The sequence below is a fragment of the Rhea pennata genome, chromosome 1 (assembly GCF_028389875.1).
Source record: "Rhea pennata isolate bPtePen1 chromosome 1, bPtePen1.pri, whole genome shotgun sequence".
Classification (NCBI taxonomy): Eukaryota; Metazoa; Chordata; class Aves; order Rheiformes; family Rheidae; genus Rhea; species Rhea pennata.
Window position 1 is genome coordinate 73,516,255 of NC_084663.1, and position 60,948 is coordinate 73,577,202.

The window sequence follows — 60,948 nt, forward strand, 5'->3', positions numbered from 1 at the left end:
ATTATGCATGGACCAGTTCCACTTGGATTGAATCAGCTAAAATCATATTTTGATGTTCTTCAACCTCTGCTGCAATAATATATTCCTTAAAAAAATAATATTGCATTTTCCATCAGGAAATTCCAAATAAATTTAAGAATACAATTAGGTGATTAATTTTTAATTTGACACTCTGACTAAGTAGGTATTTGCTATAGGAGCAAACAGTACAGGTTTGTAAAAGACTTTTTAAAAGATGCTCTTTGCCTCCAATCAGAAGCAGTCTAGCACTGAGCCTGTTAAAAAAACACCGTAAGTGAAGGAGAGGGACTAGACATTTGATGTCTGCGTTGTGAACAATCTTATTACCAGTATCCCGAGACCAGACAAAAAGCCACTGAGATGGCCCCAGCAAAGTAGAGGCAGCAGGGACTTGTCATTAGAGTGAGGCAACAGCGATTAGTTAGCACATAGCACCAGCCAGTACAGAAAGGTATCAGAACATTTTATTTCTGGTTGTATTTATGTATGACTGCAAAGAGGAGTAATTGAGATGGGACTTCGCTGTATACTTACTATACTCGCTTAGGGAGGATCTCGGCTGCCTTCCCCTTAAGGGACACTTCCCCTTAAAAGTCACAGGTGGATGACAGGTAAGAAATATGAATATCGTAGAATCATAAGGTTGGAAGGGACCTCTGGAGATCATCTAGTCCAACCCTCAGCAGAGTCCATACTGGGACTGAACCCACGACCTCGGCATTAGCAGCACCACGCTCTAACCAACTGAGCTGCCACATAAGGAAATAAATACAGTGAAGTATCAGCTCAGCATGGTCCTACCACAGACTGTTCAAGCCTTGAAGGACATACACCATTATTAGCTTTTGTAAAGTAAAATAAAAGCTTAATTTGAAAAGCATATTCAGACGCAAAGCCTAAATTAAGTGCAAAAGAAGAGGATTCTTGTCTAAGTGTTGCAGAAGCTGGGGGTGGCAACTGGTCCTCCTCAGGTTTTAGACTCAAGCCCTATCTTCTCTTAGAGCACTTTGAACTGAGCACGCTGAACAAGCAGCAAGCAGCAATGAAAAATTCCAGAAAAGTCAGTATGGAGAGGAGGAAAAATGCAGCGTTCTCCAGAGAACAGTTACCTGTTGTAAAAGTAATCTTGCCTTTAATCTTAAAAAATAACAGATTTTTTTCTCCTTTCTTTGAGTGTAACAACGTTAAACAATTTATAATTACCTTTGGACTCAAAGCTGGCATGGAAAATTTCAGTCCAAGTGATGGAAGCTTGAGAAAGATAAAGACATTTGAGACAAAGTGAGTTATAGCTGCAAGCTGGTTTTCAACCATAACTCAGGCAGATGCAGCCATTCAAGGGTATCAAGCCCACTTTCTGTGATGGACATGAGCCAATATCTAATCTTGCCAATATGAGCAAGCCATGCTCAGTGAGGGTGTCAGAAGAGATGGACATACTGGCATGAAGACTTGCACTGAGCTTTCTTTTGCTGAGATTGCAGCTCTTTGACCTCTTATACCTGTCTAGTATTGCTGGGACCAGGTGAGGTCTGCACAGCGTTAGTAATTCAGCACACGAAACACTGTACCCAAGCTGAAGAGCCCCAATACTTGGGTGCAGGGTGCTGTGTACGTGAGCGTACTTTCAGGAACAAGTTGCTACACCCATCCAGCTCTCTGACACGCACATGGATGTGCAGTGGATTTACAGCCCTGGGATTTATGTGCCACAGCCCACAGGGCGGTATACCTGTACTCATACTTGACTAACCATGAGCAGTTTGTAGAAAAGATTTGGCAGAAGGGGTATGTATCTGAGCTTCAGCTCTGATGTAACTCACAAAGCTGCAAGGAGCCAGAGGCTTTGTTTTAAACATGCAATTATACACACTCGTTCCATTTACCAAAGAAGAGAAAAGCTCTTCTCCAATTTGACACTGTCTGATGCATCTCATACAATGGCAGCATCCTGTATATGAGCTAGTCAACATCTCCGGTCAGTTAAACTAAAAATATCCTCTAGTTTGTAACTTCTGTCTTCCATGTCCATTTGAAACTACTGGTTTTACTCTTAAACTGCCCAGAAACCTTTGGGAGCATTTGGCAGAGTTTCTATTTACCATTAATTTTATATTACTGTTCCACATTTTTCCTGTTGAACCTTACTTTTATATTACTGTTGCACATTTTTTTGCTTTCTTAAGACATGTTCAATATGCTTAAAGGCAGCAAGAAGTACAATTTCTAAAAGTGCAGCTGATAGATAACAATGATCTCTACAGGCTGACTCTTGGGTGTCCTGATAGAGTAATAAAATGAGTGATGTTACAGGCACCCATGGAGCCCTAGCTATACAGTTTTGTCCTCCTTTAGATGATTTTCCTGAGTAAAAGAAGAAAATTATATCTATATGTTCACATTATAGCAAGGACAAAGCACAAACTGGGTAATGCACATGCATTCCAGACATAATATTTCCAGAGTTGTCCTGCTGCTTGTACTTCCTTTCTTATATATTTCTTCAGTATACATTGTTACCTGAATGGTTTGTCTAGTTTAGGTTGGATTTTTCTTTTTTCTCTTTTTTTCCCTCTTTTTTTTTTTTCCTTACTCTTTCATTTGTGTGCTAGGTATTGCTTAGGGGAGACAACTCAAGCGGGAAGTATTCTGAGATGTCTTTTTGTCTGTCTCTGTAAAATTAGCTTGAGAAGAGCGGTGTTCTTTTTTTGCCAAAAAGAGCTGTAAAGCAAAGCATCTTCCTTATACATTACTGGCATTAAAGGTTCTTCAGGCAAAATTAGGTCCTCTATTAAAAACTTTCTTTATTGAGTTTGCATGGGAGAAATAGAGTAAAGTTCAGTAAAAATTCTCTTCTCAATGCAAAAGAACATCTAGATCAGTCACAGCTACTATTTCTTTGCAGCATTAATGAGAGAAAAGGCAATAAAAATAAATTTTGTCACTCAGAATGAGAGAGAAAAGATCCACTGATTAGAAGAGATTTTTTTGTGTTTAATTAAGTAGTTACTTAATGAAGGAAAATGACACTTTAAATCTAAGTATCTAAGCCTGCAAAGAGTGTAGGAACACTGTAAGAGTCTGGTGTTTGAAAGTCTCCTGGCTTAGGACAATTACTCCCAAAGAGGTGGCCTCTCAGTTGTGCAGATGGAGACAGGGACTAGCAAGACTAGTCTTTGCCAGTAACTGTATAGTGAGGAAAGTATATTGGTGAGTATAACATAACTTTCTGTTACATGGGGACTACTGTTACATATACGTAATAAAAGCCTTCTCTTTTTTTCTATGAAACATTTTGGCAGAAAAGATAACTTTGTTTCAATGTATTTCAATTTTCTTAAATTTGCATGTCCAAAATCTCAACTATAAGAGTTTGGACATGAAAAAAATTAAAACTTTTCAGCTGAAAATAGCACTTGAAATTTTTAGCCAAGTATTCCACCAGCTTAGATAATTGATGGCTATTATTAAAAAGTTTTCAAGTTTAGCTGTATTTTGGAAGGAAATTGCTTAATGAAAAGCACCTTCCTCAGCAAACATATTTTTCTGAAGAAAACCAAATCAGTATCAGACGCAAGTCTCTATACCCAACACAGAATTGAAACCAGACATTTCCCATAGGAACAGCCATTTCATCACATTTTCTGTTTTGACCAAGTGGATGTTTTTCTACACACAAGTGAGGGGGATGTTTTATGAGTATTTTTCTGCTAGTTCTATCATTACTACTTACTCTTTATGTTACGACCATCTGTGGCCGGGATTACAACGCACCCCTGTGCAGTTTAGGCACCTGCTGGCTGGTCCCAGGGAGCAGAGGGACCTGCTGGCATTGAAACGAGCTCCCTTCCACCACAGCCCCGTAAACGTGGTCCTTGCAGCCTTCTTTCGCTTCAGCTGCAGGGCTCATCGGGGAAATGGGCTGAACCTGATTTTTCAACCTATTCCCCAACTCCATGCTGGCCTCGCATGGGAGGCTGCAGGTAGCCACCTATCAGCACCCGCCAGCAAAGGGATTATGCATGGGCAGGTATTGAACCAGGCTGTGGCAGGGACAGCAGGAGGGGAGCCAAAGAGGAAAAGCAGAGGGAAGGAGAAGCTGAAATAAAGGAAGTACATTTGAGCCAAAGTCTGCAAGAAAAGATGGAGTATTGCCTGAGGGTCTATTTTTGCCCTGGCTGACAAGATCCACTGTGTTGTTTGGGTAAGGATACCAGTCTTGGGGTTAGGAGGAGAGTGCAAAAGCACATTTTCAAAGAATCATAGAATCAGTGAGGTTGGAAGGGACCTCTGGAGATCATCTAGTCCAACCTCCCTGCTCAGCAGGGTCACCTAGAGCATGTAAAACAGGGTTGCATCCAGGCGGGCCTTGAAGATCTCCAGAGAAGGAGACTCCACCATCTCTCTGGGCAATCTGTGCCAGTGCTCTGTCACTCCCTCAGTGAAGAAATTCCTCCTTACGGTCAGGCAGAACTTCCTGTGATTTAGTTTTTGCCTATTGCCTCTTGTCCTTTAGCATGGGACAACTGAAAAGAGTTCAGCCCCATCCCCTTGACACCCTCCCTTCAGATACTTATAGACATCGATAAGATCCCCCCCTCAGTCTTCTCTTCCCCAGGCTGAAGAGGCCCAGCTCTCGCAGCCGTTCCTCATAGGGCAGGTGCTCCAGCCCTCTGATCATCTTCGTAGCCCTATGCCGGACTCTCTCCAGTAGCTTCATGTCTCTCTCATACTGGGGAGCCCAGAACTGGACACAGTATCAAGATGAGGCCTCAGCAGTGCCGAGTAGAGGGGCAGGATCACCTCCCTCCACCTGCTGCCAACACTCTTCCTAATGCACTCCACGATACCATCGGCTTTCTTGGCCACAAGGGCACATTGCTGGCTCATGGTCAACCTGTCATCCACCAGCACTCCTAGGTCTTTCTCTGCAGAGCTGCTCTCCAGAAGGTCAGCCCCCAGCTTGTACTGGTGCCTAGGGTTATTCCTCCCTAGGTGCAAGACTCTGCACTTGCCCTTGCTGAACCTCAGGAGGTTCCTCTCTGCCCAGCTCTCCAGTCTGTCCAGGTCTCTCTGAATGGCAGCACAGCCCTCAGCTGTATCAGCCACTCCTCCCAGCTTGGTAGCATCAGCAAACTTGCTGAGGAGGCACTCTGTTCCTTCAACCAAGTCATTGATGAATTAGTTGAACAGGATGGGACCAAGTACTGAGCCCTGGGGGACTCCACTAGCCTCAGGCCTCCAACTAGACTCCACGCCACTGATGACAACCCTCTGAGCTCCGCCTTTCAGACAGTTCTCAATCCACCTCACTGTCCACTCATCTAACCCACACTTCCTGAGCTTGTCTAGGAGGATGTTATGGGAGACAGTGTCAAAAGCCTTGCTGAAGTCAAGGTACACAACATCCACTGCTCTTCCCTCAACTACCCAGCCAGTCACCTATTCCACCCCAATTATCCCCCAGAAACCCAGGTATCCAGCTGCCTTCGCAGAGCCTGCAGCGCTGGGCCTCAAAGCACAGGTACAGGGCAGGCAGTATAAACCCTGCAGTTTCCTGTGATTTCACTGAGGCTCAGTGGCTGAAGACCTGGCTCTTCATGATAACAATTTGTGTGCTCCATTAGCTCTGTGAGAAGGGAGGACACCAAGGGACGAAGGCCCTGAAGAGACATCCCGTGAGCTGGGGCTGCCTCACATCCCCTGGACTTTTGCCACCAGCTCCCACTAGAATTTGTCTTTTAATTTGTGGCACAAGCCACAAATGGCTTGTGGCACAAGCTTTGGCAAACCACCTACCTTTTGTGCCAAAGTCTACCCATGTATGAACTGCAAAATGGTAAATGTTATCTGCTCCATAGGTCAAGGGAAGCCCATGGCATTTGGAAAGCTCTACAGATTTGCAAGTCTTCCAGTTGTTCCTTTGGCACATACAGATATATCTAGATATGTAAAGTACGCTGAGGTGCTGATGGCATTTCAGCAGTTCTGTATCCTACATATGATGTGGAGAATTTTTTGCCAGACATGCTTTGGCCCACAATTTCACTACCTGTGTCCTCCTTGGAAGTTACTATGTTATTTTGAACCCTACAAAAAAGAAAAATCTTCAACTTTTTTTGAACGTTTCTATCCATTTAATCCAGAACCGCTTAGTTCTGGCATGTCCACTGTGCAGCTTTACTGTGGAAGAGATGTGGAAGAGATGACAGACTCAAGAGCATAACGTGCAACTTCATTGCATCTGTGGCCACATAAAAGAAACTCCCCAAAGGCCCAAGGGCTGCATCTTGACTTACATAAATGGACCCGACTGTTGGGTCAGCACAGATCTTTTCCCCTGCTTCCATGACAAAATTAATTAGCTAAAATAAAAACATTAACTCCTTTTTGTATTCTTATTCATATATGGTATTTTTTCCTAATGGTTAATTTTCTTTTTCTTGTTGCCTTCATCTTCCATAATTTCCCCTTCCTGGTGTTTCTTCCATCCATGACCCTCTTACAATCTCCATTCCCCCAGCCATTAAGCTGATTATCTCTCTTTTTTTTTCCTTCTTCCCTGCCACTACAGCCATAGGCAATGTGGAAAAGCAGTGTTGCCATGCCAGACAGTGGCAAATCACGCTGTTAACGCCCGCCACGGCAAAGGCTGAGGAAGGACAAAACTTGCCTTGGGCTCTACAGCACACCAGGATCTGCCTTCCCGCACCTCGCAGCTGGTTATCGGTGCGGGCATCAGGGAGCTGCTGACCACAGCAACCAGCACAGCCCCTTCCCACGTGTCGGTTCCCGCAGCCCTGCCATGAGCTGGGTCGCGGAAATGCTCCGGCTGAGAACAAGTCTCTCCCAAAAGCTCTCTTTGGGGTTTCGGGGTGAGCCTGAGCTCAGAGCAGCTTCCTCCCCAGTCGGTGACGAGACGGGTTCACCTCAGTAGGTGAGGGAATGGTACTAAAATTGTAATTAAAACACTCTTACTGCTCAACACTTACGGAGCAGGCTTTAAAAGGATCAAGAATATCAACTCATCTTGCAGGAAACTTGGGGATATGGAGAGGCGGGTTGAAACGGTTTCCAAATCAGAGCAAATGTTGTAACTTCAAAATCATTCATGGATTAAACAACTGTCCCCAAGCTGGTTTGGAACCCATTTCACTTGGATAAAGTCTCCTCATTTCCGCTGAGCTTTTCTTTTATGCTAAATATGATGTGTTAGCTGGTATATTAAATACAAAGCATGTTAAAGATACTTTAATATCGAAAGAACATGAAATGAGAACATGATAAAGTCAAAACAATTTTTATCTTACCTCAAAACAAAATGTTTTAATATTATTAAAATAAATCAAGAAAGTAAAAATGAAATGTTTTGACTTTTTCTTGTTAAAAATATTTGTCAGAACTGACACATTCTCGCAAAACATTTGGATTTTGACAAACAGAATTCTTTTTACAGAAGAATTGTTTCAGTGAGCTCTAATTAAAAACTGGCTAACTCACAGCTCTCAAAAAAATACTTGTCAGCGGTGAATGATGACTGTGTGTCACATATACGGCGGAAGGGATCGGTTCATGGCCCAGCGCTATTTGATATCACCATCTGTGATCCTGCAATGAACATAAAAGCACTTCTGACAAATTTCGAGGTAATAAGGAGTTTGGCAGAGTGGCCGCTGCCGTCATCGTGGGATCAGGATCACCTCGGGCAAACCGGTGGCTCAAAGGCAACGCAGGCTCCAGTACCGAAACGGGGAGCCCGCCTGGGCACGAAGGGGCTCCGATGGGGGTTTATAATCGATAAATAGCTAACCACTAAGTGGACACTGGGGAGAAGTTAGCAAACGGGGGAGCAATAGATGCGTATGGTGGCCAGGCACAGAAAAGTGCTGTGGGAAAAGTATTTGTAAGCTACTACGTAACAGTTAGGTCAGTTTAGCCTGTCAAAAGGAAGATTGAAAGTGCTCAGGTGGGGGGGGGGGGGGCGGGAAGAAAAGAAAAGAAAAGAAAAGAAAAGAAAAGAAAAGAAAAGAAAAGAGAAGAGAAGAGAAGAGAAGAAAAGAGAAGAAAAGAGAAGAGAAGAGAAGAAAAGAGAAGAAAAGAGAAGAGAAGAGAAGAGAAGAGAAGAGAAGAAAAGAAGAAAAGAATTAAAAGGGGGCCTTTTTCTTTTTTTCTTTTTTTTTTTAAGTAAAGAAAGTTATAACAAGGAGTTGAAGGCAGACAAATTCAGAGGAGAAATGAGGCTACGGTTTTTAACAGCGAGTCTGAGCAACCGTAGAAACATGGGGCCTGTTGAAGAGGTGAGCTCTCCGTTGCTGGTGCTCTTTAAATCAAGGCTGGTTGGCGCTTCCTGAAGGCACTGGTCGCTTGGTTCAGTCTAGTAGTAGCAGGAAAATATACATACATATACATATATATATACATACATACATATTTTATATATATATATATAGCTGTAATTATGGGAAAAAATCACAATAAGCCATCTATTAATACATACCACACTTAAGATCAGTGTGAATCTACTTTTTAGGTTTTTGCACATGGTAGCTAATCTGAAGGTAACTGGGAAATTGCCAGTGATTCTCAAATTACATTGAAAATCAGGAATTTGTTATCAATATAGTCAACACTGGTAGAAGGTGGATGTTCAGAGTTAAAATACTGCCCTGGAAATCATGTCACACAAACATTTCCGACTTTCAAATTTTGGTACTAACTGTAACAAAACCGACTTTTTAACTGTTAGGGGGAAGAGGAAGAGATGCTCGGTCTGGAGTAACTGCCCTGATGTTGGGAGATCAGTGAGAGGCGGGTTAGACACCTGCTCTCCTTCTTGATTCAGAAGAAGGGACTTCATCTATGCCTCTCCCATTGCCCTAGATCTCAGGAAATTTTCAGCAAACAGAGCTCATTTGTAGAAAGACTTCAGTCTCAGTGAGCACCATTTTCTTGGGGGAAAAAAAGATGTATTTTAAAAAAACTCAATCAATTTAATATCTGGGTTTGATTCCTGTTTTTGCTGCAAAACTCATTGTGTGAAGCTTAGTCTGCAATTTATATTTCTATTACGTTGCTCTTTACTTGTAAAATAGGAATATGACCTTCTTTTACTTTTAATTCTGTTGTAAGGTCCTTGGGTGGCAGACTGTCTCTTTTGCTGTGTGTGTATGTATATACACAGAAAGTAAAAAGCAAAATAGCTTGGGTGTCTAAGCTCATTTGAAATATAGATAATGTTTGCTCTTCTGCTGCTGTATTTAAAAAATTATAGTCAACAGTTAGAACAGAAACTGCTGCTAAGGGATATTATCTGCCTGCCATCCATGACATGAATATCATATATTAAAATATTGAATTATTTGAAGAAATGGAATTATTTTATGCCATGTGTTTCTTTGTAGAACAATATGACAGTAAGATAACATTTTGCAATTTCAGATCATTTCCCATGGCAAGGAAATTACATTTGCCAGCCAGCTGGTTTTTTGCTCCATTTAATGTACACATGACAGATACTGGTTAGGACTGATGTTTTTAGTAGAATGCTGTTCAAAACTAAGTCTAATAACTGATACAATGTTAGAACACCACACATCAGCTTCTGATACTTTCAGCTCACAAAATCTAAACATGCTTTGCAGTTTTTTAAGTCTTTGATTGTTTTACTTCTATAGTGGGGGGGTAGTGCATTTCTTTAATTACATGCTATTATAATATGAAAAGATAACACATAATAATGGACATTTTATATTGTAATAGTGCAGTATATAGGATATATTCTATTCTATATAAATATGTCTAATATATTTATAGGTATGTTATGTTGATATTGTTTGCACTAATTTTATGTGTTATATTTGTTATACAAAAATATAAGGGAAGAGATTTACTTTTTTAATTGTGGTAATAGTAGCTTTTGCTTTTGTCTTTAAATCATTATTCACAGTTTGCGTCTCTGACAGAGGGGACTCCTGCTGTTGTTTGTTAGTACACAAATCTAGGACTTAGACAATCTGAAGACACAAAAGATGGCAGGAAAAGAGAAATGGAGAAAACAAGAAGATTGGGCCAAATCATGTTAGTTAACAGGATAGTAGCACAGCAAGGTCTAATATTGAATCACTTGCTCAGATAGATATATGTCTAGTGAATCCAGCTGGTGTGTATGTATATCTGTTTACAGGACAAAGGAAGATTTGAATCAGCAGTAATATCCCATTTGGTCCAGCTCTATGAGATGTAACACAGTAACAACAATATTACTCAGTGGCAAAGTTTAAAATACCACTCATTTTTGGCACTCGTAGTAATTCTCAGATTGCAATAACCTAACACAAGCGTGTACTTTTCAAATGAGGCAGCCATAATTCAAGCTACTGAATGACACGACTTACAAAAACTTGGCACAAAAAAATAATCACAGTAGCCTTGGTCTCACCAATTCATTGATGTAATCCATATATATTATTTCTTGTAATTTGAATTGCTCAGCCATCTCCCCCTGCCATTCTTCTCTGGCCTCCCTTGTCACAGACCAGGTTAAATATTTGCAGTTCCCCCACCATGTACACTTACACAGTTTAGTAGGCAGTAACCAGCACCTTATTAAAATCACAGTCTTTCTGATCCACAGTCCATTAAGTCAACTGCAGCAGCTTTGCTGTCTTAGGCATAGAAAATGGGCCAGAGCGATTCTGCAATGCCACTCTGTGCCACAAGTGAGACCAACTAAATATTGAGATAAACTTTTGTATCCCAAATATTCTTATTGTGCATCTTTTTGAGGTGGCTCATGAAGTAATTTTTTTGCATTATTATTTCTGCTCAAACTTTTCAATAACCAGCTGGGATAGGTAGAAGATGGATAGAAATCTTCAGATTCATGTCAGCACAACATAAATATCACTCTACAGAAGGTCTAAGGCATGCTATAATAGGATTTTTTTTCTCCAGGTTTTTCCTCTCATTTTTTTGATCTAGAGAATCCTAAGCAGTTGAAATGTAGCTTTCCTATGTCTAATAAATAAATAAATTTCCAAAACACAAAGCTCAGATCTTACAAGTAGACCTGTGGTTTTGGGAAACCATGGAAAAGTCATCCTGAAAACTGATGAATCTCCAAGTTGTCATCCAAACATAAAGATATCCAAAATCACTATTCTGTTTTAAAATACATACCAGAGAAACAATGAAGTAAAGCAAATTAAAGATGGCCCTTTATAAAGAGGTCTTCATTTTTTCTTAGAATCACAGAATAACTGAGGTTGCAAGGTACCTCTAGAGATCATCTGGTCCACCTCCCCCATACCCACCCCGCTGAAGCAGGGTCACCTAAATCAGGTGGCCCGGGATCGTATTCAGTCAAGTTTTGAGTATCTCCAAGGATGGAAACTCCACAACCTAAGCACCTGTTTCAGTGTTCAACCACTCATGCAGTGAAGAAGTGTTTTCTTGTGTTTGAGTGGAATTGTCTGCGTTTTGGTCTGTGCCCATTGCCACTCATCCTGTTCCCGGGCGCCACTGGCAAGCAGTGATGCTTTTTCTCTGCCGCAAACTGATTAGCTCCAGCAAATCTCTGATTTATTCTTGCCACTCTATTTGTTATCTCCCCCTGCCCAATCTCGGCTGCTCTCTGTCATTCATTCCTGCATTTTCTATATGAGCTCTCCACTTTCCCTCATGTCAGGACACTTTTTTCATTAATAGCTCTCTTTTCACAGGCTTTCCCCCTCTATATTACATTCTTCCTCCATACGATTTTCCTCATCTTTCTCCTCTTTCCTCACAGCAACACGCTCGTCTTTACGATCCCCTGCAAATGAAGATCTCACCTTTTACATTTCCCTCTATTCATCAGTTACTTAGATAACTCATCTGCTATAACCACAAACATTTGCATGCATATAGTTAAGAATAGGGGAAAGTATTTTCTTGGCTAGCACATAAGATGCAGAAAAGACTGTTTCCTTACTGTGCAGTATTTTTATTAGCTGCATTACAATTAATTTTGTTTGTTTTGACCTGCTTCTAAAATCTTGGTACAAATCAGTATCTGCAGCGAGAGATTGCACTATTTAGGTTCACGTTATGATTAGTCACGCTATCGCTAGTGTACACAACAGCAAAAAGCTTTTGTTTCTCAAAAAGCCCTAATACAGTCTGACATTTACACGACAACTTAATTCATCCGTCTGCATAAACTAGTCAGCTTCACTTGATTGCAGAGGAAATACAAAGTGGTTGCAAGATGGTTTGGTGCAGATAAAAGTCCACTCTAACTAGTTACCGGAACTGCTGAACTGGGAGAGGCACGCAGACTGCTGGGGCCCGGCGCTCCTCGTTCAGCTCGGTCCAGGTCCCCAAAGACTTGATCAAGGGGATTACGGCCGCTAAAGCTATTCACCACTTCTCCTAGCCTGAAAAAAAAAAAAAAAAAACAAAAAAAAAAAAACAAAAAAACGTTTTGCCTGAAAAACGTCAGGAAGTTTGTAGTAAGAGCTGGCGAAAGCCTGGTGATTCCACCTTAACAGGCTGGATCAAAACTGTAGTTTGGAGCAACGTTAAGTTTTGTGTGTGAGACTCGTTTTATTTCACATCAGCCTGCACAACAACATTATTATGACAGCCCAGAGAGGAAGCAAGGCAGCAGCTGCTCACAACCTGATGCTTCTGACCAACTTTTAGAGAGCATCTCAAGCATTTAAAAGGTCAGATAAATGAGGTTTTCCTCCCTCCACAGTCTTTTTTCTTGTTATTTTACTGATGAAATCTGGGAAAAAAACACTGCTGTTTTTATAGTGCAACACAATTGGCAAATACCCACGTTAGAGAAGTGTAGGTTGTAGCATGCATGACTAACGATTAATGATGCTCATTAAAAAATGAAGTTCTGATGAAATTCATTAATGCTTGGCTTGAGTCTTGCTAACAGTTACGCAACATTAAGAGCAAGGCAATTACAGATCTTGGCTGCAACTCATTGAGAGATAAAAGAATATCCTTTTTCCTGTTTAACTCAATGTATGACATGCTGTATTACAAAAATATGCTGTCTTGAAAAGCTTCTTGAACAATGAGACACAGTCTGAAGCTCCATTGCCACCTGCGGGTAAGTGCTGGAGTTTGCCATCCTTTTTGGGTTCAGAGAAATAAGGTATTGACAGAAAGGAACCGCAATAAAGTAAGAGCTGTGCTTCTGACTTACCCATTAGTCATCAAGTTATTCGAAGTAGACAACACCTTTGACTCCTTAGGTTACTGCTAGCATTTGAAGAAATCTTTGCATTGCTCTTTTCACATGCCTAAAAAAGGGGGTGGGGGGTAAACACTGACAAGCAGCTTTATTCTAATTAGCACTGCAAGAAGGTGGGATGAAGATGACCTCCAAGTTAATAGAAAGGAACATTAACGCTTAGGGGCTAGAAAGGAAACAAGTCATGTTAGCAGCTTAAGCCTAGAGTCTCAGGGAAGACTTACAAAAGAGTATGCAACAAGATTCACAGTTATTGTCTCAAAGCCAGCTTCTGGTGAAAGAATGGTTTTGCCCTTGTCCAACAATACAAGCAAACTATATTTGCTTGTAAGCAAACTGTGGGGACGTTAAAGAAAGAGAGCTCACACCTTCTGCTTGGAACCAAGTGCAGATTCTTGATGTAGACTGTAGGTAGACTACATGTGTCGATGTACTTAAAATCAGTTCACTCTTACTCTACTGGACTTTGCAGTGCTAATAGGAATAAAATCTTCTATTGAATATACCCTTCGTAATTCTATATGCATCCTACATAATAGGAATCATTTCTGTTTTCATTAAGGGTAAATGTGTTATTTTGATTTCACTCAGGGAACATAGAACTTTTTTTTTAATACTATGAGAGCACACTTTATGTAATTGATGCTTAAATGGAATACATATTGAAGTCCACTACACATTGTTTTATTTCTGTTTTATAAACCATTATCTGTGGTTTGCTCTGTACCTCAAGGAAAATGCCCTATTTAAAACCATACTTTCTGAACTGGCTTGCAAACATTTCTTTATTACTTCCCACTGACGACTTCTAGCTCAGTAAAGGCTTGTTCTGCATTTTCTGCTAAAATAAGCCAAGATGTGAAAGAAGCAATTTTACCTGGGAAAAAGATTCCATGTTATGATGGATTAGCCCCTCAGCACAGGAGCTCTGCTGTTCACAGTGAGCAGAAACCAGCCACAACTTAGCAAGTAGGGGAAGTTCTGAGGATGATGGAAGAAGAACTCACAGAAACACTGGCTCTTGGCTTTAATGATCAATTTGGTAGGGACAGGCAAACCTTTAAATCTAGTCATAGCTTGTGTATTTTTTATTAAATAGAAAAACTAGTCTTTGACTTACCATTTTGTCACAGAAATAGTACTTTGGCAGCAAAAAACCCCACGGAAATAACAAGCCCTGTGTTTAGGTCAATGAGAGGCAGCTATGCTGGCAGCACTAGAGACCCTCACATGACAGAAGTTGTGCATATAGTGCATTACCATTGATCATTGCACTTACAGAAAACAATCAACAAGTTAAAAGGTGGGGATCACACAAATCAAGAAGTAATTATTATAAATAAAAACTTACTAAAATAAAGATGAAAGCCTCAGTCTCTCACAATGCTGGGTCATGTATTTTCTTGGACCAAGATTAGTCTGTATTTGTACTTAGCCTAATTTTTAAGGTTTTGCTTTATTTGCTTGTTTTATCTGTCTCTTAATGGCTATACACATAAATTATTTTACTTTTTAAAATCAAGCCTACTTAGAAACAAGACTAACAAAGATTTGTATTTAATGCATGTAGAAAAGTCCTATTTCCAGTGATAAGCATGGCAGGTAATAATGGAGGGCAGAATTTGACACAAATTTTCTTCACTATATTTACTGTGAGCAGTTGCACAGGGATAACTCAATCCCAAGTAAAATTTAGATCTTGGTGAAGTCGTTCTCCTTAAGGTGTACAAATGAGATACAGGAAGTAGAATTTTACTGACATAAATTTCAACATCTCAGTTAAGCCCAAAAGCAAAATTCCTTATACTGTTCTACCAGCACTGAACGCAGAGCCTTTCTTCAGTATAATGGATCAGACTGTAAATGGGTCCTGTGCATTTAACACGGCTCTTAATGTGCACTAAAAATACTGTGCACTAGCCCAAGCTTTTCATGTATTTTTCCTTGATACTTAAAAGCAGTAAACCCTACCAACAGCTGTATTTCATCTAGTCCCTGTCTCTCGAGCCTTGAAATTTTAGCTGTTAATAACCAATTCCACCTTTAATATGGCTCAAAGTATTTTGTTTATAGATGTGTTGTTAAGCTTAGAAAAAGGTATTTATTTTGAAAGGAATCCAAAGCCCTTAAGAAAACTGAACCATTCCATATTAAATGTTTTTAAATCTGTGGAAAGCATAGTCATCACAACATATGCTAACAATGCAGTTAGAAACCAACTTTATTGTTGCAGCTTTAAATTATTTACACAATATAAATCTCTTTGAAAGATACATTACTTCATTTAATCAGTGGTAGAAGGCCTTATTATAATATAGCTTCAACATTTATTTCAAAAGAAATACAATTCACTCCAAATGATGAATGATGCAGCTAAACACCACATCACACAAGAACGGTCATGGGGTCTTTGGAGGGATGACAGTGCTGCAAGATGGTAAAAGCTTATTTTTAAATCAGACTTATTTTATTCACAGGACATAAATGAACTCAAATGTTTAAATAAAAAATAAAAATAAAAAAGCAAGACCACCCCCTCCAAAAAAAATGCAGTGAAAAAAGACAGAAAATGGAATATACCCCTAATATAATACGGCCCTGATTCTGCAAGTATTTAAAAGGTTTTAAATAGCTGGATTAAGAGGCTTGAGACAGAACCAATGCATCTACTTAAATCATGTTTAAGAGAGATTGAATACATTCTCAGTGCTGAGACTATTTAAAGCACTTGTGTACAAAGCAGCATTATACTACCACAGACTATATTTGCAATACAAATGTTAAAAGGAACATTTCTACAAAAAACAAAAAAGCAAGCTTTCACACACTAAAGACTTTACACACCTACCATTTTTGATACTTAAAAATTACTACCACCTAGCGCTTAGAAACATCTATTTTTCCCAGTTTATTCTGCATTTTACAGCATTGTATATAAGATTTTTCACATTTCTCCTCCTCCACAGTTTGATTCATCTTGTGTTTTGCATGGATCTTTGCTGTGTGGAAAAAAAAAAAAAAAAATCTATCCAGAAAGAAATGCTGTTGCAATACCACAAAAACAGGATGGACTGGTGCAGTATCTCAATTTCAGCATATATTTCTTACATTTCAAGTAACTTGTGTGCTTTCTAAACTTTCAGCAAACTTTTAATTTCCACAAAGTCTGGTAACCATAGCCATGTGTTCTGATTTCAGACTACTCTGTAACTGCAGGCCCATTTCAGTCAGTTTTTGGACACTTAAAAGAATGAAATAACCTACTATTGTCAAAGAATCTGGTGCAAGAACACCTACATGGTTAAATATGAAAAAAGCCAAACACACACTTGAAGTAAGGCAAATTAATCAACTGCACATAGATTTTTTTTTAAAAAAAGTAGAATTTTAGAATGCATCTTCTCTCCCCCCCCCCCAACTTCCCTTTTTCCTAGTTACAGCAGCTTAAACTTTATGGATCAGGTCCTTTGGAAAACAATTTAAAAATCAGAAAATGCTATTACCAGTGTATCATCACATCACTTAAAGAAAAGCACCATACAACTGGCAAATGCCAACAATTTATGCATCTTCCTTTCTGTTCTAAAGGTCTATAGGCCACAGAGGTTGGTTTCTTCCGACATGTGGCATATGCACCTGGGCAACTTCTCACTGCAGAGAGCCTCTTCAAGCTGTGTGGCTGGCCAGCAGAATACCTACCTTGCACAAGACCAAGGTCATGGCTTTTTGCATCTTTCACAACCAGTGAATACAACTAGCATTCAGCCTACTCTACTAAAAACAAGGGGGGGGAGAGGGGGAAGAGAATCTCCTGCAGGACTGCTCAACACCAGCCTTGTATTAAGTGGAAGTTTAATGAAATCCTTTCTGTTCTACTACTATAATTAAAACCTGCCTGGTATGGAAGAAATGACAGGAGACAGTAGCTAATTCCAACAGTTTAGTACTCTAGCACACTTCAAAAGGCATCTAAGAACATATTGAACAATACAAAAACATTAAATCCCATCAGGTGACAGCCACTTCACGTTCAGACAGATAGGAGGTAGTCAGCCTTTTCTACAAGCTGTAGAAAGCACTATCCCAAACATGAGATTATATTCCAGTTCATTATATTAAAAGTGAGTGAAAAAAAAAGGCATAATCCAAAAAGCAGTTGCCTAATTTTAAGATCTCTTTCAGCAGGAGTGATAAGGGGTATTTTGTAAGCTTTTATTATCTACAAAGATAATGCTTTAAAAGAAGCCTCAGCTTCATTTTGAAACAAGCTCTTTCTTTACAATTTGCTCATCTTTAAACTATGCACGTAAACAGAAGGCATATCCAATACCTTGTCACGTGAAATACTTAAACTTCCATGTGGCTTTTACTTATTTTTACTGAGCCCATCCCTTCTCTTGACTAATAATTCTGTAACAGCAACTTACTTTCCAGAACCCTTGTAAGTGTTTATCCTGATAAGCATGTGTACTGTTCGTCAGGCATGGGTAAAAGTGACAGAGCACATGAACTCCACCAAGATCAATCTGCCAGATGGACAATGAGACTGGTGCACCAGCATTTTTCAGCAACATTATTAAACGCAGCAGTGAACAAGAACTGAGTAACAGTCTGAAAACACAAGAGAGTTTAAAAACAAACAGGTGGTGAAAGGCAACAATAATAGTATCTAATCTGGCATTTAGGGTAAACAACTGTCTATGCTTCACTTCCAGGGTTAAAGGCTTCTTCAAAAGCAGACTTCCTACACCAAAAAAAACTTTTCAGAAGTCATTATAATATAGTAGAAGACCATTTTAATCAAATAAAGTAGATAATGATGATCAGATCTGGAAAGAACTTTTATATTTTAAGGTTAATAGTCCTAACATGTTCCCCCTAATGAACTGGGGTTAGCTTTGTCTTTTTTTTCTTTTCTTTTTTCTTTCTTTTTTTTTTTTTTTTTTTTTTTTTGGTGGTTGGGGGGAAGGTAATGGAGAAGAGGAAGCAGAATACCTCAGATAAGCTTCAAATGGTCTAAAGAGACTACCAATATTTTTGTGCTATGGAAAATGGCCAGCAGAACTATTTTAGTGATTTGAGGTTTTATTATAAGGATTTAAAAGTTAGTAGCTAATCCTACTATAAGGCTATAGCCACCAAAAATGTTCAAGTCAGGAGACTTCTATCCAATTAATTCAATTGCTTTCACCATAGGAGTACGCTTCCTTATAACAGGACTTCAATTCTACATGTTTCAGTTTAGAAGTCACCAACATTCAAAGATAGACAGGAAATTTCTAGAGGTTTAGTAAGTAGACAATTTTAACAGCCTTCCCTATACCACAGGTACTACATGTACTCCTGATACTTAGTTTGCTCTAATATTAGAACAGATTTTTCTCTTAATCTTATCACTGTAAAAATTCCTTTATTCGCAGGATCATTCCCAAGAGCATGACGCTAAAAAAAAGCTAATCAAAAAGATGACATTGGATGCCCAAGGCTATAAATGGATACCTTAACATAAAACTTATGCTCTGTTACAGGTCAAGTTAACAAAAGAAGTCAGCACACAGAGTTAGATTTCTTCTTTACATCAAAATTTCTACAAAATAGGAGAGAATACAATGCAATACACGAGTCCATAAATGCAAGATACAGTACAATTCACACTAATTTACAAATGGTTATTTACACTGTTGTATATACATACACAGTCAGACCTGGTTAATGTGAATCTGATAATTCATTTTAAAATGCAAATTAAGGACTGTAAATGAAGGAATTTTATGGTATGCGAGATCAGATCAGTTATCATTCAGGTATCTTTAATGCTTAAATGCTTTAAGAAACTAGACACAGATTAACCACATCTGACTGCAGAAATGAGAAGAAAAAAATTCACACTGTTCTGCTTTACAAAAGCAACCAGGCCACTATGGTCTATTGACTTGATGCTAGTTATGCATGAATGCCATTACTAACAATTCTCTTTATATTTACAATATAGGTTTAACTACAGAAAGAATTATTCATTTTGGCATTCATGCCCTTAGCTTAACATAAAGGCAACAGAGTATCTCCTTGGCAAGTCAGTCAGAACTACTGAGGGATGTTTCTAGAGCTCAGTCTTTTTCTTTTTTTTTTCTTTTTTTTTTCTTTTTTTTTTTTTTTTTTTTTTTTTTTGTCCTCCTTCAAGTATCTTAAAGTTGCTATACAAAGACTGAGATAAATGAACTGAAACAAGTACAGGTTCTCTAGTTTGGTGCTTTAGTACCTAACTTACATTCAGGATGTCCTGTATTCACAGTTTCAAGCTAGCTTATATCCTGCAATGCTACTGCAAGCTATCGCTTCAAGCTTAACACATCTGCAGATATTCTTGAGGAAGCGAGACTACTCAAGTGCTACCGGCTAAAACTGACATGGAGCAAGACTCAAGGTAACTGGTATTTCACTCTGGATGGTGTTTGATAGTATTTCCTCAGAACTTTTATCAGGAATTGTTTTAATCTGTACTTGTCTTGAAAGAAAGATGATGCAAAGCAGTATTTAAGTGTATAAAATGAATTTCAACATGCAACGTGAAAACCTCTATCGTACTGCAAAGTTGACCACTGTAACCTGTGATAATCCTTGTGCTTCTTCAAAGTGGCTCAGGAAAAGCTTGCAGTACTTATTGTCTGCTTCAAAGTGCTTTTATGGGATTCAGTGGAACTTAATAACTCCACAAAATGAGATGAGCTGCACTCAAAGAGCTTTGGTTCTGCAGGAGCAAGTTTTCACTCTTACAGAGTTATTGCTACTTATGCTATATAAACAAAATACTACTGAAAAAATTACACTAACTCCAAACTTAAATAGTACTGGCACTTGAAGAGGGAATATGGAAACTGTCGAGAAAGTTAGACAGAACCTCAAAGCGTTGGATTTCCCAAGACTATGTGAATTCCACAGCCTCTTTCAAGTATTTTATGAATACAAAGCAATACTGCCAGAAATAAAGTCACCACTTGGAGAACTGAGTTGCATTGAGTAACTGAGTTCTAAAACTCTTTATCAAATTTACTTCCAAAGAGATCTTGCTGAACTTAAAATGGACTACCAAGAAAGCAAGAAATTACTCTATGAGAGTTTGCTGATCACATCTACAGGGAGAAAAAACAGAAAATAAATGTCTTCAGTGCTGTTTCATGAGCTCTAGTAACATCCTTAATGACTGCTACAGAAGGAAAATATGTCCATTTTACTTATTTGTTTCTATTTAACTATCAAGAGAATTTGCCCAATATAGTAGCTTCCAACAAATAAATGCTAAAAGAAAACTAGTATCTAATTTCAAGTTAAAAAAAAAATCCAGATTCTCCCATTTTTATTATACTTTTAAGATTTTGACTGAAGAAAATAAAAAAATTGGAGACATTCAGAGATGAATATAAACCAGTTAAGGGGGGGGGGGGAAATCTTGCTTTTGTAAAATAACAGAATGCCATTCAGAATGGTCTTTCAAAGTGAAAATTTTTCATTCACAATTGCTTTTTGTCCTGAATCAACCCAAGCTTTTGTAAAGCACAGACATATGTATGTGTGTGTATATACACACACACGTACACATATCCATATATGTATACACATGTATATATATACACACACACACGACAGTGTGCTCTAAAGCGATTTTGAATAAATACCTTTGCTGGAGTCTGTACAAAAGGCTCCCCACAATATTTACTCTTCAGGTAAATTTGTGTTTACTTGTGTATATGCACACACACAGACTTTGTACATGTGGGCACTTAAGTGACCAAAGTGCAAAGTTTTTCAAAGTATAATCAGGGTTCAGTATATGCCTGCCCAACTCCACACTACATTGTTAGGTTGGTTTTTGTTTGTTTTTTGAGATTTAAAGCCTCTTTCCACTCTAAACTTATACATTACTTTGCTAAGTAAACATTTTCTTTTCAATTCACATTTTGTAATCCAGATCATTCTTGGTATAATAGCTTTAAGAAATAAGAAAATATTAAATGTGTGATGATCAAGGCTCCACTGTTCAAATTTTACGCTCTCCTGTACTGTCTTTTGAACTGGAGACTTTGAAAAATTATTTGCTACCACAGACAAAAAAAAATTAAAATAAACAAGAACATACCAGAACCTGCAACTACAAGACTAAGCATTTAAGACTAGGATCCAAGGTTAGAAGATGACAAAGCAGAAGGAAAGATGTCAACAATACACGAACTGTAAACCTAAGTGTCTTGCTCCCCAGTGCAACAGGATCTCTGTTTACTAATCTTCAGTTCAATAGTCCATTATGTTCAATACTGCTGAAGCACATCAAATACAGAGACCAGAATAGTGTTCATTTCTGAATCAAGTTTCAAAATGGAATACAGATTTTGGAATAGTGGTCTTTTGTTTAAAAAAGTTCTCAATAAACAAGCAGCTTTCCCACAAAAGTTAAAGATGGTACATTTCCCATCTAACACTCTGACAGTTCACATCCTTAAAGAATCTGACGGCCACAGAGCTTTCACGTTTCTACAGCTTAACATGCCAAGAAGGAAAAAAAAAATGAAAATGTTATTTACCATTTCAGCAAAACAGGTTGATTCTTACACAACTGAAGTACTGCGAGATGGAAAGCTACTTTTTTTTGATCCTCCTAGCCTTCCCTCTCCTCTCCCCCCCCCCCCCCCCCCCCAGTTACTGCATACTGGTCATCAGTATCACAAGAGTGTATCATCACTGATATTTTGCTTGTATAGATTTAACAGATTGATATTCTCTGACTGTGTAGTTCTCTACTATAAGTTAACACAACTTCATTAAAGTTGTTAAACAAATCCTTTGGAATAACTTCACTGTCTGCACCCAACTTTTCAAAAACACTGATGAAAGCAGCAATGGAATCATGTTAAACTTATAATAAATAATTCACATACAACATATGTTAAATTACAAAAAAAGGATTAAATTGCCATTTCTACAACCTTTTATAGATTTAGCAAGTTTCTAATCCGTTTTATATCAACAGCAGTAGGTATGCTCTTCATATTAAATTTAACATTGAAGGACTGTTCAGAGGCATTATTTATAAAGCAAGAATCACCAAGTGAGCATTATTGAACTTCAACAAATGTTTAGCTTTTTTCCAGTATCTGTTCTCAGAAGATTCAGGGGTTGTCTATCCACTTGGTAAGCTTCTTCCTCTTCATTACTCAGGAAGAGTTAATGTCATGACCTCCAGCTTCATTTTGAAATACTGGTTAAAACGAACAATTGCATACCTAATCAGAGGGAGACAGAGATTAAGTTAAGAGCAGAAAATTCCGTACATAAATGGAGCCATACTAGAACTAATCAGAAGTCCACCTATCCCAGTACATTCCAGCACCCTCCAGAGCAGCTGCTGAAGGAAGAAATTAAGAACAGAACAATTATGTTATGGTTAATCCTCAGAACATCCTCCCAGCTTGCTCCAGTCTGCAGAACAGTAACTTCTCCAGGGTTATCAGAGGTGGTGAATGGACAGCTGCACTTCTCCAAAGCCTGAGTTTATTTCAAGAATGCTGTTTCAAAACTCGATTCAAAACTGCAAAACAAAATTTGTTTTCTACCACAATGTGCTTTACCTTGGATTTTTGTGCCATCTAGTGGTTACTAACAAGTACTTCTACTTGAGACTGGTAAGTCAAAGCCAGGGTGGAGGTGGGTGGGAAAAAAAACTTTCTACACCAACTCTTTTACACAATGACGTAACACAACTAGGAACCTGCCTGAGTTATTAATGCAAAAAATTCTAAGCTGAAGCAAAAGTCTTATATTGAGTGAAGGTGATAAATAACCTCTTCTAGTCTCCAATGGATAAATTCCTGTTTATTGTGGTGAAAGAGAAAGAAAAAAACATGCCAAAACACACATTCACTTGAAATAGAACCATGTGTTCACTGGCATTATAGATTCCTTAAAAAGGATAGGAATTTTTCCTATCAATATCCCATGCAGCACAGCACAAGATAAACAAACTCTTTTGCATGAAAGCCTGGTGTCCTGATTTCAGGGGCTGGAAACATAGCTCATGTCTGTCAGACACTACACCACACTGACCAACTTACTCGGCTTCTGTGCTTTTGTCTATCCAATACACAACACCTACAAAACAGGTTTAATCCAATCAGAGTTCTTTGGCATGTTATACTATATGCTTTAGCACAAAGGCACATACTAAGTTGGAGAACTTTCAGCAACAAAAAGCAGACAACTTATCATCTCGGTATCTTCACAAGTTTCTCAAAAAACAAAACAAAACAAAAACCAGTAGGCTTATATAGATCAGGTCTGCTGCTCAGAGCTACCAGTTTCTGATAGTTGGAGTGCCAGACGACATGATTTGCAGAATTCCTTCCAACCTCCAACTATTCTGTGATTTTATGAAATTCATTATCAGGAAAAAAAAGTGTCTTTATGTAGCAAACATACTCACCCTAAGAAATCAAAGTCAATGGTAGAATATTTGGCTTGAATCAGAGCCCATAATCCCCAAAAGAAGTGGGATGCCTAAAGGAAAAAGTTAGAAGCAACAGATTAGCACTAGATATAAAAAAAGATACATTCTAACATAAAGACCAAATATATATGTATATACATACATATATATAGAGAGAGCGCGCGAGAAGAGCGCGAGAGCGCGTGCGAGAGATAGTATCTACAGGAGAATTATGAACAAAAAATCTTTTGTAAATCTGGTATGTTTACCAAAACATTTTCAACAAGCATTCAGACTTAATTACTTAGCAAACAGATTAGCTCCACAGGTCTCCTGACTCAAAGTTTCTTTTCCAAGAAAGATACTATTGTATTTGTAAAATAGTTCATCAATTAAGTAGTGTTGTGCAACTACACACATGGTGTTAAAAAGTACTTAGGAATACTTCTATTTCATTTCCATTTCTACCAGTTATTCTACAGGTATTCAACATGTGCACACACACATACACATATGTATGCATAGAGATCAACCTCCTTTTGATTCTTTGAATATATCTTCTTAGATTTATACCTTACATCCTCTGGTTATATCTTCATTACTGACTTATATAGAGAGATAAAATCTATACCTGTGTAGGAGAACCTCTAAGTCTTGTTCAGTTTCATAGTGAAACTATGGATTACATGAACGATGGTTATTAGTATACGTCAATAAACTTTGGAACACACACACACACATACACAGAGGTGATAAACTGGATAATCTCCTTGTGAAAGATGCATTTAAATTCTGGACCACCAACATTACACACAATACATTTCAAACCTCAGTTCTGTAAATAGCAGTTTACTGTAATTACCTAAATTGCTTCCTGAAACTTGCAGGTAACACCACTACATTTACATGTGTCTTTACCAGATGCATACAACATATATGCATAAACACATGCCTGAAAACACCTTAAACTACAACTTACACATGTGTGAAATCTCTCTTCTCTACCTTTAGTTTTGGTAACTTTACCTTATGGTAAGCAGTTTGCAGTTTTACACTGACATTCATTAATTCTTGTCTATTTTCTCTTAATAAAACCTCCCACTTTCAATAACATTATACCTTGTGTTTGGCAGTATTTGTACACCATGTGTGGTCTACAGACAGGTCTTGAGCTGTTCTCTAAACAGAACTCTATTCTCTTAAACATTAGTATAACCACACTTTAGAACTGCCAAAACAATGCTAAATTTTTAAAACAGACCACTAGCCTAAATAATTGCAAATCTAGCTTTCCTAAGTGAATGGGACAGCTGAATTTTGAAGTAACAGTTGGTAATACAGATTAACAGAATAACGGCAAATAAGCAGGTGTTCTCCAGAGTAAAGACTTATTTAGTAAATCACCTTGCTAGAAATACCAAATATTTTCTCACTGCAACCATTGGCTTTTCAATAGAAAACTAAAGGCATTATGTTAACTATGATGTATTTGGACAGTTGGAAAGAGGACTGAAGGCCAGTTTGGCTTCTTAGCCCTAGCTCTCCTTTAGTTTTATTTTATTTTGTTTCTTACTATCTATCTGCTGGGTGAAAGGCTGTTCTGCCGTAACACTTCAGGTTGCAGCTCCCAAGTAAAGCAAGCTCAGTGCTAATTGGAAAACTAACAAAGACAACACGAACTTGTAAGTAGCTTTCAAAATAATGCAGAGATACAACCTTTAAGTAACACCTGGAAAAGAGATGTGCATCTTAAAATTACTTCTAACTGTGTGTGTGTGTGTGTGTGTGTGTACACACATATGTATGTAAATACGTGTGTGTATACACACACACCCACTTACGTATGGCATTCAATGATTAAATGCCATACCTGTTTGAGATACTGTTCATAAACAAAGTTTGACTGTTGTTGGATGTTGTTTTTTCCTAAAAGACAAGGCAGCAAAATCAGGTGGAATTCTCTGAATAAGAATTACAACTAAACATGCTCAACAAGCAAATGAAGCTTTTAGATCCAGAGTCTGCAGCTGATAGCAGAGAGTATAGACTTCATAGCACACAAGACAGGAGGAGCAGGGAGTGGACTCAACACTGCCAGGCCTCACACTACGGAAAAACAAAACTTCCTAGGAACCATAGGACAGTACACATGCACTTTTGCTGCAATTTAAATCACTGAAATGTCCAAAACAAAACCTAGAAGTAACTCCCTGACTGCCAAGACACCACAGGCAGGAGAGCTGAGGCAATACTGAAAGATTCAAAAGTGGCCAAATTATCTTTATAAAACTAAGTATCTTAGTTTTACTCTTAAAAAATAATTAAAAAAAAGACTTTTAAGCTCACAAGTGTTATATGTCTTTATGAATTGCTGCCTTCCTCTTCTGTCTCCTTACTATTGTAAGCTCAGAGATCCACCAAAGAGCTCTGGACAACTTAGGGGTCTGTTACATAAAAGAACAGCTGATTAAAATACTTGGTAAAGTTTATCTCCAGTTGTTTCCAAGTACTGATTGCATCCTTTTCTTGGAATATTCTACATGAATCGTAACACATTGTCAAAATTCAGAGGCAAAGTAACTTGCTAACTTCTGCCATAAACTCTGAGGTCAATAGAAGTTAAAAAGCAAAAAGTACTGTGGTCTTAGTCTAAAATCTAGTCATCCACCATTAAATAAACCTACATCTTATTGCTTCTTAAAAGGCCTGGCACAAAGGATACACTTAATACACATCCATATGTGAAACGATCTAAAAAACAAATTGGCAAATTTTACATTAAGGAACAGTATTGGTATAACTGTGATGGTTTGAGAATGCGAGACAAGTGAGATCCTTTGACAAGTGAGATCCTTTGACAGTCATGTTAGAAGATCTAGAAAACCCAACTTCCAGTCTCTGAAAAGGATCAATTCACATCTTGTTCTCTCTCCTCACTCTGTTCCCCTCCCCTCTTTTTTAATACAAAGGTCAGTTGTATTGGAGGTGTTGAGAACTTGCCACTCATAATACTTCTACTAGCTAATTTAGATAGCCATCAAGGCACAAGAGACAGCTTAATTTTCTCTCTGACAACGAGGAATGACAGAAGCTGACTACATGGAAGCAATGCTTGACCTGAGCCTTTTCAAGGAAAATCAGCTGTAGGAGAAAGGTCAAGGGGGAGCAGAAGGAAACAGAATCACACACAGTAAACAGAGGCCTGCCACATCAAGACTCCACATTCTCATTAAAACTGGTCAAAAATGATTTTGCCTAGAAAATGGTTGCATCTTATGACTTCATATGTGACGTAACATTATCTGTCTTCTAGAGATGAAATGCATTTGAGTGACCACTTAATGCATACGTAAACAGCTTGAGGAATAGGCATGGTGTTATCTGAAAAGCGAGAGCAAAGGGAAAGCTCAAAATTTAAATAACACAGGCTAGGGAAGTTTTTCTTCATATACTACAGCACTTTGAATAAGAACCTGGCAATTGTATTTGTCTATAAAGTAATAGGTTTCTCTATAGCATTTGATATATTTTAATCCACAAATTGTTATTTACCAGTGCAAACTGATTGACTTGAACATAAAGAATTTCAACCTCCTTCTCACTGACTTCTGTACCAAATCCTTTGTATTCTTTGTAGGCCTCAAGGTAAGATCTCAGCCACTGTTCCTGTAATTCTCTATTGGGATAAAGGTTGTAGTCTACCTCGTTTACTCCTAGAAAAAAGGGGGAAAAAACAACAACAAAAAAATTAGGTTTTCAGAGCATCTTTTGAAAAAGGAACAAACACACATCCACATGGCACAGAAGCACAATAGTCAACTATTCCTTCCCCAGGGTAACGTGGGCAAACATGAGTATCTGTATTTTTACTCTGAGACATTTTTAGTCACAGGTTGGCAAGAATTTCTCAAACAGGATTCAACTTAGTAAGAATTATCCTGTATATATATTTTCAGCCAAACACATTTTCTATTTATACTTCAAAAGTCAGCAAGTTTGATGTCAAGGGAAGCCTCAGGAAAAATCATCCGCACTGTAAACCAAGAGCCCTCCCACAGATGTCAAGTATTAATGCATTTTGTATGAAAATGGACTTTATGCAACATAATCCAAAGTTGAATCCAATTAAACACATATTTCCAAGATAGAAACTTCACAAAAAGTCCACCCCTCTCGTCCACAGCATTAAAAGTCTCCTCTCTGTAACTAGCTTTTGGTCCTATTTTTCCTGTATAGCATATAGCTCCATATCTGCCTAACTGGAGATCCAGGACTCCCAATTCTGGATGAAAGTTCATGCCCACTGGCTATTATTCCCAGAGGAGCTGAGAGCATATCTTGTCTACAAAGCTGCATAAAATTGTTCTGTTTTCAATAATCTGCTTTTAGACACACTTTCTCTCCCTCTTTCAAGGCCCCCCTTTGTCTCCCTTCCATTATATCACCTTCCACATATGTCCTGTACATTACATGCTTTCTCAGGAACGTTACACACAATACGTGCATGTGTCATCAGCAGTGTTATATGAGAAACAAAATTCTACTTTATGAACACTGCAGGCCTCTAACACTTGAACTCCTTCCTGAAAGGCACAAGAACAACACAAGAAACAAACCCCCTAGACTTGTGCTTGACCTTTGCCATTCTCTACTTATCCAGTACAATTGTTTTGCAGAGTCAAAAAAATTATATATATTTCTTATTTGCGTGTAGACTCCTCTTATGGTACTTACTCCTTAAAGACTTACTTAAACTTTGAAGGGATTTCAGATGAAAAATAATTTTTCAAATACATTTTGTGAAGAACTTAATTTTAGAAAGACTCAAAGGGCATAACCAGCATAACCTGAAAGAAGTGACATTAATATATTTTGATACTGTCAGATGAACAGCTACACATATAGACAGAGATGTATACACATATGCATAGCACATGTGAGGTACAGGAGTGAGAATCATTTTGTTACCAAGTTGACTTTTACCTTGGAAATCCAAGCTTTACCTGCAAATTCATTGAAGTGATTCCCAATGTCATAAGCCAAGTAGTTGTATCCAGAGTACTCATAGTCTATGAACTGTACATCACCTATGTGAGACAACAACAGCAACATCAGAGTCCACATCAAAGTAGTCACAGCCCTAATCCTTTGGTGCCTTTGAAATTTTGAAGAAAAACACAACACACTGTCTTATTTGTGCTCAGTTGTGTGTACTCAGACATTCCAGGGTAAGGTTGTGAATTTTATGATACAAGATTATCTTGAACATTCATTAAAGAAAGCTCTTAAATAATTATGTAGAGCTTACAATATTTTATTTTTAAACTATGAATAGAAGTTCAAATTTAACTTTTACCACATGAGGGCATCCATTGCCTTCAAAGTAAGAAACATCGCAGATGATCCTTTACTTAAACTTTATCTAGAAATAAAATAATTTTCCCAGCTTCAATAATAGTCCTGTTTATTCTCTCACAGGCATGTAACCAAGGTGGATTAATATGTTGTAACTTGTTGGTATTATCCCCCCAACAGTACTTACAATTTAAGTCTTGCTTTGTTGTTTTTTAGTTGGCTTAAACTAGTCAACAGAAAGTGACAGAAAATGCTCAGGTGTTTGAATCTAGGTAGTTTTACAAAAGAAGAACTGATAAAGCAGCAATCTGCCCCACATGCTTCCAAATCACTAACTTTTATACCATACAGTGTTTACCTACAGGGAAGCAGGGGAAAGTGCTTCATTCAAGGTAATACAGCCTTGAACCTCCTCACGAAGGTCTGTATCACAGCAAATTGTCAAGACATCAAAAAGTTGGAATAATTTAACTAAACGTCTTGCATTTCAAGGGAAACAGTGAAATTACTAAAAGCATGAGGGGGGAAGTGAGGGGTAACTTAAGAGTTGTTCACAGTAGAAATTTAAAATGTGAATGAAAATAGAAATCTTGTATTTCCCACTGCTATGCTGAAAGTAACAGCTTTCATGATTTGCCCTACTCCCCCTCCACATTTTTCTTTTTCTGACTGTGTATTTATTTAATAAAAACTTATATTCCTTCTATTACAATGAATAACCTTATTTATGTGACTTAAAACGTCTTATAGATAGTAATTCTAACTACCAGATCTCCAGGTTGAAAAAGCAAGAATAAAGTTGGACTGCATTAGCTATTTCCTGGACTGTAAGGATTATAAATCTCTAGATTTATAAACTTGCTAGAAAGATTTATGGATATTGCACACACCAAATACAATAGCTTTGCCACACACAAATGTCCCAAGCAAGTTATTGTAGGACAGCTGTGTTAGCTTCTCATATCTGTGCAGTTCATCATCTTTATCATGCCTTAAACACTAACTCATTAACGTTTTCATGTTTTTATATGTATCCATCTTCTTACATAAGTACTTAAAATGGAAATTAAACCACAATATGATAAACAAAACCACTTAGTCACAATCCTCCAACTCTGAATTTACCCTTTCCTCCACAGAAACAGAGGATTGTGTACCAAGCTTATGAGGTTAAACATATTAGGCTCTGACAAACCAACATGGGACTGACCTGCAAAGTAGCAAGCTCCTCCCAGGAAAATCTTGTTGGCAGTACAAAATTCAGGTTCTCTAGAACACTAAAGCAATTTTACAACAGCTGCAGCCAAGATCTTATGATACAGTCACAGATTAACTTCTCCTGCTACTTGACTGATACATTCATACACTTGCATGTTTTTGTACTTCTTACTGGTTCTTTAGTTTTTGTTTGTTTTAAACAAACATTTGTAAGTTACAAGCCAGTAAAAAATGCACAGCCCAACCCTGGTTACTATTCTGCTACACAACTGAACTACTAATCCCCTCCCCAATCATTTAATATTGCTTGTATTCAGAGTTTCTCTCCCATATAAAATATAAACATGTCAGTTGTAAAAGTCTGTCTGCAAAATAGCAACATAAGATATACTTTGAATTACTTTAATGCCCAAATTTCATCTTGAACATCTGTAGTGCCAGTAGTTTTTTTTTTAATACAGCTATCCTTTAGATCTTATTTCCCAACACAGTTAATTATATCATAAAATAAGAAATTCAAGCTAACAAGGTACAGATGAGGCTGTTACCAGGCTCTGCGCTCTCCTATGGGGAAGTGCATGTGAACAAGTGATGCGATAAATCTCCAGGCAGTGCGTTTAAGTAGCATCGTGCACACCGCCACAAGGTGGCAACAATGGCATACCTAATCTGTAGCAGATGAAGAAAATTTGGCAAACTCACATTTGATAAGACAAAACTTTAAAAGTGAAAAAAAGTCTTGCATTTTTACTGATCTCTTTCAGACCCATGCTACTGTGGAACATAAATTTAAATTTTGGCACAAAACAGATTAAAAAAGCACAAGTCTTTCTTCTACAAAGAAAGCAAAAATCTTAAGACTCACTCCGCAAGTCTTTTGCATACATATCTCAGCTACCTTGTTTTAGGAGAAACAGAAGAAACTTTATATTAAATGTCAAACTATACACAGTATTAGAAATTATTCTTAAGACTTATTGCAATTCATACAGGAAAGCTATTTCTAAAACATATGGCTTACACTAGCAGTTAATCATCAAGTAGCTTTTGTTTTATAGCAGTCTAAAGAATTTGTTATATTCCACCGATATCACCAGAACAGGCAGACCAACAATACAGTAATAAAAACTTATTTATTTTATTAAAGTCAAAGAGTGGTTAGAACTACACTCTCATCTCTCTGGACAAGCTACTGTCATAAACAGTAATAAAGATATCAAGAATGTTTGAATATTTTAAGTTGAAAATAATTTCTTTTACTAAGTGATCTACTACTGTAGACAATATACAACGTAATGTATGCACACTACAAAAAGATACAAAACAAGCCACGTGGTGCTTTACCTCTAATTCCAATTTTTAAATATATCCAAAAAAAGTAACAAAGAGGGCATCTGTTGGATCTCTTCAAGGAAAGGTAGGAAGGTGATGAGACCCCTCCTTCTAATTGCTCTTCATTTTCAATGGTTTAGCAAGTTAAACACTTTCCATGTGCAAGTCCTAGACATAGTTCTCACAAGAGAATCATGTATCCCAAGCTCTCTCCTATCCTGATCAGGAGGTGAGCCAATGAGGCCCTACAACAGAGCTTCATTAAAGAGAATGACCTATGCTATGAACATAGTTAAAAATACAGAAAAGGGTCACATACCCGCAGAATAATTTTAGCTATAAATACCCGATATGCCTTTGCAAAATAACATAGGTTTTTAGATCAAAACCAGAAGCCTTAAACATACCTCAGTCTTCAGAAGCACTGAGCACCCACAGACTCCTACCAAAGATCATAGAAAACATTGGGTAGGCAGAGGGAATAAACAAAACAGAACCAGCCATCTACCTACACGCTTAACTTCCTGGCAGATGATGTTAATACATTTAAAAAGAGCACATACAGATAGAGTCAAAACAAGAAAGAAAAAAGGGGGTGGGGGTGAGGGAACACTACATGCTACTGATACTTGGTCTTACTGAATAGCAAGTATTTGAATACTTTTGAATACTCTTAAGATACAAGGTATCTTTCAAAACTCCCAGCACAAATTTTAAAAAGCTTTAAAAACATCAGGAGGTCTATAAATACATAATACCAAGCAGCAAGCAGACTGACTATTTTGATGTTCAAATTGTAATTAAGAACACGAAGTTCTGAATTTTCTTTGAAAAGTAATTCACACTCATAAGTTATGTAAAGTAACACTGGCAAATTCTTGTATCCTGAGTGATTTAAAAGGGACATTAAAAAAGCAGCAAGAGGCACAGTTCTCTGAGCCACAGTGTGAATGAACTCAAATCAGATGAGTGACACACTCCACTAAATGGAGACAGCACTCAATATGTTATTCCGGCCTTCTAAAAATAGCTTAAGGACACAAGACTGATTCTTCTTAAAAACAATTATGTGGCACAATTATGATTTGTCTTGCAACTGAACATGAACTTGATCTGGAGAATAAATCTAAAGCAAAGCACAGGGACAAAACACAACCATTTTATCTTCATTGGACCAGAGTTCTTGTATATGTTGACAGTCTGTAGCTATGTTTTTGTTTCCATGTCTAGTCTTAAGCATTCAAACAATATAAGGGATGAAGTGTTGTTAAAACCAATAAATGAGTTATGTTGTTTGTGCCAGCCTCTTAAAAAAAAAAGAGAGAGAGAGAGAGAGAGAGAGAGAAACAAAAAACAGATGAACACTATCTGCTTTGATCGAACTTTACAGAATAAAAGGGAGAGAAAAAAAGAAATGAGTAGTTGATCTAGAATATTGATTTTGATTTTTCTCTCCTTAACTACAGTTCAGGGTCACCAAGATGTTTCTCATACACACGGGTACCTTTCTACATGAATTGAATTAATTTAGTAAGATCTCAGCAACATCAAAGCTGTTAAACTAACTTCTTATGTCAGAATTTATACCTAATGGTGAAGTGCATCTTTAGAGATTCTATTTTCTGCTCTCAAATACTCTATGAATGGCATTGAGGTTTGGTTACTATAGAAATGGTACCTGTTCGACCTGGCTGGATTGCAGAAGTTTTACAGTACAGTACACCTGTACAACATTCAAGCATGTAAGTTTAACAATCTACCTACTTTAAACTTCCAAGTCTTCTTCCCAGTTGCTTACAGCTAGCTTCAGGCCAAAGTACTTTACATACCTCCCTCCTCCCCACCCTGCCCCAAACACTAAACACTCACACACTGGTTATTGTAGGATTGCTCATAAGTGATGCACTGCTGGCATTGTTTTTTCCTCCATTCTGTTTACAAAAAGAAAAGCATATAGCATTTGTTTTAAAAATAGGAACTTTAAACCTATTGACTGTGACAACGAGCCTTTTAAAGGAACACCTCCTGTTTTATTTCACTCTGAAGTATGGTTATACTATAAAAAGTGATCATTAAGAAAAAAAATGATCACAGTAATTCCAGCTTAAAGGAAAAAAAAATCAACACACAGTAACAATTCATTTATTTTTGGTACTAAAAGAATTGCAATTCTAATGTGTCTAAGCACACAAGGTTTTTTGTTTGTTTGTTTCAAGTAAATTGTAATCTACCATTGGATCTAAATAAAATGTTTTATTGAATTCTATAGAATTTAACACTGATGGTAATCACACTGTACAGGTGTAACAGGACCTATGCAACTAGAAGCACTAGCAATTCCCTTCAAAAATGGAGTTGCTCAGATGGAAACTTACAAAATACAAAGTGTGTGTGCATGTCTGTCTGTCTCGCATTCAGTGAATATCTGATGCAGAGAGTGGTTATACATATAGAGCCAATTTTCATATGAGAACTAACTCCAGCATTTTCTTTGCTTATTTTTATTTAGAACTTAAGGCACAAAAGCTGACCAAGGATGAGTGAGAACACTTCAGTTCCATTCAAAGTTACTTACTTCATGTTGGTTTAAGTGCCAAACTGATCACCAAACTGTTACAAACACATACAAAGCTACTAAAAAGAACATGTCATCCTCATTTCTAAAGAGGGTCTTGAACATCTATCTGACGAATCTGTTGCACTCAGTTGTGAGTAAGGTTGTGAAGGTAAGCTAGAAAATTTAAGCATTTTTACTGCACCATGTCAATTTTAGCATCCCAAGTTGCTTTGTGTTTTTGTTTTAACATGCCATTTAACTGCTTCATTTAGTAACCGAACCTCAAACCACTAAAACCAAGCAATGAAAGACACTGCGGGTTTCAACAGAAACTAAGCTTTTGTATAAGGCATCTTTAATAGAAGTTAATCATTTTATGAGTTTAATTTACTGTAATAAAAACAAAAACATAATTCACCTTTGCCAAGATGTGTACTGCCTAGAACAGTTTAAAGAATGCATATATTTACAAGAGGAATCTTCAACATGAAGATGTCCATGTACCTCATCCAGAATAGAAAAACTGAACCACTGAGCGTAGTGCTAAGTGTCATCAAGATATTTCATCATATAGGTCTTTTCCTTGGCAACAACATAATCTGACAAGCCAGAACAATACACAGATACATAGGAGATAGTCTTTAGGTTATTTTCTATGCTTGCATGATTCCTTCCCCCTCTTCCCCCCCCCCCAAAAAAAAATTTTGCATACTGGAATAGAATTATTGTGAACAATTGCATATTTTGAAGCTTTCAGTCATACAGGCAGGCTATATATTAACAAATTCATTAAGAAAAAAAACCAAGAACTCCCAAGATTTTTCTTTATACACTAGCATATAGATGAGAATTAGCTAATTAGGCAAATAATTACATATACAGATACTGCTACCATTACATTGAATTTTAAAGTGTCAAAATGAGTTCACTTGTTGCCGTCAGTAAAATGACATCATCAACTTAGCAAGTACAACTCTAGAACAAAACAAAATAAACCAATACTTACTGCTATGTTTAGTACCTACCTCGTTTCTTGTTGTAAATAATATTCTTACACAAAAGGTCATTGTGACAGAGTACCACTGGCGAGCCTAAATTTGACAATCTTTCCTTCATCCAGGCCATCTCTTCCTGAAGGACTTGAGGACTTGGAATGTCACTTAAAAACCTTTTTAGGCATAAGACATTAATATTCAGTATTGTACTCCACAGCAAACAGTTGCAATGAGGTAACTTTATTATTATCCTCTTCTCTCTTGTTTCCAGCAACTCAATACACCTTCTCTCAAAGTAGGGCACCATTTCCCTTGCCACCCCTTTAGTCAAATTATGACCAGTACTCCCCTCTCCCCACCCAAAAGTTATTCTCTGAAGACAGTAGCAGTCCAAAACTCAGAGGCAGGATTGAGTGCAATCTTGCACATTTTCAAAGACTATATAGATTAAAAGGGATGTAGCATGATTTTCATTCACTTAATGCTTAAAACATTATTTGCTTCAAATAGAATACGTGATTAAATACTACATGTATCTATACAAATAAGAACATCATTTTTTCTTTAGTACGGCAAATACTCAAAGAGCTATTTTATGTTTCAGATTTTCAACTAGTTGCTCAAATTTTTCATTTTTCTTGAGAACTTTATCTAGTAGAAGAAAATCAAATAATACAACTTTCTTATTGCATTCCTTAATTAAAAATGCAGCAAACAGTGCAACTGGCCTCAGTATTTTTAAAGAGGTTTTTAAGATTGCTTTAAGCTGAAATTCACTTATTGAAAGGTATGAAATCTGATGATATTGTACAAACACTTTCAATTATAGCTTTAAACTTTGATTTCCCCTTCCTCCCTGAAAAACATGCTTTCAATTCAAGCTTTAGAAAAACCCAAATGCAAGTGAAACCATTACTTGTATTCCACAACAGAAAAGATTTGACTGCACAGACTTTTTCCCTCCTCCTCTGGAAAACATTCTGGAAGTGTATCTCATTAACTAAGTCAACTTTTCATTAACTTTACTTTTATATCATCTTGGTTTTTGAATAAGAAAGTCTATGAATTGAACAAATAACATAGAACAGCTAACAGAGGCAGGTCAGAAGGAACTGCAACCCCCCCAAAAAACAAACAACATGCTTTCAGGATTTATTCCTCAACAAATGGCTCTATGCCTTTAGGGAGACTGGAGAGTCTAAAATACACCCATCTAAAGAAGTACCTTCACTGAGCCTTGGTTCTTTATGAACATACACAAAATTACTACCATGTACTATGAAGTGTCAAATCAACACAAGCACTATATGCAAAAAACACACACTCACACACTACACTCAGTGAATTAGAAGTCTCTTTTTTGTCATATTTTACACTTATAAGCTACTTAGGGTAGGGTAAACCCAAAGTCTTACACACCTTCAACCTTAAATGATAACTCAAGGTATGTCAAATATTTTTCTACTCCATACCCTGAAATGAAGTAAGAATGGTCAGTCAGAAAAGCAGATAATGAAATATTTACCTTTTATTTACTTCCTCATCTGTAAATTCCGTGGGTATAAGAGAAAAATATTTCCCCATCTTCAGCCAGAGGTTAGATTTAGGGATCCATCCATTGTGTGCATGAATAGTATGGATTTTAGCAAGCTGTCTGGCAATCAGTCTAATAAAACAAAAAGTTTAATTTAATGTTACATTTGCAATAGACAGGACGGTCTTTAACATATCTTTTCCTAACAACAAGAGGAGACAACAATATGCAAAACAGCGAATCCAAGGAAGAGATGCACAAGACCAGTTGTATGGAAGCATAATGAACAGCCTCCTGCAAAACTCAAAGGTCTTTAATAGCACTACTAAAAAGCTGGGGGGGGGAGGGGGAAGAGTGCATTAGTTCAGTTACAGCATGCACTTGACCTGTATTTACAGTCTATTCTTCAACTTATGGATCTTTAGAAGAGTTGACTTAGATTAGCTGCAGCTTTTTGGCATCAAATACATTTTAATTCATGTATAAAATGCCAAGTCTTCACTGCTGGTACCTTAAAAAAATTAAGTCTTGATGAAGACTATTTTGAACCTATTCAAACAAAACAGAGTGTACTAGAAACCAAGAGCTAGGATTCACTTTAATCAAATACAGCCCCCTATGCTGAACAATGCACCATGTTAAGTAAATAAATTTCCTGGTGGTAAAATGCAAGTTTTAATAAATATCTTGGAATAAGGCCACCTCTAATATAAACCTTGCTGCTTCCCCAGAAGACTGTGTATGTTCAGAACTGAATATCATGATAAACTAGATTAATGAGCTGTCATATAGTAAGAGTATTAAATACTCCTATAATCATAGTAACATAATAAGTTGTTTTCTGTCTACCTTCATACTAACTTTGAGATCATCTGGGTCTGATGGAACACCATAAATGCATCACAGAACTCAACAAAATAAAAATCTTACTTGAAAATATCTGGATTGCACACATGTTCTGGATCCAGTGCTTCTCCCTGCATGAATTCATAGCATAGGCCATTATTGAAAGTACAGTATAGTTGAGGGGCACAGCCATGGGCCTGCAACACACGGAAACTCTTCACTTCCTCATCTCGATCTACTAAGAGCTCAGTCTTATTTCCGTAGATTCTAACTAGAACCACATCATCTGTTACATCACCCACGTAGCAGCCAATAAGTTTATTGGTGATTCCATCGGTGAACAGCTGAAAAGTTAAATAGAAAAAAAAAAGAAAAAAAGCATAAGCTATTTAGTTTTGTATTTGTATTTTGGACATGCAGGAGAGGGAAAAGAATACAGGGTTACTCTTACAGGATCACAAAACTCAAGTGTTTATGTGACTGAGAATTAACAAAATAAATCTTCAGGATACAGAAAAAAACATGGAGAAAAATTCAAAGGTCTTCCACATAACACATGAAGACAGATAAGGAAGACATGAAAACATGTTACAGTGAAATACAGAAATACTTGTGCAAAAGCCAGCAACTGAATTTTCACTATTATAAAACAATATATTACTGGTGGATTAAAATGGCTCAAATAAAAGCCTCAACAAGGCAATAATCTTGTATCCAGAACAGGAAGGAAAACTACCTGGTGCTAATACATGCCACATGAAAATTAAGATAGTTTTGATACATTTGATAACTTCAGCTTTTGCTGATCAATGAACAAGCATAAAAGGTATTTCTGGAGTCCTAAGCTACTCCTTTTAAAAGCCAGAATTCAGATCAGAAATTCAGTTCAAGTTCAGTGGTTACCTTCCCACTGACTTGGAGATTCTACTGTTTGACAATGACAATTCCTGAAGTCACTTACTCTGGCTCCTCTGCAAATCTGAGGAAAGTATGTCAAGAACAAGACCCCAGTCTTCAGCTTTAGACATCGTTCTAAATCTAAGTTTCAGGAAAGATTTAATTTTCTGCCATTTCACTTCACAAATAGTGCATGACATTCAAAAGACAAACAAGCATTCTGAGTCTTTATCATTAAAATACATTGAAAAGCAATTTTTAAAGCCCTGCAATTTACTTTGCCCCAGTGACCAGACTATTCACTGGTAACCAAATAAGCTGAAGGTGAAGCAAACAACTCTCCACAAAAATAAGAACATTAAAAATAAGAACATTAATTGGGCATTATACTTAAATCTAACGACTAGTTATTCATTGCCTTCTAAATAATAATGGAGCTATGAGTGCTACAACTTCCCTGCTATGGAAGAAACAACCATAAACTTCTCCTTTCAACTTTGATGACAGAGGACTAAGTAGTCATAAACAATTTTCACTCCAGGACATGCCACCAACAAGCAGACTGGACAAGCTACTGGACTGCATGTGCTGAAGCACATGTAATAAAGCGTTTCTAAACGCCCTCTGTGCCTGCAAGAGCAATACAGCAACTGTCTCTTCTGCAGTCTGTGATAGTTTTACAGTTCAGAAAAATCAATCAGATTTGGGGCTTTCAAACTCTTTGCACCCTGTAAACTCAAGACTGAATGTTTACAAACTTGCTAGCTGAGCTTTTAAGACATCCAGCAGTATTTTGTCCTAGGCTTGTTTGGGTTACAAGAGAATTCTGTGAAAACAAGCACAATCTCAGAACCAGCTCCAGTAGCAAGGCTAGCTACAGGAACTCTTAAACTAAAGTGACTCAAAGGTAAGGCATTAACCACTGTCAGGTGACAAACCTACTTTCAGGGACAAACTACATGAAATGCGAGGATGCCAACATTTTCATAACTCCTGAACAGCCTCCTGCACAACCACAGCAGATTTAAATGTGAGGTAAATGATTTAAAGTTACGGTTCCCACAGCAACTGTAATTTGTACTCAAGCAGAATTTTTTAGGGTTCACAGTATTTTAATTACAGTCCTAGCATGCTTCTTTTCCTGTTCTGTTGGCCCCAAAACCTTAATTAAAACTTTATTAAAAAAAATTAATCACACAAAACACAATCTCCTTTCAGCACTCTGCACTAAAATAGGTGACCAGCAGAAAGCAACTTCAAGTTGGTTAATGCACACACTTAAAGATAAACAATATTCTCGTAGATGGACACCTTACAGCTTTAACTTAATGTCTTTCTACCATTAACTCTCTTCAGACTTTTTTGGCACGTGCACAAGAGACAAATGTAGATCCATTCCGACAACCTTTATTAGCCCTTTTTCAAACTATGTAGGTGCTTGATGCTGTTAATACTTATTTAAAGGCAACCTGAAGACTTTGGGGACAATAGCTTTAATTCGTAACTGTAACAAAAGTGGGAAAAGTAGCCCAATATTGAAACCTGCCTTAGCAGAACGAAAATACTAAGTTTTCAATGACAACAATGTGAATTCCTCATTATCAGGTATCTCCTCACTCATCCTTCCTCTTCTCTCAAACTGGAAGCTAGAACCAAAACAAAAACACTGACAAATATAAGAAGCATGCTGCATTTCAGACATCATACTAAAGCTTAATGAAAGATTATTTTTTTGTCTTTTATTGAAATACCCATCAACAATAGGCAGCTTCCCTATACTCACCTTTGTCCTTCAGAATCTAATTCCCCCTCCCCCCAAGTCAAACACAGAAAGTTAAAAATTCTGACACCCCCGCTCTCCAAGAGGTGGCTATATTTTGGAGAGAGGAGAAAAAAAAATCACCCCTACTGTTGAAACACAAATGACAAGTTCATTTGCAAGACACCAAGCACAAGGAGCAGTTTTTAAATGCTAAAGAAAATTTTCTGAAACTATGCTAAGTCTCTCCATTTAGAAAAAGAGACAGCATCTTCCACTGTGAAGTCTCTACTTTGGCTATTATGTCTTGCTTTCCCCAACATTCTCTGTGATGAGGTGAACATGTTCCATAATAGATGCAAAAAAGGGTAGGGAGAGCTATATTTGTCATCACAGTAACAAAGGAGTGCTCTAGGTCCCTGAAGAGAAACACAGAAAGGCAGAGAATATGAAGTCACACTCTATTTGCTTACATCTTTAAAGACTCTCAAGTCTTGCAGAACTAGGTTCAACAGATCATTTACTTTCCACCTACATAAGACGACCTTAAACTCAAATAACCCTGCTTAAATGATTCACTCAGAAATAAGACTTCACAATTCAGGGACAAGTTTCATTGCAAGATATCACCTTAAAAAAAAAAAAAAAAAAAAAAAGAAAAAAAAAAAAAGTCTTTTGCTATTACACAAAAGTTTTAATGTACATTTTAATGTAAGACCTAATGCTCTCATATTTATAGAGCAACCAAACACTACACAGAAGCGTGGACAAAAAATCCTTGCCTGTTCTGAAAGTCATAACTGAAGTAACTATTCCAACAGAATAAGGTTACAAGGTCTGAGATTTTTGGAAAATGAAAACCTTGAAAGAAATAAGCTTCTAACTATTTATCAGAACAGCTAACTACACTAATGCTATCACTTCTTAATAGACAGTTTCAGTACATATGTCTTTCACTACATTCATCTATAGTTACCTCCTTTACAGACAACGAGGATTTATTGATTCCATTAGTTTTACTAAGAATTTTCCAAGTTCCCTAAATGTCCCTAGATACTCAAAACTAGCAGTGAAAGGTACACCAGTGAACTTTTGCTGATAAATCTTCAGATGTAATTTTCATTAAAACAGAAATTAAAAGACTTGTAATTTCCACACACTAGAGACTAGATGAAAACATCTTTTAGTCCTTCACACAATCATCACCTTTCATCAAAGATAAGCATGTGACAGTGCGCAGAGCCAGAATAAGAGACAACTATTGAAGGCAAAAATTCTTCATTATTTTTCATAACTGCTAATTTTAAATTGTTACCATGTTAACTATTGCAACTGTAAGAAGAAAACTATACCTTTTAGTATCATACCTCCAGGTTTTCATATTAAAATGAATACAACTGTACTCTAACCCTACCCTATCTTTTTTGCTTGACCTACATGCAGACATTCTAAGTTTTCTCTAAGTATGTAAGGATATTAATGCAATACAGCACAACACATCAAGGTAAGTATGATCTGCTTGAAGAATGTTACCTTCTTTAACCAAACACAGTATTTAAATGTTTCAGGTGTAGCTTATCTGAACTCAGATTACACCTTCATATTACAATGTATTCATTCATAACTCCCGTTCCTAAACGTGTAATATAGCAGCAAACAAATGCATAAGTACTGTTCCCACATATTTTTGCACAAAAACAGAATTGTTAACTTTCAAGAAACTTGGAAGAATCCGTCATTAAAATCTAGAGTCAATTGCTTCTCAGAAATCACCAAAATTGAAAGTATACACTTTATACTCTTAGCTAGTATCCAATTAAGGTAACTTAGGAACATGCCTAAGTTCTTTAAAACAAAAGCACGGGGGGAGGAATTGCTTAGTGTCATCAATATGTACAACAGATATGCAGAATTAGGGTAAAGACTTTTAGTTTAAAGAGCTGATGTTTTTCAAAATAAAGAGCACTTTGCCCAGAGGTAGGTCTTGACTTGTCCAACAATGTACCTTGAAACATATTACATATCAAATCTCTATCACACACACACACACCTATCTTTGGTGCAAGTTCCTGCACAATCATATCAACCTTATACCAAAGAAAACCTCTAAGAGGTAACTCCACAAAAGTGCATTCAAGATCTATTACTGACAAAGCATTTCACACAACTGGTATCAATATAGGTTGCCTGAGCAACCATGTATCTAGCTCTGGAACAGTGCCTCTTTCTTCCCCCTCATATATTTTCCACAGTATTCAGGGTCATGCCTAGGCTCCATTCCAATCTTCTCAGTCTTGTACACATATGCCAACATCTGGGCCAATCATCTAGATGAAGCCATTAAAAAGAAAACATTATCTGAATCAGCAGAGCCTGAAACTGGGCTCAGAGTTCAGAACAGAAAATCAAGTTTGCTGCCTAGCATTCTTATTTTGGAATGCCTTATCAAAATCAAAACCAGACACACCTGAAACCCAGGAGCAGCAGCTCAGTTTCTGGCCACTGTTTTTCTGCCCTGAATAGCAAAAGTAACCAAAACTATTCTACTGTTTTTCCATTCCTATTCAACCAGATAAAATAAACAAGTCATATTCAGAAACACAATGGACACCACTATTAGAAGGACTGTATCAACTCACTCGCGTATCAAATGAACATGACCACTGCCAACACATCTTAGAAAGAACAAACACCTGACTAAATATAAAGAGAGAAACAGAAGTATTTTTGTAACTAACACAGGAATGTAGCAGTGGAGTTAATCCTATTAATGAAACAGGTTAGAGGAAACAGAACAGGTAAATAAGAAGTTGCACTCAAATCCTGAGAAGTCAAGCATGTAGGATGAATATTTTAGAAAAAAAATGAACACTTAAGCACTACAAAACGACTGAGGAACAGCATATATAAAAAGAAATTTTTAAGACTACAAAGACCACAAATTTGAGAATCTGACTAACTTTAAAATTTCTAAATGATAAATGTCAAGTGCAAACTTCAAGTAATTGTTTTCTTCTAAAGAAAATAGTAGGGGTAATATTTAGAACGGAATACAATGTTTCTGACAGTATCTTAAACATTGTATGAGGTTCTAGGTTCTCTATTCTAGGTACATACACACACACACACACCCCCCTTACTAAGAAGCAGCAGATACAGTCTTCTGAAAAGACAGCTAATCTAAGTAGTAGCACTGTCCCACCTTAGACACGAATGAGAGGGAACAGGATGGCACACTTTTGGGGAAGGAATTGAAAACAAGATTGGGGGGGTTATTTACTGAATATTAGGAAACAACTTTGTGGAAGTTGAAAACATCTTGTTTGCCATAGTTAAATGAAAACTGCTGAGATGCAGCATTAAAGTCTCTGTCATTGCAGAACTGACACAGAGAAGTGAAAATCTGTTTAAGGATCAGAATCCGTAAGTACCAGACTTGCTCCCAATCTGAAGTCCACTGTTTTCTATCTGATGGCAAAGAGGGGAAAAAAGTGAGGGAGAAAAATTCCCAGTGTACAATGGTACCACAGCATATCACTGAGATTTCTGCTACTATTGTCAAAGTTTTATTAAACAACTCTCAAAAGCAGCTTGCTTTTCCCCTGCACAGAATGGCATCACATAAAAGGCCAAGCTCTATGTTCATCATAAATAATGATAGCCTAAAAAAAACATAGACATAAGCAGTATTGAAAAAAAAAAAAAGAAGCAATACGAACTCAATTTGCTTGTACTGTTAGGCAGACATGCTTCTGGCCACTGCACAGTTTGTCATACTGCACAGGCCTATTAATCTCTTAAAACAAGTCTTACTAGTGTTAATAAATAAAATTTACAACACGGAAATTGGACTCCCTCACCTGATAATTTTGGAACTCTACTTCTTATTAACATCTGCTTGTAACACGCTGCTCTAAGTAATTATTTACACCCAGGAGCCTTTTATTTATTGCTTTTTAAAAAAGCAGAAGAGTTAGCTTACTTTTCTAATAATAACATTCAGAACAACTTCTGTTATTCAGTATGAAAAAACATTTAATGTTGTCTACTTGTATAAGACAAAACCTAATACTCACTTTATTCTTTCATTCGAAGCGCCTTTCTTTGAAACCACTGTATTTGACAAATCAGCTTTAAATGTCTTGCCTGAAAGTTAAAACTGAGACGCACTAGGGCAAAACAGTGATTCTATTTAAAAAACAAAACAAAAAAAAACACAAAAAAAACACAAAAAAAACCCCCAAAAAACTGCTGAGGAGCAAAAAAAAAAAAAAAAAAAAGAAAAAGAAAGAAAGAAAGAAAAGAAGAGAAAAAGAGCAAACTCTCACTAAGCTCTCAAAAAGAGCAAACTCTCACTAAGCTCTCACTAAGGGACAAAAAAAGTAATCAGTAAACTCTGCAAGGCCGCATGAAAGAAGAGAGAAGAACAACATACAGGATATTATGAATAGCAGGCAGAAATTCTGGAAATAAGAAACAAAGGTAACCAATGGAAGTGAAGAATATGATGAAATGACCACGACAATTCAGCAGTAGGTTTTGGTACTCTTGTAATTTGGAAAAAAAAATATTTAAATATTTACTTATCACAGTGTGATAAGTATTTCCAGGTGAAGTGAGTCTAAGCTATATCCACATTCCGACAACATTTCTCAAAATAGTATTATATTGACCCACACAATCCAGACGAGATATACAGGAGATTAACTAACTTTGAAATCATGGCCTTCCAAGCTTTTGGAACAAATATAAACCAAAATGTTTACCAAAATACAAACTGAGGGTGAGAAAACTGCAAGTAAGAATGAGTTACACAAACGTTGTCACAGAAAGCAGAGATGGCAGAAACAAGAAATACCAAGCAAGTCCAGGAAGAGCAGAGAAATCTCAACCAAGGTGTGACACACCTTTGAGATTAAGTAGACTTTTACCAGCATTGGTCATGTTATTAGATTCCTGAAAATGATGTGTGATGGGTATGTTCCCATCTCATAACTAAACAGTTATAAAAAAAAAAAGTTTATCTGATCTTACTGCTCCAGGTGTTCAAAATTATGAAAACCAAATTACAATCATATGGATCAAACATGAACAGGGAGAAATACTGTGTCCCAGGGGCAAAGAAGAGGTGTGAAATCAAGTTGATTCTCTTATAAACTGGCAGTTACAACCATAGAAAGAGAAACAATAAAAGCTGTATTGTACTACTGGAAAAACAGAATAGTGAAGCTTTAGCATAAACAAGCAGCAGTTTCCCTGATTTTGTTTCTGCATACCAGACTTCACATTAAGGTCTCTAGAACAGAATGGGAAACTTTTAATGCATTCTTCTTAAAATTTTGCAAGCTTTAAAGCTTCTTTAAAGCTTGTATTGTAAAATGATGCTTCACTTTTTCTGGGAGAGTGCAGTCTATACAGGCTTACTTACAAGCATATACTTCCCAAGAACCTAATCCTTGGAACAAGGCTAGTTATTTTTCCATCTTTTCCTTCTGTTGCTATCCTTAAAGAGAGAGAGATTACAACAAATGGAAAATGTAGGCCTTAAGATTCTCACATATTCATCTTGGCTAATGAGAAAATTATCATGCAAAGATGCGCAGACTCTGGTGTCGTATCTTCTAGATAGGCACTAGAAATCATTCAATTACACTTGACAGTTGAAAGCCAATGTCTACATGATTTTGGTGGTCAGATAATCATGATCTGGCACTACTTGGTGTTAAGAGCACTGAGTCAAAAAGCAAGCCAGTAAATTAACCGCATCATTCCAGGGTAAGTTAGGACACATGTCGAACTACCAGTCTTCTATCGAACTCTCACAACACATAGCCATACCAGCAACATGGAGAAAGCAACACTACTACTAACCATGCTAAACAGTATTACTTAAAACATTTTTTGTTACCAAACTGCCAACTGTGCAGCCTCAAGGTAGAATTCAGTATTTTCTCTTTTTTGTTTTTCTTTCTTTTCTTTTCTTTTTTTTTTTTTTTTTTTTGGGGGGGGGGGGGAAACTGTTAGCTTTGATTTCACATCCTCCATATTCTCAACATAAAAACCATTTAAAAATAGATCCAAGTAGTCTATTATAAAATGCTATATATAGGTATGATGTCATCCCTTGAAAGGGCTTGTTCTGATCTAAATGTGTGACAAGAGACAAGATGAGGAAGTTATTTTTGTTTATGACAGAAGAAACCTTTCCATCTTGCTTATGGAGCATATTCTCCTATCTAAGGACACACAGTCAACATCAGGAAAGTAGTTTAAGACATGGTAAAGTGGTGAATTGTTAGAATTTTATTCTAAGAATTAATTTGCTGCTGCTCCTGTTAGAGGCCATGTTAAAATGAAATAAAATAAAATGATAATAATAAAAAAGAAACATCATAGATAGCCATCTTACTTTCCAATGTTACAAGTCTATATTATAAGTTATACTCCATTACATAGACAGGTCAAAAACAGTGTCTGAGCACATACTGATCATCTCTAATTAGAATCAGTAATCAATCCAAATAACATATCTATGGCACACAAACAGGTGACATCATGCACTGACGTGGCAAATGGTTACCAAGACTTTGCAGCATGTAGGATTGCTGTCCCACCTTCTCATATCACAAAACATCCTTTATCTGATGAAGCTTGATCACCTATTGTAATCAGAAGGGAGAAGCTGACCAGCCTCAAAAGACATTTAATACTGCCTAAATTTCCTGCTCATTGTGACACTGCATTCAAGGTGGACTTCAAATAGCAAGTTTTTTTTCCAAAATGCAGCAGCAAAGCAGTCTGACTCAAAAGTCTCATTTTTTTTTCTCCGTTCAACATCCTTCTGTTTAGATTTATCTATTACTTCAGCACATCAGTCTGTGACATCTTCATAGATTAACATATTGAAGTTTCAGTCCTTGCCTTTTAGGTAGTGACAACTTTCTCTACTTGAAGTTGTGATGTCCTAAAAACAGCTGAGCAATTAAAAAAAAAAGAAACCTCTTGTAAATGTGACAACATTAAAATACAAAGTAAAAAGTTGCTATTCAATGCCTCAATTTCTTCTGAGATTAACCTGAACCTAGCCACAGATCCGAGAAAAAAATACTAAGATCCTTATCAGAAAAAAAAAAAAAAAAAAAAGTGGTAGCCAGAAAAACACTGCCTGAAGAAAAACAGTTGAGCACCATATAAGTCAGAAAGTAAGGAAAAAAAGGAGGAGTAATGGTGTTTTCTTGTCAAGAAAACAAATCGTTGTAAGTATGGTCCTGTTTTGTAGTCTCAATCCGTAACTACAGGAATACATTCTTGTAAAGAATAGTAAAGAGTTGCAATAGTACTTATAGTCACAAAAACACAAATTCTAAGACAGGTAGACATGTGTATCTTGGTAACAAAGAGCACTAGGAAAAAAGCAAGGTCCCACTATTTCAGGGGAAAAAAAGAAAGTGCTAACACATTTGTTGGAGATAATCTGGAACACTGCAGAAGAGTTTGCAGAGAAAAGAAAAAGTTGTATTGAAGAATTTGATCTCCTTTGCCAAACTGTTCCATCTTCCCTTCTCTACCTCAGATTTGGGCAAAGAGCAATGACTACTGTTTTCTAAAATATCATTTTTATCATTTTAGATTCCTGAATGATTATGTAGCTGAATTTTAGACACTTAAGAGACGATGCTAGTCTATCCAAATAATCAATGTGCAAGTAACTAGTATTAAGCCTCTTCACTAGTAGGAACAGCTATACTTTACTTATTCTCAATGTTAAACATTAAGGATCACTTCAAAAAGGACAAAAATACAAATTATTTTTTAATCTTATTTTGTAACCCTAAACTGCAGAGTGGCAAGTATGAAATAATATACTGAACTTTAAGGAATTCTTCATTATGAAGAGATCTGCAAGACGTGGAATAGGACATGTCACAAGAGAATCCCGGCTTTACACAGGCTGAAGTGATCACCAACATTTCAGTACTAGAAACACACACTGATCTCCCTTCAGATCCTAACATAAATAAATTTCCATACAGGAGACAAAAAAAATAAGAAAAAAAAAAAACCCACCACACTCAAGACAGGCAACAAAGATTCCAAATCGTTTTTAGATTCTTATGTTAGGAAGGCTGAAAAAAAACTCTTTATGACAGTAACGATAGATTAAAAAAAAATTATTAATCTGGTTAATAATGAATTGGTCAGAATATGCTAGAATGTCCACTGTAACTGTGCACTAATCCAGAACAGAGTTCCACAATGAATAGTGCTGAGTTTTGACAGGCATCTGTTTTTATGAAATCTGTAAAACTTTTCCCTGTATTCACTTCAACCAACTTCTGAGTTAAGCAAACAGTGAGCTTTGAGCAGGAGGTTGGAATTGAGGGCCTTCAAAGACCCACTCCAACCAAAATTAAGCCTATGATCCGATAGCTAAAAAAATCAGATGACACAGATCAGAACTCACTAGTGTAAAAGGCAGATTTTTATGATATTGGTTTCTATTACTGTAAAGTAGAAGAAAGCAAACCTCAAAAACGGGAGCTGAAAATAGAACACACTGTTCTACATGGTTCCTAGTACATCTTTAGATGACAATCACACAAAGTAACTACATGAAGATCAGCATTTAGACAGCAAAATTTTTTTTCTCTTTACCAGTATAATATAACCTGAGTATCTGTACTGTTCTGTAGTGATAATATTCACATATATTTAGATATAGAGGATATACATTACAATAACACTGGTTGTGATTCAACAAGTATTAGGCAATGGGGATTCTATAGGCTTTTTGAAAAATGTTCCAGTTAAATGCTACTTTAAGCACTTAAGATTTAAATTATTTTAATCCTCTGTCCTACAGGTACATTCTACGCTATGATTTTAAAGGTATAATTTTTAAGATATATTTATCAATATACTTTTAAGTTTTATACAAACCTTACAAGAAATGAAGATTAACCAAAAGAGTTAGCTACACTGTTTCAGAATTATTTAGCTGACTAAACAACCTGGCACACACAATTACATTAAAGTTTTGCAAGAAAAGTTAATTTACTTTTGTGAGTCAAGCTCTGAGCTCTTCATCTTCTTACTAATTCTTTTGACTCAAGGAGTAATAATAGCAAAGGTATCTAAGTGCACAGCTCAACAGAAGAAGTCCATATTCATAAGTAGTTCTTTTCACCTAAAAAGGTTCTTAATCTACTTTGGTATGGTGCTGCTGTTTCAGATTAGTCAAGCGTATTTTCCACACAATGCATGATTCTCACTTTCTTCTCCCTCCTAAACGTACGGACCTCTAATGAGGGAAATTCAAGGTAGACTTTCTGTTTGCCCCATGTCTTAACACAAATGGCAGTCTTTCATGTCAGCATCTTACTGTATGTAATGTGTAACTAACACATTACAACAGTGATGATGGAGACAAAACTAGCTTCATACCACAGGCATTCTTGCTTATTACTTGTACAGAGCAGTTTAAAAACAAACTAAAAATAAAAAGCTGATGAAGAGCTTCTTCAATATAACATTCTTCCATACAAAAGGTACAGAAGGAGGAAAGAAAAAAGAAGGAAAGTGAATAAAAAAGTTGGTCAAAATGAACTTCTGGTAATTTTTAGACATGAATTCCTAACCAGACAGTAGTTTATTATCACAGAACCAGTCAAGAGCACTTTGCCCATGTTCCACATGGATAGTACCAGTGTTTTTTATTCTGTTAATTGCTTCTTTCAAAAGAGGGTGGTGGAAGAAAGTAGCAGCATTTTTTTAACCTATTAGAACTTCCCCAAAATCTTACGCGGTCAGCCCTCCTGAGGAGAAAAAGTTTCAGTTTCATTTAGCAGTTTTCCTGTATGAAAGAAAAAAAAAAGATATCATCCCATTGAAAACTACTTTCACCATACAACTAGAAGAACAAAACAAAATACACCCTAAAACCTCTGTTTAGTATCCTTTACGGTGCACAAGGTATTAAACTATTGTCAAGCTATTTTCATTGTACCTCAAGAAAAAACATTCCCACCCTGAAGAGTAATATCTTATATATGCGGGGAGCATGTTGGGAGCATATGTAAATTATGCTTGTAGCCCTGAAGGAAATTACTTGGAAGAAGATATTAGCTTCACTTCTATACTGACAGAATTTATGTATGTCAGATTCCTTCCACTATCACAAAACTTCTGAAAATTCCTGTCAATTCATGTTCTATCGTCAGTGTATTCAGTTTTTCTACAAAAATTAAACAAAGCTCTCTTCAGTAAACTTCACTAAAATAAGACACTTCTGCATATTAATAACTTTTGAGCAATACAGTTTGAAGCATATAATGCTCAAACATACCTAGGCTGTAACTTTACTGATATTTTTATCAGCTAAATTTACCTAAGATTTGTGTGGGGCTAAGTTAAACACATTCTAAAAGCACAAAAGCAACCAGTCCTCAAACAGATGATTCATCATAAACATCAATGATCGCTCACCTAGCTAAATGCCAGAGCATGAGCCGTTCTACTCTCGAATATATTGAAGATTTTAAGAGATGTAAGCAAGGACGTTAACGGGGCAGATACTTGTTACGATGAGATGGCGCCAGATTAAGAAAAAAAATACGAAGCGAATGTAAGGCTTTTGGTTTTATTTATTTATTTCATGTGTAGGCGTCGGTAGAGCCCGCCAGGATAACGCCGACGGCGCCTAGGGGCGGCAAGCCTCTGCCTACCGCGGCGGCCGTTACCGCGGCGGCCGTTACCGCGGCGGCCGTTACCGCGGCGGCCGTTACCGCGGCGGCCGTTACCGCGGCGGCCGTTACCGCGGCGGCCGTTACCGCGGCGGCCCACGAGGCACACCGCCGGCGTAGTCGGCCGCCTCCTCCTCAGGCTGTCTCTGCCCCGGGGGAGGAGGAGATTTCCCCTTCGCTTTGTGAAATCCCCTGCTCGGCATCGAGCCAGCCACACGAAACCTCACGGGGACCTTGCCCTCCCCTCCCTCGCCAGCATCACAGCTTTCGTCTCTCGGGTCGGCACATGGGCAGCGGGCATCGTGCGTTCGCCAAGCCGGAGGGGAAGCGAGGCGAGAGCGGGAAGCCCACCTCGTGGCCTCCCCTGAGACAGGGAGCCAACTTTCAGCGCGGAGAACATGAAAGGAGGAAGAGGAAAGAACACGGTGGGGAAAGAGGAGGGCTCGGAGGGGGCTGGGGATGCTGCGCGCCGACACGCCCCGCTGCCAGGCTGCCTAGCAAATGGGGCTCAGCGCAAGGGGCTGCATGGAGCAGGCGAGCGAAGAGGGGGAGGGGAAGGAAGCGAGGCTGCAGCTCCCCCGCACAATGGCGGCCCTCCCTCTCTGCCTCCCTCCCCCCTTCCCTTCCTGGGGCTGAGGCTGCCGCATTCCCCGCCAGAGAGACGTTTTCAGGCCCTGCGCCGTGCCGTGCCATGACCAGTCTCCCCCCACCGGGTCGGTACCTGCAGCGTCACCTCCTCGGGTCTCCAGTGGGGCCGCAAACGGCGCAGGAGCTGCAGGGCGCCCTGGCGGTAGCCGGGCCCCTCCCGCTCACTAACGGTGATGTCCAGCTTAGGCACCTCGGGGGAGCCGGGCGGAACGTGGATGTAGTTGGACATGGCGGCGGGGCGCGATAAGATAAGGGCGGGCAGATCTCACGAGCGTCTCCTCAGCAGTGAAGCCGGCAACTGAGGGGGAAATTTCCACTTCGGCTCTCGATAAAGCAGCTCCACCTCCCCCTCCTCCTCCCCGGATTGCGGCGCGGGGCAGCCTGGGAGAACGGGCGGGGTCTGCCGGCGCGCTGCCCTCGGCGCGCTGCGCGCTGCACCGCCGCCCTTCACCTGCCCGCCGCGGACTGGGGCGCGGGGGCGCCGCTTGTCCGCCTCCAGGCTCGGAAGGCACCGAGAAAATGGTTAATAAAAGCTCCTCGCTGCTGCGGCGGGGCCCCCGCGAGCGACGGGTCTGGGCGCGCCCCGCGGCGAAGCGGGACGTGAAGGAATGCAACGGGCAGCTGCCGCGGGGGCTCAGGGGGGCGGATCGCGGGGCAAGTGGCTGGTTTCAGCCGGTCTCCGAGTTATCTGCTGCGGTTAGCTTTTTACCTTTAAGTAATTTCTGTGGAAGCCTTCGAAAAAGAAACCTTACTTTCTTTTTTTTCTCTCTCTCTCTTTTCTCTCTCTTTTTTTCTATTTTTCTTTTTTCTTTTTTTCGTTTTCTCTTTTGTTTTTAATCCCAGGCAGGTTATGTACCTGCTCACTACCTTCCTCCCCTGACTTTCCACAGTTTCTACCGGCGGTTCTTTGTGAGCTAATCCATAGTTCTCTAAAAAGAATAATAATTAAAAGAAGTGAAGTGCTATGCATCCGCTATGATTTAAACATATTCATAAATATCATCCTTTCTATTAGCTGTATGGAAGAATCATGTCCTCCCCTCTTTTTTTTCCTCCCTTGCGTTTTATCTTGTAAACCTTTTTTTTTTTTCCCCAGGCTTTATGAGGCGGTTTGAATTTTTATTTTCTACCAGAAAAGTCCAGCTCTACCAAAATACAGCATTTTGCAATTTAGAGAGAAAAAAAAAAGTGGAATTAATGATCCTGGTATTTTAGAAGCATTTTGATATTATTCATAATATTCCTAGGCGTACTTGCTCCCCGGCACATTCTGTGATCTGAGCTTGGAAACACTGAAGATTGAATCAGTTGCTCTGTTACGAAGCAAGTTTATTAGTTAGCCTAAGGCACAAGAACTCAGCACCTATGCTAATACAGTAATTGTCAGGAATTGTAAGTGTCTCTGACCTAAAGAGTTTTTACTCTAGATAGACTCAGGTCAGGGGAAATTGGCATAACATACATTCAAACTGAAGATGCAGTGAGGGAAGCAGCTAGTTCTACAATTTTAATTCTCATTAATTTCATACATATTCCTTACCAAGATTGCAATGTCTTAGTAACCTTTCCACTTCATGGAATGCTGTCTACTTGTGAAACTTTTTTTTACCAAGATCTGCAGTCTTGTCACCAAAGGATTTTGCATAACCTGACTGTATATTGTCACTTCTGCTAATTCTGTTGAACACCTCACCTTACCCAAGTATTTCTTCTTCATATGCTCACAGGCATGCCTGTCTCCATAGACAGCATTCAACATTTGGAACAGTCTCTTTGTCAACCATTTTTTCAAGCCATTTCCTTCTTAAATCTTTTTCCTGTCTTCATTATCACTATCTTGGTATTGTCTTCCACCTGGACATACATTCTGATCCTCCTCTAGTGCGTAAAATCTTTAGAGCAAGGAATCTATCTTTGTGGGCATTTATTAAACAAAATTTGCATCTGCTATGTTTACATGAAAATACAACATTTATAGGTTAGTGTTATTAGTGTAAATATGCTATATAAGTAGCCTTTTCCATCAAAGATTTAAAAGATATGAATATAGGGGCCTGAATTCAATTTTAGAGTCATAAATGTCATAACATTTCCAGATCTAAATGTTGTAGTTTGAGTACATTTCTAATGATAATATGCTTACCTTTATTTAAATCTGTTCCTTACAAGAAGCTACTGAAAGTGCTATAATTCTCTATTATGCGATATTGCTTGTCTTTTTATACATTAACTCGCCATTTTTTAATCTTTTTTTCTCCATCTCACCTATTTTGACTTCCCTATTTCTTCCATTCTTCCACTCCACTTTCTCTTCTTCTTCTTCTTTAATCTCTATTATAAAAAAAGATTTCTTCAAACATACTTAGAGATTTCATCATTTATTCATGTTCAGTTTTATATATTAGTATTACCATAGTGACTTGATATCACTCCATCTGATCAAGCATGCAATACACAGTGCCTGACTTCTGCTCAGGCAGTTTGGTAGATGATAAGCTAAGACTGATTTATGGATCAAGGCAAAGTTAAAAGAAAATGTCAAAGGTTGAATAATCTGGGTTCCACATGCTAAATTCAACAAGAACTGGTCTAAACAAAGATCAAGTTTGCTAATGCTGAACATAACACTCCTGTCAGAAGCCCTGCTACTTTCAGTTGTTGACTCCGGAGAAGCCTTGCAAGCTTACCAAAGTCTTGCTAAATTTCCTGAAGTTGACTGTGAATATATTTTAAGCAGAAGGGGGAATGTTAGAGCAGTCATGGTGCTTAGATTGTTTGGGAATTAAGGGAATTGAACTTCTGCCTGATAAATATTTATCTAATAGATGAAAGAAAGAACAGCACTTAGGCAGAAGCACCTTCCTCTTTTCTGCTCATAGCATAAAGACATGCCCTTCTTATTTGTCCTCATGTTCCATGGGGAATTCTTCATTCCAGTGTTAAAACAGTTCAGTAAAAGTTATAACTGGCTATTAGCCCTGTTCTGACCCTCTTCACCTTTTGTTTGCTGTTCCCATAAGTATTTGCTGTGTCCAACCCTCAGAAGACATTTTCTGAAGCCTGAACTGTTCCTCAAAGTTTCGAAGAGCGACTCTTTCCTCTTAGTCTTTTTTTTGTCTAACATTCATATGCTGCAAACTGTAAAATTTGTTACTAAGGTCTAATGGGGTCCTCGCAGGCTGCCAGATGTTTAGGTCAGTTGTAGGCTCGTTCCAAAAAGACTTGATGTTGCATGAAGTAGGAGTTTTGGAATGAATAGAATGCCTTTTTTCTCAATGCCTGGTATTTTTTTAGATATACTATACTGAATTAAAGTCATCCTAAGGGTGACCTTATGGTTTTTATGCAACATAGAATTTAAGAAAACACCATGTTTTGGTTCTCTCCCAGGCCTGCACTCTAACAAGCAGTCTCAGTATCGACTATGTACAGCCTGTTTGACCTGCTTATATTTGATATATTGCCATTCTCTTTTCCTTCTTCTACTGCTAATCAGAAATTAGGTTGTTGCCATTTTATTTATTCCTATGTTATTCACCTTGTGTTTAGGTTAGTGCTGGAAGCCTTATAAGCTCTTAAAAAATTAAAAGAATGAAAGAGAAATGTCAGGCACTGAACCAGTTTTAACTTCCCAGAGGCAGTTCTCCTGGCTGCTTTCCAAAACCCAGCAATTCAGTAATTGCTTCAGAAGAACTCAGTGTATAAATGAGACTATAAATGGAAAATGTACCCCTTCTAGCCATAATTAATTTTAATAATAGTTTGCATGCCTGAGAGTCTCAAAATACCATCTTTATATTGTCCTAATCTTACAAATACAAAAATTGAGTCATAAGAAGGTTAAAACCTGCCATTAGACCAGTCAGTCAGTGAGTCTGGAAATAATTTTTTACTTCCAGTCCAGTCCTTTAATCACAACCTTTCTTCAGTGCTTTAAAGAATGTCATCTCTGTGATTATCCAGCATGTGTTATTTGTGTCAAGATGAATCACATCTCTGTACACATACTGTTAAACTGTTACTCAACTCCTATAGTTATTATATTGATTATTAAAGTGCCTGGTGCCCTGGCATCTATATTGATTTACCAGCTGCAACTTGAAACACAGAAATTTGATAGTTCTATCATATGTTTATTATGCTCTGTGAACAGATTTCATTTTAATCTTTGTGAATACTGGCTTGAAATACATTATTTTATGAAGATCTTGACAGTTTATGTAAACGTCTCCAAGATAGATGCTGCTTGGTACATTGTTTGAATGGTAAAAAACTGTTTCTTGTGCAAGTTGCTTGACAGAGTAATAGATTATAGCTTTTTTCAAGTATATTTTTAAAAGCTATGTATGATAGCAGACTAAAGCCCTCAATGCTCTTTGCAGTTTTACGACTTAATTTTTAGTAGCTTAGCAATTAGTGACAGTCATTTGACACATTCCATAGGATAATCTAGTTTCTTACTCTCTTACCCCTATTTTTTTCCAGAATGTGAGTGGTACTATGTATAATATCATCACTATAACAGATGTGAATACAGGTGAAATTGCTCAGTGATTTTCAGCTCTTTCAGGGTTTCTCCTGGAAACCCTAGAATTTTCTAGTGGAAATCTGGACATCTAACACAGTAGGCTTGGTTACTTTATCTGAAGGTCACTTCAGATAAATCCATAGACATTTTCCCTCTGTTCTGTCCCTGGCTATGAGTCCATGAAGTGCAGGCTAAGCTGCTGTGAATAGTTCTTCAGTGACACATCCGGCAGAAGTCAGGAAATCTGGCCTCAGTGAAGCAAAGCACTTAGATATGCACTTAAATTAATCTCAGTTCAACAAAGAAACAAAACCTGCCTAAATCAGTAGAACCAAATACATGCTTATGCTTAAGCAGGTGCTAAATTAATAGGAGCAGTCCAGTAAGGAATTGTGTGATTTTTCCATTCTGGTAGGGCTAAATTGTATGTCTGCTTATGGTTATTTATAAAGGATGATAGTCACTGGGTATAAAGAAAAAATAGAAAATTTCCCTACTGATAATTCTACTCAACAATGATGGTTAAATAAATAAAGCAGCACAAAATCGGGATTAAAACCAGCATCTGCATTTATTTTAATAGAAATATTTGTATTTTAAAATATGAGGAGTAATACAAGTTAACTGATTCTTAACTAAACTTGACCTGTACGCACATCCAGTGGTTTACCATGCCCTGAAGCTTTCTCAAGGGCAATAAGTACGCACATTGTGTAAGTAGCCAAAGCGAGTCTACGTAAGCAGATTTAGAACGCCTTGCATACAAGAATAAATTCATCTGCAGTAATAAAAGAGTTGAATGACTTTTATATCTTCTTGAAGTTTAAGTTTCCTAACATATTGACTAATTAAACATCCTCCTATGAAGAAAAGTTATAAACTTTAGTAATTTGAAACATTCTCTGTGGACAAAGAAAACATCAAGTGTGCATTTAAGTGTTATGTAAGCTTGTAAAAGAAGCCTAAAAGACTTTTTCCCTGTTTTTAAGGTACTACAACTGCAATTCTGTATTCCCTAGTTAAATCTCTAATCAATTGTTATAGTTTAATAAAGCATGAGGGAGAGTTAGCTGAACTAAATTAAAACAAAAAAAAAAAAGTATGTATAGAATTAGCTGAACTAAATTAAAACAAAAAATGTTATAGAATCTTGAGAGACTGAGAGTATGATTATTGTATACAAATGACTGTCAATTCACATTCAGTCTGAACCAATAATAAAAAAGTGGAAAGGCAAGAGAGGGTGGCAAAGAGGAGAGAGGAGAGGAGTGAGGGAAAGAAAAGAACAGAAAGTTACTTTTATTCTGTGTCAATGGGAGAAGAAATGACTAGGTTGGCATAGGTGTCTGTCTCACAAAAACATTACTCCAGGTGACCCTCTTTTTGACAATATCAGGAAAGACTGAAGAATTGTAGAAATTGTGCTCCTTTCTTACCCTTGTAACTAATCCATTTGCATTAGGTTCATGGAAAACCACAAGGGCTCTGTGGGGCAATAACACTGCAGCCTTTCTTCCTTTAAGCATTCTAACCAGCTTACATATCTGGGCCTCTGTGTCCAGTAGAGACCAAGCTGGATGCTCTGTTAGGTGTCCCTGTTTGCATGTCTTCAGGCTTATGTGACCAAACTCTGTGTCTGCCCCCCTTTAGTAACTTTAGAAGCAAGACACTTCAGAGCTTCACAGCAACTTGACATTCCTAAGATAGCTGAAAGTCCTATAACTTTAAGGATTACTGAATAGAGAAAAAAAAAATCACTTATTTCTTACCAAAAGAAAGGAAGGTAGAGCTAAGCTTTCATCCATGCTCTTGCTGCTTATGAAGTAATCTACTTGTCGTTTGCTTTGAGGTTGCTTTTTGCAACTTTTCTGCTGGGGAGAAGGGAACAGTCCATTCAGTATAGAAAGGTAGTATAATCTTGACTTCTCTGGATTCAAACCGAGTAGCATCTTATAGCTTGATATCCTCTGCTCAGGATAACCAAACACTGCCTCCTTTTCCCTGATTTTGCCTATTCATTCCTTGTTTCTCATGTCGTGCCCTCATGCTTTGGTCTTTTCCTGCTGGTATAGTGGAAGTACGTAACAGAGCTCCTCTCTGAAGGACTTGTGTTGTGTCCAAGGAACAAGCAACATCCCCCCAGATTTGTCCATGGTTCTTCAGTCGTTTTCCTTTCCTGGATCTCTTCTTTTTGTTCTATGGTCTATATGCTTCCTTTTTAGTTATTTTTATTGTCCCTTATTTATAGCTAATTCCTGATTCCTTTGGCCTTATCCTTGGGAGTGGGTTTCTTTTGTTGTATGTGTTACGGACTAGCATAGTCTAATTAGCATCAGTTAAGCCTGAAGAGTAGAACTTTCAACAGCATGTTTCAACTTTTATTACAGTCACTAGTAAAACTACCATTTACTTCATTGGGAGTAAAATAAAGTGAAACAGGCTACACCTGTGTGTTCACATCAGCTTGGATTAAAGTTCACAGTTGAGCTCTTCTGTGGCACTTCCTTCTTTTCATACTCAGTCAGTCATGGTGTGGATGGCTGTGTATGCCTTGGGGCACTGCATGGGCTGGAAGTGCCTCCAGGTTGGTATCGGGGCTGTTGGGCAGAGCCTGTCCCCCCACCCCAAGGGAGCAGGGCACCAGGGGTGCTTGGGGACTGGGGTGGGGTCAGGGGGGCCTGTGGCTGGGCAGGAGCTGACAGTTCTGAGGCCTTGTGGAGCAGCTACTGATGGCCCTGAGCTGGACTGAGATGGGTTTGGGGGAGGTGTGGGGGTGGGCAGGGACAGGCAGGGGTGGGGGTGCCTGTGGGGCCCTGGCAGTGTCTCCACTGTGGAGCAAAACAACTGGCTTTCAAGGAGGTACAGGAGAAACAAATCTTACTTCCAGAGGAACGGACTTGTATTTCTATCCTGAACCTACAAGCTATAGGACACCATCTCAGCATGCTTTTAGAAAGTCCTATGGACTTTTTTTTGGTTTTAATTGTTTATTTCATTATTTGTCCTACAGATTGTATTTACTCCTGATGCTGGGAATTTCAGAGATTAGAGGATTTGCCTAAGAAGTACAGTGGTCACAAGAGAATAATGCCTCCCAACAACTTGAGACTTGCATACAGACTGCAGGTATCTTTTGTAGGCTTCTGTTTGCATCTGCTTCTAAGCATGGGAAATTACTGAATTAGTTGGCTTTGCTTGTATTTCTGTTTAGGGAAAGCTTAAAAGAGCAATTAAATTAAATTTAGAGCTAATTAAACTATGTGTAAAGGAAAGAGCAATAAAACTCTAGCAAACATAACGAGTAAAAGGGCTAGCTTTTGCCAAAGCCTCTGTCTTCCCTGCATCAGGCTGTGGAGCTCAACAGAGAGGAAGGGAAGGAAGGCAGAGAGGAAGGGAGAAGGGGAGAATTGCTAGCCTGGGTCCTGCCAATGTAGACAACATGTAATAAGCAGGAGGGGTCACTGAGGAGGAGGGTAAGGAAAGCTGCTAATACAGGAACACCCTGTATTACTAGGAGGCCACAGTGCAAGTGGAATTCTGAGTTTAAGACTTTTATCAAAACACCTAGAAAGAGATCTGGAAGCCTCCCTGCAATGTAAACACACATACTGTTAATCATTACCAGCTTTCCTAAATTATTTTTCTTTCTTATATTCTCTTAAAATATTTTGCTTTGTACCACAGATTTACTGCTGCAATCTTTAAACTTGGAAGAGCTGACAACTTTTCTGGCTTCTCCGAATCTGCAAAACTTTTAACATGTGAAAAGGAAAGAATATGCATTCCTGCTCCATCCCCCTCTCTCCACAGCAGCAGAGGTGAGGACCATTGCCTCTTGTTCTTTCTCCCAGGATGGAATTTTGCATTTCTTTGTTAACTGGGCCTCCCGGCCCACGATCTATAAAGACTGCAGTTTGCCCAAAACACAGCAGAGACTCTTTGCAAGCACATTGCAACTGCAACATTTTGTTTCACATCTGTGATCCATGTATCTTCTGTCTGTTGTTCCCAGGTTTAAATTTATATCTTGACTTTTAAGTATCTAAGTTAGTAGCATTTTTATTTAAAAGATACTGTTTTCTCTGGTATTCACTACAATTGGCTGTGCTTTAAGTAGGATGGGAGTTTAGTCAGTTGTTAGTACAACTTGTTTTTCTTCTTTTTATCCCTTTCACCCAGTGGAAGGTTTCCTGCTGCTCACTCCACTGATATTTGATATCCTGCCTCCAACTGATGTTCATCTTTAACTTACTTTTAAAGAACATCGTGTCAACTAGCTCTGTTAATTATCACTCATTTTGTCTTTTTTATTGTATTGTATCCAAAATTGTAATTTACTGTATTTTTTATTGTATTGTATCCAAAAGATATTTTGGAGGTGTTACTTTTCAGGAGAACGATTTTTTTTTCTGATCTAATTTCCTCTTTAATCAAAAAGTCAAGTTCTCATGCTTTGTAACCATGTATTTATTTAATCTACAGAACTAAAAGAATGCTTATAGTAAACAAAGGAGTCAGTCAGCAGCTTTTCAGAATATCTGTTACAAGTAATATTGTAATGCAATAAGAAGGGAACTTGAGAAATTTCTTGAGTTTCTCTTGATGTGGTTTACATTCTAATAGGTTTTCCCAATAAACACTGTTTGTTCCTCCTATTTTTTGTTTATGAGAAATTATCTTTCTGGCAACATCAACTGCCTATGTTGGAAAGAAACAGCAAGCCTGTAATACGAAGTTACTGATCATTTAATCAAATGTATCATTGAAGCATGCTAAAAACTGTCTCTCGG

General features: G+C 37.8%; 1 protein-coding gene and 1 long non-coding RNA gene across 3 annotated transcripts; one reads left to right on the forward strand and one right to left on the reverse strand.

Moving 5' to 3' along the window:
* Positions 1–21,972: 21,972 nt before the first annotated feature.
* Positions 21,973–51,980, reverse strand: ETNK1 (ethanolamine kinase 1). The gene is made up of 8 exons (XM_062591782.1): positions 51,704–51,980; positions 37,669–37,928; positions 36,730–36,870; positions 35,235–35,377; positions 28,751–28,834; positions 27,300–27,460; positions 23,745–23,818; positions 21,973–22,548 (listed from the first exon to the last, which is right to left on the reverse strand). The coding sequence occupies exons 1-8, from the start codon at positions 51,857–51,859 to the stop codon at positions 22,476–22,478; spliced, it is 1,092 nt and encodes a 363-aa protein (XP_062447766.1). The 5' UTR covers positions 51,860–51,980; the 3' UTR covers positions 21,973–22,475.
* LOC134149027 (uncharacterized) lies at positions 51,311–60,474 on the forward strand. 2 transcript variants are annotated; one of them, XR_009960346.1, is made up of 3 exons: positions 51,311–51,407; positions 59,169–59,284; positions 59,843–60,474. It is a non-coding gene; the product is annotated as an uncharacterized LOC134149027 (long non-coding RNA). The 2 variants fall into 2 exon arrangements; XR_009960336.1 differs by lacking the exon at positions 51,311–51,407 and adding an exon at positions 52,045–52,152.
* Positions 60,475–60,948: the final 474 nt, after the last annotated feature.

Excerpts from the sequence above, each read along its gene's own strand:
- ETNK1 (XM_062591782.1), bottom strand. The coding sequence starts at position 51,859 with ATGTCCAACTACATCCACGTTCCGCCCGGCTCCCCCGAGGTGCCTAAG. Across the intron at positions 35,378-36,729 it reads GATGAGGAAGTAAATAAAAG|GTTTTTAAGTGACATTCCAA; the intron begins GTAAATATTTCA and ends ATGCCTAAAAAG. Across the intron at positions 27,461-28,750 it reads TCACTTCAATGAATTTGCAG|GAGTAAACGAGGTAGACTAC; the intron begins GTAAAGCTTGGA and ends CCTTTTTTCTAG.